This window comes from Mytilus galloprovincialis, chromosome 11 (genome assembly GCF_965363235.1).
Source record: "Mytilus galloprovincialis chromosome 11, xbMytGall1.hap1.1, whole genome shotgun sequence".
Classification (NCBI taxonomy): Eukaryota; Metazoa; Mollusca; class Bivalvia; order Mytilida; family Mytilidae; genus Mytilus; species Mytilus galloprovincialis.
In genome coordinates, this window is record NC_134848.1 from 58,308,365 (window position 1) to 58,373,892 (window position 65,528).

At 32.8% G+C, this 65,528-nt stretch overlaps 2 protein-coding genes and 3 long non-coding RNA genes across 6 annotated transcripts; 1 reads left to right on the forward strand and 4 right to left on the reverse strand.

The window, feature by feature from the left end:
- Positions 1-839: 839 nt before the first annotated feature.
- LOC143050836 (scoloptoxin SSD20-like) lies at positions 840-8,439 on the reverse strand. Its single transcript, XM_076223945.1, is given in 7 exon segments — positions 840-1,004; positions 1,981-2,086; positions 3,919-4,161; positions 4,766-5,093; positions 5,676-5,748; positions 5,751-5,827; positions 8,406-8,439. Coding segments are annotated over 7 exon segments (1,026 nt in total).
- A 3,699-nt stretch (positions 8,440-12,138) lies between these two features.
- On the reverse strand, positions 12,139-21,451 carry LOC143052467 (uncharacterized). Its single transcript, XR_012971124.1, has 4 exons — positions 21,321-21,451; positions 19,610-19,751; positions 13,710-13,949; positions 12,139-12,720 (listed from the first exon to the last, which is right to left on the reverse strand). It is a non-coding gene; the product is annotated as an uncharacterized LOC143052467 (long non-coding RNA).
- Positions 21,452-26,482: 5,031 nt separating this feature from the next.
- On the forward strand, positions 26,483-27,196 carry LOC143052468 (uncharacterized). 2 transcript variants are annotated; one of them, XR_012971126.1, is made up of 2 exons: positions 26,483-26,969; positions 27,118-27,196. It is a non-coding gene; the product is annotated as an uncharacterized LOC143052468 (long non-coding RNA). The 2 variants fall into 2 exon arrangements; XR_012971125.1 differs by having other exon boundaries at positions 26,483-26,761.
- Positions 27,197-27,543: 347 nt separating this feature from the next.
- On the reverse strand, positions 27,544-28,852 carry LOC143052469 (uncharacterized). The gene is made up of 3 exons (XR_012971127.1): positions 28,618-28,852; positions 28,183-28,261; positions 27,544-27,615 (listed from the first exon to the last, which is right to left on the reverse strand). It is a non-coding gene; the product is annotated as an uncharacterized LOC143052469 (long non-coding RNA).
- Positions 28,853-53,353: 24,501 nt separating this feature from the next.
- LOC143050838 (uncharacterized) lies at positions 53,354-59,119 on the reverse strand. Its single transcript, XM_076223946.1, has 5 exons — positions 58,886-59,119; positions 57,087-57,363; positions 56,701-56,724; positions 55,370-55,390; positions 53,354-53,525 (listed from the first exon to the last, which is right to left on the reverse strand). Exons 1-5 carry the CDS (start codon positions 59,117-59,119, stop codon positions 53,410-53,412), a joined length of 672 nt encoding a protein of 223 aa, XP_076080061.1. The 3' UTR covers positions 53,354-53,409.
- Positions 59,120-65,528: the final 6,409 nt, after the last annotated feature.

Below are 65,528 nucleotides of genomic sequence, written 5' to 3' on the forward strand. Positions count from 1 at the left end.
ATTTTAACTGACGACGTTGTCAATTTCATGTCAATTTCATCAGCAACGCCACGAGTAGCGAGTAGCATGATATGAAAAATTATCACAAAAAAAGAGAGAAAAACTGCACAAAAAAGCGACAATGAAAGATATAAGAGATTTGCCTTTGAACGTTTAAGTATGAAACCGTGACACTTCGAATTCAGCTCCCTCAAAGCATATAATGATTTTTACCAATTATACATTTAATTTCAACTAATTACAATTAGTTTGTTCAATTCTAATATAAAACGTAGTTATATTTGTTGGCTAATGTTTTGTTTCATAGAGTTTAAATGTACAATTATAATATCAAAGTTTTTCATTACCTTTAATTTAAAACTGATAAATAATTTCTAATAATTGATCGGTTTTTAATTAAAGTTGTTGATTAAATTTGATACAATATTACATTTTTTCATTTGCTAATTTCTTTTACGCCAATACTTAGGACAGCGGTGAGACATGTCGTAAGTCGATCCTAACTTTATCATAATTTCTGTCCTAAGAATATCTTATAAGACCGATCTTAGGAGAGTTTCGTTAAACAGGCCCCAGTTCTCATAATGTTATAATGTTACAAGTATATTTTTTCTCTAAATGAAAAAATGTCTTTCATTTATTCACATTTATATTTTAGGCATTAAGCCTAATGCCTGCACATATTTTTCAAAATTTAAGACTAATGCCTAACATCATTTATGCTATAGACTTACTGCCTAGGCGTTAGCTTATTGCCTAGGATTTAAGCTTAATGCCTAATTTCACTTATTGCCGCTAACTTATACATGTATCAATGTATGATAGATATTCCTCGTTCATTATGCATATAAAAAACAAAATCCATCGGACAATCCCTCTTTCCGGAAGTCGGAGTTAGCAGTAACACAGCCTTCTCGTCGCTGGAGTATACCTTGTACAACGGATCCTGCACTGTCTTGCACTGTTATATTATGTCCACGTGACACCAATCCATCCAAAATAAACTAAAATATAAGAAGATTTTCATGAAATATCATTTTGTCTTCAGCTAATTGGAAAGAGAATTAAAGTAAAATTGACAAATTCCAATCAGGGACTTGCATGTGATATGTTATACTAATAAACTAACAGCAGTTGCAAGATATAATTGCTTGAACGATCACAGACAAGTTAATCTTGTCACTGTCTTTGTTGCATGTCCCATGCCAAGAGACTGCAACTAAATTTACTATCGGTCATATCTTTTTTTCCTCCATTGTTTTTGTCTCAATTTAAGCCTTTTGCTATTTTGTTGAATGAAAAACATTTTATATTCGGTATCGGTTTTGCAAAGTTAAAAACTGTATGAAAACATGATTTGCTTGCATCCGGTCTATAGTTGAAAGTTTTCTCATTTGCACTTCTTATTACTCTTATACTGATTGATTATAATAAGTTACATCGACACACTTTTTTATTTATTGCTTTTGTATTCCTCTCATTTCGATTATACTCTAACTCAAAATTGTACTATAACAATGTTTATTTCATTTCCATGCTGAATGAGGTATTTGGCTTTTCAACGAAGTGCAGTGTATTGTCTTTGTACCAAAATTTAAACATAGAGATTAGAATGAATAATATCATTTACTATTTTTTTTTTATGTTTTTGCATCTGTTTTTTGTGTTCTTTCCCGATATGCAGAGCCAAGCCTTTAACAACACATTTTTACAATTTGTTCGAATGTTGTGATGTAATGTTACTGTCTCAGGTGCTCCAGATTGGTAAGCAGTTTCTGCTCCTGCATTTTGTTTTAACTATAATGGAATATCTGTTTCACATGTACAGATGACGATGGCTATGTTCCAATTGTGAAAATCCCAATCTCATCCTCACGCCCTCGAATATGCGTCACTGAATTAGACTTATCATCAAATTTGCAATTGCATGAACTACAAGATGGATACTAATTGTAAAGCAGGATTATATGTTAAACTTACCTGTGGAAATCCTCGTTCTACATCAACAATAGGTGGAAGTAGACGATGGTGTAATCTCCTGTTGTCAATGGCTTTCTTTATACTCAAACCTAACCATGGGTTAAAACTGTTACCTGAAAAAAAACCATTTTGTTCTTGTGGTATATTATACATTTATAAGTTAGCTGAGAATGTGCAAATGTGTTTTTGTATTACATTAAGAGTTAAATGGATGAATGCTGTATGTACAAAAATAAACTTAAATTATAAACCAAGAGAACAATTGAAGGTCTTTCCCATCAGTCAATATCTATTTTGTAATCAAAATATATAAAAAAAAGTCTTAAATGTCATTTCCTATGGCTAAATGTATAAATATGAATTTAAAGCTAAGGTCAAAATCTAGAACGTGCAAATAACCTATGACCTTGACCTCAATTTCAAGGTCATAAACCAAGGACCTCAAATCAAAAGACCATAGGTCTTTATTATGTATGGTTACTGAGTTATATCACTTTACGCATAATTCTAAATATAAGATGGGCGAAAACTCCCGTTTATTGTTTACGCACCCTTTCAACCAAAATCTATAAGTTACGACGTGTCGCAACTAACAATTTAGTGATGATAAGATGTTGGTATGTTATAAGGTTTTGAAAATTTGAAAAATAAGCAAAAATAAAATAATAGAATATGATCTTGACCATTGACCTTGACCTTATTTTATTTTTTTTGGACCAAGGATCTCAAATCAAAAGACCCTAGGTCTCTATCACTTATGGTTTACCAGTTAAAAATGCTTATAACTTATATCAAATACATGAGGGGGTATAACTCTCATAAGGAGTCTCCAGATAGCTTCGGTCAAAACTAAACTCCTAATCCTGGAGATGTTACGAGCAATTTGGTAAAAAAAATCTGTCGTAATCTTCTACGGTTGCGAAGGAGTAGTGAGTGGCCACAAGAAAAACAGTGTTTGGGGAGATAACTCTTACAATGCAAAATATTTGGTTACGCGGTTGTCAGTTTAAAAGCGTATAAACTATACGATATTATATTCCAAATATCTAAGCGACATCTTTTGAAACAACAAAACTACACAAGAAAAAAGGTAGGCGGAAGAAATAATAATAATAATAATAATAATAATCAGAACAAAGTCAAGGATCTTTCCACGGAAAGGTGGAAAGACCTAAATATAAAACGTTCGAGAATACAAAAACCGTGAAAATCAAACGATCCTAAACAGAAGAGCAAAATTTACTACTGTCCAAGACCATCTTTCCAGTTGTAGTTTTTACTTCTAAAATAAATTCCGTTGTTGAACGTATTGGACATTTTTAGTTTTTTTGTTATGTTGTGCCTTTACAGGTTTCCATGTCAAAGATATCCTAGTAGTCACAGTAGTATTAATACTGTCAAATCTTACTTAAAAGCCTTCTAAATGATATATGTGTAAGACTCAAATTTTAAATGACAATGATTGCTGATTTTATCAGAATGGCGATTGTTTTCTCAGGGGTTGCCTTCTCCATCAACCAAACCTAATTATATGTTATCAATATATTGCATAATTCAGAACATTTGAGAAACATTTATTTCAGTTTGGTTTCAACATGACAAAAGACGGCTATATTGACTCTTATGTTTGTACCCTTTCTTTTTAAGTTAGTTTACTGATTCAGATCTGAATTGCTTGTTATATGATAAAATACGTGTTTGGATCTGAATTAAAGTTCAAAGATTGTACCCTTAATCATCTGTCCTTTTAAAATCTGAAATTGAAAAGACTTACTGATGCCCTTAACTGTTAAGATGTGTTCAAGGTGAAAGGTATTCCAGATGAAAAATGTTCAAAGTGAAACAAGCAGGTAGAACATGATCTTGAATCTAAATCTCAGAAAAAATGTGATAAGCACATCATTTATTGATTACTATCCATCAGTGGTATAATGCAACTCGTTGTAACTTACCAGTACTGTGGATGTAATAATCTTTGTACCACCCGAGGCTCCGACGATTAGATTTACCACGCCGTTAGGTCCAACTACAATACTAGGAGATATAGAGGAAAGTGGGCGTTTCCCGGGTTTAATTAAATTTGCTGGTGATTCAGGAATATTAGCGTTTGGTGTAGAAAAATCATCCATCTGATTGTTAAATATTATACCGGTCCGACTTCCAACGACTTTAGATCCGAAACTGAAATATATTATATAATATATAATATATAAAACCCACAAACTATTTCAATCGTCATGATGTATGAAAATATGCACCATTTGTTACTTTAATCTTCACATTCAATTGTGTTTCGTCAAATTTGATTGTGGATGATTAAGTTTTCAATTATGTTTTATTTTAATAAGTAATGTGAACCATGCTATTGATTCTTAGACGCCTTCCAATTTTCCCTTAGATCACCCAATCAGCTGTTAACTTCTTCAACTTATAATATAATATTCATAAATGAGACAGCAACAAAATGGCGATTGAAACATCAAAAGAAGTGATGAAGCAAATGTTTGGTCTTACCCAACATACACTGACGTCTGTACACAATAGGCCAATTCCTTAATTGTTCGTGTATATATTACAAGTCAGGAAAATGACAGTTGTAATTCTGGTCCATTTGTTTGAAATCTTAAACTTTTGATTTTGCCATTTGATAAGGGATTTTCCTTTTTGAATTTTCCTCGGAGTTCCGTATTATTGTGATTTTACTTTGATTTTACTTTTTACTACTTTACAATGTATATGAGGGAAGCAATAATATCTTAATATTTATGTTATCGAAATCACTCACAAGAAATTTATTGTACTGGTTACCGATACTGCATCTCCATTCGGAACTAGTAACGACAAGTGTGACGTTCACTGGTCTGTCAACCGTGAAATTGTGACTGCGCAGCAGGTGAGTTGCGTTCAACTCTAATCTTAACTTGACTGTCTTCTGTTACATACATAATATGTACTTACCTTGTTTAACTTTTCTCTAAATGCCTCGCTTTCAACATCTCCATAGCCAAGACCCGTTCGTTTCGCAAAGCCAAACTTAAACGCTTCTATGAATCTATGCCATATCACTATTTCGTTTTGTTTACAAGAAAGACTTTTCTCGTTCAGGTTATATCCTATGATATAATGTAAAAAATAAATGTATCTAGTTGACAGATTACTGAATGTCAAGCGGTTAAAGAATTGTATACGCATCTTTCTTCTTTTAAGACTTATGTTGAGAATCCATCTAGATGTCTTTTGGTAATATGAGTCGTTGTGTAACTGTCTCTCTAACGTTAACCCAACATCGCTTTTCATTTATACAACAACTCAGTACAATAAACCAAACATAAAACGTTATATATATGCAGCAAACATTTTTTAACAGCCTCGAAGGAAAGATTTTGACGCCATTTGCAAACGCAGCGGACACCACTTATAAATTTGAAAATCTCGCATTTTTTAAGGAACAACCATTTGATATCAAGGGAGTGTGGAGAGGGAGGTTATGGTTTTTTTTTTTATCAAAAAATAGTCTGATCCCCAAGTGGTAAAAAAATAAATATTGTGAATCTAGACTGTCCATACCCTTATAGTCTTGAATTTTGAAGCTTTGAAAAAAAAATCTGACTCCAACAAGAAACTATTACCTCCCTTTTAAGTTAAATGGTTGCTTCCTTAAAGTATGGTCAACTCCCATTAATTCTACTACAAACTGTCCAGTATATTCAATATGAACTGTACAACTGCTCCGCTTGACGGTGGTGGGGGAGAATAAACAGTTTTTTTTCTGAGTTTAGTTTAACTACCAACGGATCCTTTAGTAGTGCCTTGTACCCAGCAAGATCGTTCTCAGTGATGATACCTCCTGTAAACAGAAACAGAAGTCTCTACATCGCAAGCGCTACTACTCGGCCATTCTGAAAACGCCTAACCTAATTATACGATAATGACCAAATAGTTACGACGGAAAGAAATCGCCGCCAATGAATCTATACATGTCCGCCTACGGAAGCTTGCTACATACATGAAATATCTATAACGTTACAAATGAAACCAGTGTAGACTGTTTTAATTTATTAATAGTTATATAGATAAATTTTTCATAGTATTTAATGTTAATTGCAGATAAACAATACCATGGTAGTTTTGAAGTTTTTTTTGGTCAAAACTTCCATTACAATACCATGAATACGTGCTATCCAAAACAACATTGCATTTTAATATCTTAAAAAAAAACTCACTTAACAATTGATTGAACAGGTAAATTGATAAATTGTTTTATTTTTGCATTAAAATGAAACGATAAGAATTTCATATTTGAAATGTTTTTGTGAAGTTGTACAATTTTTTTTAAACAATTTAGTCTTACAGCGCCATTTTCTTTCTCTATCATTGTATAGACACGTGGTTGAAGACCAATTGTTGACCTCTCGATGCATTTTATGTTTGTTCAGCTGGTGTCTACACAGCTACTTTTGCATAGGTACTATTTCTGTACTAAGAATCTGTAGTACTGGAAATTTACTTAGATATTCAGTACTATTTTGTTACTTTAAAATTATTTTAATATTTAGGTACCTGTATTTTACAATACTTAATTTGTGCTTGGAATTTAGGTACTACAGATTTTTGGTTACTACCGTTACATTTTCAGCATTTTGAAACTTTTTCTATTTCAAATCTCTTAAAATTATGATTTTCAAATATGGAATATTGCATTATTTCTGTACCGAAATATTTAGTACAAATCAAGTACTGTAAAATACAAGTACCTAAATATTACAATAATTTTAAAGTAAAGAAATAGTACTAAATATTAAATGTAAATTTTCAGTAGTACATATATTTAGTACAGAAATAGTACCTATGCAAAAGTAGCTGTGTAATAGTTTCTTTTATTCATATATTGACATTCAGGTGGGTTTACAAATTTGGTTTCCCGATCCGAAATCCGCGGAAGGATCTAAATCCCGAGGATTTATCAATAAATGAAAGTTTTCGGTATTGCAGGTTTAATTAAATATGTATTTGCTACGTTTAAAAAACTCACCCGCCAATCGGCAAATCTCGGGTGACTCCTCTTTTCTCCATCTATCCGTTATATTAATATTTATATTTAGTTAACCAAAGAATAACAATTACGTAAAAACAGTGTAAAAAAGTACACAAAGACAGCATAATAGTCCTGTTAAATGCGTCCCTGTTTTGAAAAAAGGAAACAATTCCATAAAAGAAAATGATATTTTGTTCTTAACAATTTAAATATTTGTTAGTGGTTTCACATTGATTACAAAAGAAAATATCGCAAAGTAAAGATTTTATCGATTCACACTTTCCAATGACTAGTAACCGTGATATCATGAACTCTAAATATGTTTTTCCGCAACTATATGTTCAAATACATTACTCAATTAGGTCAATTTTTTCACTATTTTTTTATATATACTTTTGTGCTAAATTTAATTACGCCTTGTATGTCAAACGTAAAGAAGAATGTTTATCTGAAAATAAGTATTAACGACATTTCTGTAAAATATTAAAAAATACATAAAAAAGGTTTGCATTCTAATTTTGTTTAATATTTAATATGTACTATTCAAGCTGTGAACATGGAGTGTCGTACTCAGGTTTATAAGATATATTCAGTTTGTTTTCCCTTTTTTTTAAAGTCTTAGTCAATTGATATAATCGCCGTAAGTACTAGAACATTAATAACTCAGTTGGATGCGTCAGTGTGGTCTTCTACCAGACGTTTATAAAATACGTAATTAAAATATGAACAGATCAACTTCTAGTATGAGTTTTGACTTATGCATCAAAATGAACATAACAGTCAAAAGATAAAATATCTATCCAAATTGTTTAACAGTGTAAACATTAAAAAATAGTGATTTTATCATCACATACAATAACTCGGAAGTCTTCTAGGTGGATCACAATATCTGACAGCCTTATAAATATATAAGATGGGCTTTGTTTAATTTCTTATCTGAGTGTACATGTCTTACAAAAATTGATAATATCAAATTCATATTTATTTTTTTCCCGTAAAAAATGTAACTTTCCTCATTTGTTCTCTGATTATAGATTAACTTGGTTTATATAATAAATATGAAAATGAAATTAAGTTGTACATTTTGATTAGAGAGAAGAGTAAATAACATCTATGATGGAGAGTTGTCTCATTGGCACTCATACCACATCTTCCTATAGCTATGATGGAGAGTTGTCTCATTGGCACTCATACCACATCTTTTTATAGCTATGATGGAGAGTTGTCTCATTGGCACTCATACCACATCTTCCTATACCTATGATGGAAAGTTGTCTCATTGGCACTCATACCACATCTTCCTATAGCTATGATGGAGAGTTGTCTCATTGGCACTCATACCACATCTTCCTATACCTATGATGGAGAGTTGTCTCATTGGCACTCATACCACATCTTTCTATAGCTATGCCTAGTCCTGACATCATTGGCACTCATACCACATCTTCCTATATCTATGATGGAGAGTTGTCTCATTGGCACTCATACCACATCTTCCTATAGCTATGGTGGAGAGTTGTCTCATTGGCACTCATACCACATCTTCCTATAGCTATGGTGGAGAGTTGTCTCATTGGCACTCATACCACATCTTCCTATAGCTATGGTGGAGAGTTGTCTCATTGGCACTCATACCACATCTTCCTATAGCTATGCCTAGTCCTTGACATCATTGGCACTCATACCAAATCTTCCTATAGTTATGATGGAGAGTTGTCTCATTGGCACTCATACCACATCTTCCTATAGCTATGGTGGAGAGTTGTCTCATTGGCACTCATACCACATCTTCCTATAGCTATGCCTAGTCCTTGACATCATTGGCACTCATACCACATCTTCCTATAGCTATGCCTAGTCCTTGACATTGTTAGACATTCATTCTATGCAACTGTACAACTTACTAATGTTTTAACACTTCGGTGTTGACATGAACATCAATTATATGGTCATTTTTATAAATTTTCTGTTTACAAAACTTTGAATTTTTCGAAAAAAATAAGGATTTTCTTACCCCAGGAGTAGATGACCTTAGCCGTATTTGGCACAACTTTTTGGAATTTTGGGTCCTCAATGATCTTCAACTTTGTATTTAATTGGCTTTTTTAACTATTTTAATCTGAGCGTCACTGATGAGTCTTATGTAGACGAAACGCGCGTCTGGCGTATAAAATTATAATCCTGGTACTTTTGATAACTATTAACTCATTTATTCAATTGGCCAGTGCTTCTTTGGAGTTGGATTTATTTCCCCTTCCATAGGAAGAGAATTAGTATTTAACAAATGTATTCTAATAAACTATATTTTATAAATTTGGGCATTTGGACAAATGTTGATATCATGCTCCTAGAGACATGTTATTTCGAGAAATTGTCAGTTTTTAGTATAAATACTATTAAAGATACTAATTTTTCTGCACCAGATGAGAATTTCGACAATATAAAATTGGTATTGACCCAAACTCGAGATTGACATGGACGATTATGCAGTGTGCGGAGTATAAAAAACTCCAACATGAACATGATAAAAGAGGGACAAAAGATACCAGAGGGACAGTCAAACTCATAAATCGAAAATAAACTGGCAACGCCATGACTAAAATGAAAAAGACAAACAGACAAATAATAGAGGACAACATAGAAAACTAAAGAATAAGCAACACGAACCCCACATAAAACTAGGGGTTATTTCAGTTGCTCCGAAAGGGTAAGCAGATCCTGCTCCACATGTGTCACCCGTCGTGTTGTTCATGTTATAACAAATCCGATAAGAGAACTGATGTTGTGTTCATAATGGCATAAAGTACAATTTTTTTTCTATTTGATTAGCATGAAAAAACGTTAAAGTCAAATCGTGCGTCTCAACGCTTGAAACAGTATATATATTGTTTTTTTTTTGTTTTTTTTTTTTATCAAAATGAATAATTAATGATGTCTTAAATAAATTCATTCGTGTACAATTAGTGTGCTAAGAGTGAATTACTTCTGACCTGCTCCATTGCAAGAAATAGGGCTAAGAAATTTTTTTTTATTGTCGTTCCAGATGTCATGTCGTCAAATCTTGTATTTTCAACTTTTGTTAATATATTATTCAGGTTAGTTATGGCCAATGTGTCATGGGCAGTTTGGTTTTGTCAAAAATCATAGACAGTGTGTTTACGTCACAAATCATGGACAATGTGTTCTTGTAACAAATCATGAGCAGTGTGTTTTTGTCATTAATTATGTAAAATGTGTTCTTGTCATAAATCATGACAATATGTTCTTGTAACAAATCATGGAAAGTGTGTTCTTGGTATAAATCATAAACATTATGTAATGGTCTTAAATCATAGACAATGTGTTCTTGTCATAAACAATGGACAATATTTTCTTGTCATTAATTAAGGACAATGTGTTCTTTGGTTCAATAACAGACAATGTGTTCTTATTATCTTATCATAAATCATGCACGGTGTGTTTAATCATGAAAATGAACAATGTATTCTTGTCATAAATCTTGGACAACTTGTTTTGTCACAAACCATTGACAGTGTATTCTTGTCATAAATGATGGGTACTGTGGTAGTCTTCAATTATAGACCATACATCATGGAAAGTGTGTTCTTGTCATAAATCATGGTGTGATGGTATTTTCTTAGATTATCAACAAATTGTTCTTAGCAAAATTACGTACATCGTGGAAAGTGTGTTCTTCTCATCAATCATTGAAAGTGTGTTCTTGTCATATATAATTGACATTGTGGTATTGTTAAAATTATACACAATTTGTTCTTATCATTCATTGCGGACATTTTGTTCATTCATTGATCTTGGACAATGGGTTTTGTCCTAAATCATGAACATTTTGTTCTTTATTGACTATGTGTTTTTCTTCATAAATCTTGTACAATAAGTTCCTGTCATAAACCATGAACAATGTGTTCTTTTTCTTTATCATGAACATTGTTTTCTTTATTGACTATGTATTTTTGTCATTTATCATGTACAACAGGGTCCTTTCATAAATCATGTACAACAGGTTCTTTTCATAAATCATGTACAACAGGTTCTTGTTAAAAATCATGGACAATATGTTCCTGTCATGAATTATGTTCTAGTCTACAACGTTGGCTATTCTTAAAGAAAACCATAGCTCAAGTTGAGAGACATAGGTTTTAAGAAGAATACACACATACATCCTTTAACTTATATCATGTAATATTCTTTCAAAAGATGTTAGGCAGTACAGTGTACTATTCAAACTATATCTTTTTTTTCAGTGTTTATATTAAAAAGAAGATGTGGTATGAGTGCCAATGAAACAACTGTCCACAAGAGACCGAAATGACTCAGACATTAACAACTATAGGTAACCGTATGGCCTTCAACAATGAGCAAAGCCCATAGCGCATAGTCAGCTATAAAAGGCCCCGATATGAAAATGTAAAACAATTCAAACGAGAAAACTAACGGCCTTATTTATATAAAGAAATTAAGCCTTTAAAGATATCAGTGCTCAAGCTCCAACACATTTCCTAGTTATACCAAATAAAACCAATTGTTAAGTTATTTAATGCTGAAGATACTGACGAACAGGCAATAATTATGTTATTTTTACTTTCAGTGTGTTACCTTCAGTAATGTAGCACCAGCTCTGATCAATATACTTGTCCTTCATAAGAAACCTTTAATCAGGCATAAAGACTCTGATGAACAGGTAATACTTGTTACCAGGGAATTACAGTTTACTTTGGGTTCATTTTTATTCGTGGGGCACTAATTTGTTTTAATTTATCATATATCAATTTAATTGTGAATGGTTATCAGTGATTCACATTTTTTTCTGAAAATTTGTTTGTTTTTGTAGATGAATAAATATAGTTACAATCCTTCAAAATTCTAATGCAGTTAAAACTGCATGTTTTTTTTTGTTTTTTTTTTTTATCATTTTAGTTATTTGGACATTTATTTTAGTGAACTGTAAGTTTTTGAAGGTACAGTAGCAAATGCTTTTGCACTTGTTTAAGTTATGTGTATTCGTTCTACGAAAGGAAATACAAGACACGTTACAAAATTGTAGATTTTCTCAATGTATGCATTGCATACGGCTGAGCCATTATCATCCTGTATTTTTAAGACTATATATATCAATTTTTATTTGAGTACTGTTTTTAATATTTTCTTTCACAAATGTCGAAAAGTAAAGTGCATATGTATCTGAAAGTCATTCTAGTAAGCAATATATCTATATGATCCAGGTTTTTCTCATCAGGTTGGTAATTATTGCTACATCAACTGACCATGTTTTTCGGCCGAATTCATATTGTTCATAGGCTTTGTGCCTTCTTTACGATGTTTTTTGTCTTACATTGAGTTAATTCGTTTGCGTTTGTTGCGACGAGAGCGTCTTCTATGGAAGTAAATGCAACAATTAAGCAAGTCTATAGAGACCAGAATAACCACAGGGAGAATGAGAAATACAATACATCCCCATCCAATAAATTGTGCAGGTTGTGTTTTGTTAACTGCTGAGGTCCTCTTTCGAACCTCTTTTGTTACTGCTTTTTTGTCCACAGTCATTTCTGGTAATATATTCTGATAAAAATGTTGGAGGATTATTTCTGTTGCTTCTGAGTCTGTAATATCCATTTCATCAAGAAAATGCCATTTTGTATTAACTAAGCTTTTTGGACATTCGCACAACATTTTCTTGTGATTGACTCCTGAAATAAAACAAAAGATATAAGACAGAATATGTGGTATGATTGCCAATGAGAAAACTCTTTCGAAGAGACTAAAATGACACAGAAATTAACAGCTATAGGTCATCGTTCCGTTTCAAACATGATACAAGAATTACCGTCGGCTATAAAAAGCACCGAAATGACAAATGTAAAACATTTAAAAAAAAAAAAAACCTAAAGACCTATAGGCATATTCATCTCTGAGTGCTACGTTTTAGTTCCGAAATTATTCAGAAGATAACATCTTAAATAATTCTAGCTGACAAGTTAATAAAAAGTAAAAGATAAAGAGGTCGAAAATACCCAGGAGACATTCGAATATCAATTTACAAAAAAACACAAAAACAAACGCAAGTAGAAACTAGTTCAAAAGAAACAGTATACAGATTAATCAACATCAAACCCACCCCCCTCCAAATACAACATCAATAATACATGTAATAGTAGCTGTGGAACCGTAGCTCTTATGGTGATTTGTGACCAAAGTATATCATGTCTATGGTCAGCAAATATATTGGTTCATTAAAAATTACAGAATATTTATTTTTTCCTTCGATTGGTTTTGTTGTAAATTCAGCACGATCAATTAAAAATGCATCAGCAATCTTATCATCTATTTTGGCATTATCATATCCCCTTGACATTAGTTAGATTGTTTATCAATTTGTTATGTCCACTTGTGTTTCCTATCTGCCGCACATGCAATAAATCCTCAGAATACATGTTGTGAGTTGCATCTAATTTGATGCAGATAGAGACAAGAATAAGTTTCTTTGAAATATATTTTAAGGTCAAGAATGCCACGCAGCAAATATTACGCCATATCCCATCTGCAATAGTTATTGTCCAAACGTTCCATTGTGGACATAGTTCATGGCAACGTTCAATTTTGTATTGACTTTTTGAATTAAACTTGGAGTTCATTTTTTTATATTTACATTGTGTTTCAAATAGCTACATAGACTTACTGTCCGTTGTTGAAAGAGCTACATCTGTGTTTGTATATGTTGAAGTCTGACTCGTTACAGTTGAAATTGAATATGGAAGATTTTCAGAAGATGTTCTGAAAGATTCCGTCGTTGCTTTTTCTGGAGATGTGTCAGTGGTTGTCATTTCCGTGGAGGTTGTAGTAGGCATTTCTTCTGTAGCTAGTGACGTTGCAGTAGTCATTTGCGTAATTTTAGTAGTCACTGGCTCAGGTGTCCGATCTGTATAAAATGGAATAATTGACATCATTCTATACGATATATCTACAATGTGTTGATATTCAAACGTGTGTTAATGATTTAAATGTCTTTTTTTGTTGTAAAAGTTCATAAATTATACTGAAAAATTAGATTGAACAGTAATTACAATAAACTCACACATGTAGATACCAGGCTTAACATTTTTCACCAGCAAATAAAATAACAATTAAAAAAGGCTAAATTAAGTACGGCATTGAAGAGCAGCAGGAAGCAAAATTCCCCAAATTGTAATCAATTTCTGTTAAGATAATTCGTGAGGTAGAAAAATCTTAGCACTGTAAATTTCAACATTAATTTTTAATTACGAGCATATCAATGAATATTCATGTAAACATAGAAGCTGGATTGAATATAGAAATATGGCATTATGGCATTACACAACATGATAAAACCATTCTTAGTTGCGTTTAACCGACTACTTTATCCAACTGCAATTGCACCTGAATTTTTACGATTTCGATGTCAAAAATGTCATAGCCAGTTTGTAAAAATTTTTAATGCATACATAAACATGAAACATAATGTATTAGATATAAAATAGGGCCAAAATATACCAAAGTCGAAATCAAACTGACAAATGAAGGCAACAACTAGAAATGACTAAAAGACAAACAACAGTCAACAAACACAGCATACATATATAAAATTAAAATTCTGAAGCATCTATCCTTTCCGTTACAGCTATATATTCCTAATTAGTAGCTGTTCTTCCCGTTTTTCGATGCAAAAATCCAGATATAAAAAAAGTAGGAAATCGAAAAATTCAGTATCAGCATCATTCTTAGACAGATTCGCATATGACTAACCTCTTATACTGAGTAAAAAAGTTTAACATAATGTATTTTGATTCACAAACCTTAAGATGATAAACAATTCGAAAATTGCAGAAATAAATCTGGATGTTTTAATATACAATTGTATCTAAATAATAGTGCACTTAATCTTTGTTTCTTTTTTCTTTGACACATGCAGAATACCATCGTTGATTATTGTTAGTATAGTTTTGTTTCACTTTAAATAATTATGTGTTGCTTAACTTAGATATGATTATTATTTCCTTTCATTATAATTGCGATTTCGACATGACAGACCAAAATATGAGAATGACTATTGCAAGTTCTTATTATTCGGATACCCATCCAATTGAATTCTATTGCAATAGTATAAACCTCTTAATAATTTCCGTATATACAGTATAAACTTATTGTCCATCAGCTAGTGTTCAAAAGCGCTCTAGTTAAGGAGTTTGTGTTACACCCCAGGGTACCACGATTGTTTTGGATAGAATTTAACTTCATTATCTTATTGATAAAATAACAAGGTGTTAGACTAAACAAAAAGTGTCCAAAAGAGGTTTAAAAACGTCCCTTTCAATGGTCCCCTCATTAAGCTATCACGACTAAGTAATTTTAAATATTTTTTTTTTATTATAAAGCGATTAAAAAAAATTAGAGTGTAAGTTTAAACAACTAAAACAGATATAAAACTATCATATTTAATGTAACTCTGAAGAATTTTTGTTTAAAAAAAATGTTTATTTACATAACAAACAATTCGATTTTTTGGGTTAAGATTGAGGAATATTTTCTCATTTCATTAAGAAATTCGCAATACTATTATCCGTTTTTGTGAATTAAACTTTAAATTTGACCAGTATGCAATGTTTAAACTATTTGCAGTATTTATATATCGTCTTAAATATGAATTATTCAATAAAACATATGTACGTGCAAATACTCGTGAAATACCGGAAATCATCACATTACCGTCTTCGATTCAGTCGACAATATATTCATACCTGAGTGCACACATAAGCACTTTAAGCTTATCAATTTGCAACTGAAAACAAACATTAAATTGTCGATTATGTTGTTTTTGTGAGACAAATTATTTTATAAAGTAAATGTGTAACAAAATATTTAGGAAAAAAATGACAAATTAAAGATATTTTTTTGCGTTCTTAAGGTGGCACGGTAGTATTTGCATTCCAGAATTTAGGTTGCTCTTTTGTGTACCCTACTTAGGTTAATGTATCTAAACAGTGTGATTGGACAAAAAATACAGTATCAACTGAACATACTTTCCCAAACTGAGGGATGAATCAGGTGTAGAAAAATATGAAATAATTTTACATACAGATGAAAATGAATTTTTGAGAATTTTTTTTAATTTTGTATTCACTACACCATAAAAGACCTAAAAACACTAGTGGCCTTAGGTATTTAAATATAGCAAAAAAAGTAAACGGTCATGATACATATTCAAATTCATTTCTAAATAGTAAAATAAAAGTACTTCAGTTAACTGTGAATGTAGAATTTTTTGCAGTGTTAGAAAGTGGTGAAAATTCTAAAAAGGCTATCATTATCCCTATGGGCCAGGAAATACTACCGTGCCACCTTAAAGGGTGTACTCTCGAACTCAATAACGGTGTGCTTGTTTACATTTTGTGTTTAGCTATAGTGTCGTGATTGAGTTAAGATTGTTAAGTCATTCAATCGACAAACATTGCTTTGAACGAAGGTCAAATAGTCAGTTGGGAAATTTGTTAAGACTTTTTACTTTCTTTGGCACAAAATTATGTCGATTTGACAGACCATCTGGTTACTATTTATTTGCTTTTCGTAATGTATACATTGTTCCTCATTTGATAGTGTTTTTTTCATTTTTCTTCCTTCTTACTTGGTTATATTGCTTCACTGTTCAATGAATTTAGTCTTGTTTTATAAACTGTGTACATATTGTCAAATGATTTTGTTACTTTGTTTGAATTCAGTGTATTGCATATGACCGTCAAAACTATTCCCGATACATGTCAGTCTATTTGCTTCATATGCAAAATATGCAAAATATTCATCCTGATGCGCATGAATATCTTTCATCTGGTTTTTTTTGTGTTCAGAGAAGCTCTCATGGATTTTCGAGATCTCCAGTTGACCTAACAATCGAGCAAACATTGAACAGAGATACAAAAACAAGAGTTGGCATTGTTGGTTTCAGTTTAAGTAAAAGTTTTGTTTAATGTTGGTTGTTAAATGCACATGAAAGAGCTTCAATATCATCAACATGTCGAGATTTGGCAGTAATTATTAACCCTGAAACATCCGCACAAAGAAAACTTGGACAACTCAAATGATGCGAGAAGAAAACAGACTATTAAACTTGGTTCAGACACTGCAAAGGTCGATAAATCCATTTGAAACATCATCTGAGCAGTTATCTGGCTTGTCCTCGGGAACTGTTGCTTCTTCGGAATTAAGGTGCAACCTTCCAAACGCGTATGAAAAGGGAAAGTCGGCATCATAAAATGTCATTAATGAACGGCTTATTCAAAAGTCAACCAATATCTTCAAACCAATCAAAAGACAATCATTGCTTACATTTTCAACAAAGGAAATAAAAGGTTAACAGTTAATGGCTGATAAGAAAGCAGATAAAAATCTTTTTGGTAGCCTGCTTGTCATAGTCCAGACAAGACAGTTGGATATGCGAGAGGTACTCCAGTTTGAATTAGTTCCTCTTCAATGATTTCTTGCAAACGTTGATGATACACCTGTAAAGACAAATAAATCTGTCCTGGTTGGTCTTTTAGAAAAGGGCGTTGAACAAATGCAAGCCATTCCTGAGGAAAGGATGTGGATATTTGATGGTACGGCAGTTATTCAATCCTTTACTAGGATTTCAAGTACTTTTTCTGATTTGGCAAATGTTGTTTTTAAAACCATCCTTTCAGTTTCAAAAAGAGCTCCCTGCATTGATTTTGTCACTGATCAATATCCAACAATATCCAAAAAAAATTAGAACGGGATCGCAGGTCCTTGGGAGGGCAAATCATTACAATAATTTCGAGACCATCACAATCGTGTCCTCGGCAATGGAAGAAATTTTTGTCAGTAGAAACAAAGTTGCTCTTGTTGAATTCTTTGTGTCGGAATGGAGTAAACAATCCTATATATTTACACTTGAAGGAATTGATTTATTTGTATCACATGGAAGTATGTGCCACAAAATTTCTGTTGAAAATGAAATAGTGACAAGTGTAAAATGCACTGAGCTTCTAGGCAAACAGGAAGAAGCCGACACAAAAATGTTTCTTCATGCAAAACACGCAGCTGACAAAGGTTACGATTCCATTGTAATACAATCTCCTGACACTGATGTGGAAGTATTGGCCTGCTATTTTCAGATTTGCATCAGTTCAAATATTATTCTTCTGACAGGTACGTCTTTCAAATGCAGATTATTAAATGTGCAATCAATGTGCACAAAATTTGGGGAGAGTGTTTGTAGAGCACTGCCAGGATGTCACGCCTTTACTGGTTGTGATTCAGTTAGTGCTTTGTCTGGTAAAGGAAAAATCAAAGCATTCGGCGTTTTGAGACGTTCTGTGGAGTTTTCAGAAGGTCTATCCCGTCTTGGTGAAACTATTGAAGAGGTAGGCGCAGAACTGTCAAAAACACTCGAGAGTTTTGTGTGTGCTATATCATGTATATATGGCTACGAGAATAATAACATCAATGAATTAAGATTCAGAATTTTTTGCAATGCAAAAAACATTCATTGTCATCAACTGCCCCCAACGAAAGATGCAATGTTAAAGCACATCAAACGAGCCAACTTTCAGGCAAAGATTTGGAAAGATGCTCTTCAATACAACACTGTTCCATCGCCAAACAACCATGTTTGTTTTGTTAAAAAAGAACGATTTGATCAGCATCAATTGGCTAGACCAACCGCCAGCGTTAGATGCTTTATTGATACTGATAAGCTGTTCATGTAAAGCTGGTTGTGCCACCAAAAGATGTTCATGTGTTCGACAAGGTTTAGCCTGTACAGATGGCTGCAAATGTACTAATGCTTGTATCAACAAGAATAATTAAATCGTTGATATGGCTGACGATGACGACGAAGATGATGAAGATGATGGTGATGATAATTCGGTAGATGGCGTTGACGAAATGAAGATGATTCTATGGATTGACTTTCTACATGACCTTAAAATGTGGTGATTCTGTTGTTAAAAGAACTTTAATATAGATCTTGAAACCCTAACAGTTATTTTATTTTTTTAGGACTATGTGTGTTTTTAAATGACTGTGATGTACATTGCTTATGTTTGTGTTTGTCATTGATTCCATTTTTTTTCAACTGCCTTTAGTTACTTGATGCTATATGTTTCAATGTAAAAAATATACCGTTTTTATCAAGAAAACTAGTATGTACGCTTTGTTTCATTCAAAATCATGAATTTGGGATATTATCTCACCCTTTGTTTTTCTTGGTCCTATACGATTTAAAAATTAAATAAAAATTAGCCTCCGTATTAATGAGATATGAATTGTTCAATTTAATAAGAGAAATAGTACCGAATACTTTGTTATTTTTTCTTTTTTCTAAATATATGTGTTAAACAAATTTTTTGATATACTCTTAAATAAGACCCCTTTTTACCCCTTTTGGACACTTTTTTTTAAAGTCTAACACCTCCTAAAATATTCTTCAAACATTACTCTTTAGATTTATACAAAAAAATTGCGGTACCCTAGGTTGTAACAAAGAACTGAAATTTTACCTTACCAGCTGATGGACTATAACTCTGGTGTACATTAACAAATAATTACCTATTTTAGAAACTGTAGCCCGGTCGGAAGAACGTCCACATATTTCTGATGAGTTACCTGGACAATAACTAGTGCATGTATTTTCTGATCTTTGATGGTTCGAATGTGGTGTCGTTGTTGCTCGACAATAACAAAGATCTGACTGAAATAGAATAGCACAGCGTACGGTTACCATATATATCTAAATATTGGTTGCTATTCAAAATTTAATTTCAAACTAAATAAGTTGCTTTGTTTATACCTATGAGGTTTGTCGATAAGTTTTACTTGAGCTGCGTACATGTTTACGACATTTTTTTCAAACCTTGGTTGTCATTTCTCATACGAAGTCTTTAAGTTTCAAGTATCGATGCAATACCACAATTGTTACTGTAACAATAAATAAATAAAAAGCAACAGTAGTATACCACTGTTCAATGTCATAAATCAGTTTAACTGAAAAAAATCCGGGTCACAAACTTCAACCGAGGGAAACATATCAACTTTAAGAGGAAATCACCAGAACAACACAGACACTGCACAGCTTCAAAAACAAACGCCAACATACATACAAACGGACTTTTTGAAAACAAATGCTAACGACCCAAACATTAATTTGTAGGATCCTTTACAAAAGATAATTCAGCTGATCTGTAACAATTCCATCTTCATGCCTCATATATCATGTATAACACCTGGCCACCGAAAGCCTTATTATTGTAGAGCCTATGTGTTCGAGTGGTCTAGCGTCAGGCACAGTATAACGCGATTTGATGCCACGATATCTCAGTAGCATGAGTTGGAATTCCGGCCAGGGAAACACAAAAGAATTTGCTAACGCAGATATAACATTGTTGTTTTGACCAATTATATACTAGAACGTACAGTATACGGGTCCTTGACTGAATTGATGTCCCTATGCCTTCTTTCAGCCTTGATTTTTAGAACTCGTATTTTCATTTGATAGAAATGCTTATTTTAAGGTGCACAGTTTCTCTGCATTCAAAACCTTTCTGTGGGAATCAGTCCTGGTTTTCTTACTATAGCCGGGAATTACTTGTAGATACATTCTTTTGGTCAAAGTTTGACTTCAGAAGTGCCAATCCCTTGTGACGGAGTTCAGATGTGATTATGACCCGTGCCTTAAGCAAATTGCACATGCACATGATGGTCCGCCTGACAGATTTGAACGTATAGATTAGGTAACAGGTAACAAGAATGTAGCCAAGGGATTTCAAATATCTGGCTTACATTCAAAGTTACTACGATGGAAGTGCGTACTTAAATCTCCCTTCGATTAGTTTTTATTGGATAGTAAATTTCTAATCTCTTATGGTCCGATAGGGTTTTTCCACTCCTGCAGGGTTTTGACGATGTCTAATGGTGTAAGCCTGATATAGATTAAAAAAATAGTCGTTATGCAACAGGTTTGTGTTTGATATTCCTGTTCCAGATGATACCAGTCGAACTTCCTCTTGTAGTGGGTGCTTTGGTTAGGGAACAGTTTAATGATCGCAAATAAGTTAACATTGTGTTAATGTAACACACTGAAATCTCGCAGAAAAAGCTGGTTTTGATCATATGGGTCTTCAATGGAAAGTGTTGTCTATATTAAGTTGTTATTTATAAGTTTGATGTGTTTTAGCTTTTGATTGTGCCATTTCATAAGGAACTTTCCGTTTTGAAATTTCCTCGAAGCTCAAACTTGTGTAATATCTAATAAATAACTTACAACTGTACCCGAATATGTATTATCTATATCATCAGCTTTACAGTGATTTTCACACCAAGGGTTAGTATTAGCATTATCCTGAATACTTGTAGACCAATATTGGGTGTCGAAGTTATAACATTTATACAACAATCCACAATCTGTAAAAAAAACCAACTTTTAGAACTTATTTACAAGACGTTTTGTCATTTTCATTTCCTGTGTTTCATGGAGAAAAAAATGCATTCATACGTTTTTCATCAATATTTTCGTAATTAATGTATAAGAACAAAATGATATTAACTTATTCATGTTATTGTTAAAACCAGGTTCAACCCACCATTTGTTCTTAAAATGTCCTGTGCCAAGTCAGGAACATGGCCATTGTTATATTATAGTTCGTTTCTGTGTGTGTTCCATTTTAGTGTTTCTGTTGTGTCGTTGTTCTCCTCTTATATTTGATGTTTCCCTCAGTTTTAGTTTGTAACCTGGATTTGTTTTTTTCTCTATCGATTTATGTATTTCGAACAGCGGTATACTACAGTTGCTTTTATTAAATAGTAGTGTTAATTAAATTATGAGGTGAAAGTTAAGTCGAAAATAAATTGACAATGACATGGCTAAAAAAAGACAAACAGACAAATACTAATACACAATGCACTTTATAGAAAACAAAAGACTTAGCAACACACGTACGAACCCAATCAAATCTAGCAGTGATCCCGGGTGCTCCGGAAGGTTAAGCAGATCCTGCTCCACAAGTGGTACCGGTCGTGTTGCTCATGTTAGTACTAACCCGGTGATAAGTCTAACTTGTTATTGTGGATTCATTATTATTTGTTGGATACCAATTTTCGTGAATTTCTAGGGAACAGGTGAACCACGAAATTAAATGTTCAGCGAATACCAAATTTTCCATAGGCTTGTATGCATAGTTCGGCAAGACCACGTAATTAAATATGCACGAACTTGTAATTTTTCCTCAATCCACGAAAATTGGCACCCACGAAAATAAATGAATCCACAGTATGCCATATTCAGTTGAAATGGGACGAGATTGTAGTTACAGCCTTAGCTTGTTCATATGAATATTAACCATAGTGGTAATGAAATGTTGTATTGTGGATTTAAAGGATACTTTTTTTTATTGTTGTATACTTTGTTTCCCTTAATTAAATAATTTCACAATATTTACCTTTTAAAAAATTGAAAAGAGTACATACTGTGAAATTACATAGAAGATACACTCATGTATGACATAACGGTTTAATGGGAATCAGTATCCATTTTCAAAGTGAATCAAACAAGAAGCTCTAAAGAGCCAGCTGTGTCGCTCACCTTGGCAAATGTGAATATTCAATAAAGGAAACTCTACAAGATTGTAGACAAGAATACAATTCGTGACAAAAATCTGTTTTGTTGATCATTGTTGATTTTGCATTGCTGATCATTTATTCTGTTAAGTTTTCTCTATTTTCTTTAAGGTTTGCTCAAACCACAAAACGGTGTAAAAACAATCCTCATTTAAGGAAAAGCACTCCTATAAAGAGTCACAGTCTACTTAACTATATTGACAACATTTGACTTGTTAGTAGGTCTTGATTTGCTGCTGATTTTTGTGATTCAAAGTGTATCTTGATCTATTATCAATTTGTATCATGACAAAACGAAAAAAAATGAAAATCGTCATTAAAGGGCAATTACTCTAAAAAGGAATCGTCTGACCATTTCCTTCCATATGGTCTCCGTTGTAGACTTTGCTATGCTGATCAATTTCACCTAGCTAAATTTCTATCCGTCTAATATAGTTTTTTAAGAGATAAGGCAAATGAGCAAAACAATTTGAAAAGATCAACATCAAAGGGCAATAACTCTAATAAGGAGTCGATTGACGATTTCGACCATGTTGACTCATATGAAGAAGTTGTCTTGATTATCCTCTAAAAGTTTCTTTGTCAGTTTGTATCTATTATAGTTTTCAAGATAGTAGCTTCTAGGCAAAAATGAAAACAAAATGGTAAAATGTGTCATTTAAGGGCAATAAAGCTTATATAAAAAGTCATCTGACAGTTTTGAAATGTATGAACAATTGGTAGAGCTCAACATTCTCAACATGTTTGATCCTGTCAGATTTTCTGTCTTTAAAATGGTTTTCAAAATAATAGACAAAACTTTTTCTACCTACATTCTATTTGTAGGTCATGTTGGGCATCTTGGTTGACAGGAGAGGTCATCAGACATTTGTTTTAAACTAGGTACCCTAACGATGATTGTAGCCAAGTGTGATTAACTATGACACAAGGCAACAACTCATTCTTTGGCCAATTGACCATTTCGATCATGTTTTACTAATTTGTAGATCTTACTAGCTGAACATTGCTGTATACAGTCTATCTCTATCTAGAATAATATGTATCAAAACCTGCAAAATTTCCTTTGAATTACCAATTCAGAGGCAGCAACCTGTCCTGAAAATCATTTAGCATTAAAGATGTTATGGGTTATTCTATTATTGAGAACACTGCGATGGGATACACTCCACATTATATCGGTATACATAATTGAAACAAGAGAAAGGCGAAAGATATCAGAGGAACATAAAAAACTAAAGACAGAGCAAAACGAACCCTGCCAGAAACGGGGGGTGGTCTCAAATGATCCAGTAGGGTTAGCAGACCCTGCTCTACATTTGGCTTTTTATTTCATATATTTAAATAAAAAAAAGTTTTATATGAAGCACAAAAATGTAATCAGAAAGTCCCAAAAGTTATATACATATATATATATATAGTCTGTTTGGTTTGTTTGTCAACAATCTAAATCAAGGATACTGACTTGTGTCCTAACATCATTCCTTCTGAATGACAGACCAAATGACTCAAATTGTCTGATTTTTAAAATGGGAACATAGTATTTACACATGGACGAAGAAATGCACATATTGGAAGTAGAAGTCTGAACTTAATACATAAAAGTTTGATTCTCTTTGGTTAGTTTTTGTTTCTTAATTAATTTATTTTTTAAAACTACTTGTTTTTAAAATATACAATTATCAAACCTGAATCATTTAAATATAAGGTAACAAACACAAAAACATACAGTTTTGAACTATCATTTAAAAATTAAGAATCAATACATTTGTTAAAGTAATCATTCGCAAAATATTGTCAAACTGTCTGTTTCCGAAGATATAAAAACAGGGGTAATATAACCAAAATTTGTTCTTACCTGCACTGTTCATGTTCAAGACAAACAAAATAAATACAATGACAACGAACATGTTATCCATTCTAAAATTACGTAAATGTGTTCAGTTTAAAATCACCTGATCGTTTTGTTATTATGAAAAATAATTTGTCTGAAAAGAAACATCGTATTTGTATACTAAAAATCCTTATGACCGCACACACATTTCCATTTCATTTCAAATTTCAGATTTACAGCTGAAAATGAGGACAGGTACTTCCAATTGTGTATTTATGTCATGACAATCCAATCAAACTGAATGTTACACACGATGTTGTATTAAGATAACCAATAGATAAAACGATTAAAGTTAAAACAATACATTAAACAACAGAAGAAGCAAGAACTTTCACAAAGAAAACCTTATAATAAGTAAAAACAAACAAAAGAAGTATCATAATGGCATTACATAAGAAATTCGTGTAGGAGAAGTTATTGCACAAAGTAAAATAATAAAAAAAAAGAATACGATCTGCAAGAACTTTCTCATCTTAAAGTCCCTTATCCAATGACAACATCAAAACCCAAACACAACAAACATTTGGAACACAACTGCAATATACCTAACTAGTGACAGGCATTTCCTTTTGTAGAGTGGATTTTGAAATTGCAACCAACGCTGAATTCTATAAAGTTTTTATTGTTGCGTTATTCAAGTCGGTCATTATACCTATTATCCAAGAAAATGTTTTAGAAACTAGATAGAAATTATTAATTAACTGTTAAAGTTCATCAGTTTTGTTAATAAAAGTAGATCAGATGTTAAATAATTAAATTCCCATTATTTCATATTGAATGGCCGTAGAATATCATTTATCACGGAAAAATAATTATGTATATTCGTTTCTTTTAATTTAAAGTCTAAAAGCAAAACAGCTGATCATTATACACGAAGCTTTAAGAAGTAACAAGGGATTAACAAATGTTAAAGACATTTGTTAACAGCATTGAAGTTTGTTTTTACTTTACTTAACCAAATTTATAAGCCTGAATCATGTATCAAACATGATAAACTGAAACAGTTGTTTAATAATACGTATGTATTTCTATATATAGTTACTGATATAATTGGTAAAATGCCCGACATGAATTTAGTTTTATCAGCTTTAAAAAAGAGAAACGGACAAAGTATACAAACTCATTGATCAAAGATATACTGACATCACAATGAAAAAAGCCAAAACGACATAAAGACAAAGTCTACAAAACACAACATAGAAAACTATAGATATTCCTTCCATGATTTTAATTAAAAAAATGTTCAGCTGATATTGAGGGAAAATGTGTGTGTTTGCGGTAGACGACTTCATAATAAATAAAGACAATTGTCTAACAACTGAAAAGCAAATAGTAATATGGTAATTGACATGACGCTGGCATGCTTTTGAAGTTGTTTCGGTTTATTTATTTTGTTTGCATTTTGTTTTTAGTTAGTTTTTATTTGTATGTCTACCTGTTTTATTCATAATCCCCGAAAATCAGATTGGTAAAAACAAACTTCAATGCTGTTAACAAATGTCTTTAACATTTGTTAATCCCTTGTTACTTCTTAAAGCTTCGTGTATAATGATCAGCTGTTTTGCTTTTAGACTTTAAATTAAAAGAAACGAATATACATAATTATTTTTCCGTGATAAATGATATTCTACGGCCATTCAATATGAAATAATGGGAATTTAATTATTTAACATCTGATCTACTTTTATTAACAAAACTGATGAACTTTAACAGTTAATTAATAATTTCTATCTAGTTTCTAAAACATTTTCTTGGATAATAGGTATAATGACCGACTTGAATAACGCAACAATAAAAACTTTATAGAATTCAGCGTTGGTTGCAATTTCAAAATCCACTCTACAAAAGGTTGCATACGAAAGTAGGCCTAAAAAAATATTCCCTTGAATTTGACAGTTGTAGAAAATTAACCCTGCATTTCAATGCACTTAAATTTTTCTGAATCGTAAATATGTATGTTGGGTGTCTGAAAGCATCATTCTTTTTTTATTTGATGGTCTTATAAAATATTTTGGAACGTTAAGGTTACATAGTTACCAAAGCAGGTAACCAGTAAATAACAGTGTAAAAATTGGGTTGTCTACCCTCGGCGGTGGTTACTTTCTTATATGCAATGAAATGTAGTGTGAAATTTTCACTGTATCACTGGAAAGGATTGAACTTTACACATGCAAAGTATTTCTTTGGTTGAAATAAAGGTAAATACTGTACGATTTTTTTAAAAGTGCCAATTTAACAAAGACTAATAGGGAAAAATCAATGGTGGTATTACACCTATTTAGGGAAACTAAATGTGCACTCGTGACCCTATTGTACTTTCATTTTTAAAAGTTATTAATAAACCAGTTCATACATTGTAAACATGGACTATTCGGAATGGATTTAGACACAGAAAGTACGTTTGAGGTAAAATTGCATTGAAATGGGGGTTTACGGGTGTTTTCTTAGTCAAATGGGTGGACAGACGAAGCTGTATTTAGATTAGTGTGTTAAATTTTAAATTACCCTTACAGTTTTTGTTTTGTTTATACAACATGTGAATTTTTTATTTCAGTGTTAACCATGTTCTGAAGAGCATTCTGTTGAAAAATCTTATATGTGAATTGGTCTGCAGATGACACTTCAGCATTAAAGTATGTATCAACTATCATCATGTTTTTTTGAACACCTAAATGTCAAATAAACTTAATGCAATTTTTTCCCCTCCAATTGCAAGTTATTTCAAGCATAACTGTCAAGTTTTGTCTCAGTCAGAACTATAGTTTCAGAGAAAATCACTATAACGTAAGGCCATATCCTACGGCAATTTCAGTCCAATTTCTTCGAAAAATCCTAATTTCAGTGTATCATTATAAAATGCAGTGTTGACTAATATCTGATCATAAACTCATGATATATGCATTCAAACAATTAAATAGAATACAAAAGACAACTTTAAGATGATAAACAGTTTTATTGCACCTTTTAGAGTTCATTTGAAGGTCTGTTTTGGTCTGTTTTGGTCCATTTTTCCTCCTTCCTTCCTTTTTCATCAAAACTTGATATCTTTTGTCTAAAAAATTAAACAAATGTGATTATTTTCCCACAAAAATGAAATAAATGTAATGTTAAATCAATAATTAAAGTGTTTTAGTTGAAAGAACTGTCTCTATAAATGTTAACAGTCTACACGGAAGTTTCTATAAGCCCTTATGTGTAACTTGAGTTTTTGGTCTGTTCCCCTAGTGTGAGAAATAACGGTTCCCTTTCAGTCAATAATTTTTTGCTACTGGTATCAAAGTCTTTTTATTTACTCATAACAGTATATTTCTAATAGATTTACACAAAAAGTCCACTTTCTTGTATTTTACATTAGAAAATGGGGAGAAAGAGTAATAAAAAAAATACCTCAAAATGTTTTTAAAAAGGGTTATGTCCCTTGGAATGCTGGTACAAAAAATAATTGGTAAGAATTATAAAGTTTAAGTATGTGAGACTGGATTCTGATGTGTATAAATCCAGGACAAATAAGTGTTTAGATGAGTTATTGTCTGTGCAAAATGTAGACGGCACAATGGCAAATTGTAAACTTTTGCGGCCAAAAAAAAAACAAAAAAACATGATGATAGTTGATACATACTTTAATGCTGAAGTGTCATCTGCAGACCAATTCACATATAAGATTTTTCAACAGAATGCTCTTCAGAACATGGTTAACACTGAAATAAAAAATTCACATGTTGTATAAACAAAACAAAAACTGTAAGGGTAATTTAAAATTTAACACACTAATCTAAATACAGCTTCGTCTGTCCACCCATTTGACTAAGAAAACACCCGTAAACCCCCATTTCAATGCAATTTTACCTCAAACGTACTTTCTGTGTCTAAATCCATTCCGAATAGTCCATGTTTACAATGTATGAACTGGTTTATTAATAACTTTTAAAAATGAAAGTACAATAGGGTCACGAGTGCACATTTAGTTTCCCTAAATAGGTGTAATACCACCATTGATTTTTCCCTATTAGTCTTTGTTAAATTGGCACTTTTAAAAAAATCGTACAGTATTTACCTTTATTTCAACCAAAGAAATACTTTGCATGTGTAAAGTTCAATCCTTTCCAGTGATACAGTGAAAATTTCACACTACATTTCATTGCATATAAGAAAGTAACCACCGCCGAGGGTAGACAACCCAATTTTTACACTGTTATTTACTGGTTACCTGCTTTGGTAACTATGTAACCTTAACGTTCCAAAATATTTTATAAGACCATCAAATAAAAAAAGAATGATGCTTTCAGACACCCAACATACATATTTACGATTCAGAAAAATTTAAGTGCATTGAAATGCAGGGTTAATTTTCTACAACTGTCAAATTCAAGGGAATATTTTTTTAGGCCTACTTTCGTATGCAACCGGATGTGACGTACCATGATTTGGTGGTATTACACCTACACAGCTTTCAATGAAGATTTTTTGTTCTTAGTAATTAAGATGTCGACCACCAATGATCAAACGTTATGACAGAATACAAATCTTCCCTCCATGCACCGCATTTTCAGAAAAATAAAGCTACTTTTTTTCGAATAAAAATCATTACTGCTGTGAAAAAGTCTGAAAATTAGCTGAAAGATTTGACTTGATTAAAAATGAATTGTTCAGTTTTCTTTATGATAGAGATATTCTGAGTACAATGCACGTTTGAGTTTAAAAGTTTTCTGGTGTATATTGACTCATCTCTCTCCCTCCACTTTTTCAATCTCCCATGCAGAATTATCGGTCCATGTTCTCTGAGAGAGAGAGAGAGCAAGGACCGATAACTCTGCTCGGGAAATTGCCACTTTTAAACAGAATATTAAACATATATAGATAGCATTATGTTTAAAAGATTTGTGCAAAGAAAATACACTAATACTATTGTCTCTTCTGAATTTTATTATTTGGTACGTCATTTGTCTCTGATTTTTTGTAGAAAAAAATAATTCACCAAAAAAGCGATAATACTATTTATGAAATATTAAAGAAAACAAGTTACATTTCCAGTGGATAATATTTTAACAATTATCATATTCAAGACAAATTATTTATAGATTATTACATGGCATTTTCCATATTGGCCTTGGTATCAGCCCTAGACTCCCATATCAAGCCAGAGGGCATTAGCTCGAGGTGCTTGATATGGGTCATGGGCTGATACCCCGGACCATATGGAAAATGACATGTAATAATCTATTTATCACATATTTTCAAGCAAGAGAAAAAAGATAGCATATACCAAGTTATGTTTGATTTTACAACAGAAATTTAAAAAAACATTTAACGAACAAAATTTAAAAAATGTATCACAGTGAGTAAACAAAGTTTTGTGAAAAGTTTAACACATAATTAACAATAAATATATTAATTCTCAGAATTATAAATATTAAACGACTTAAAGTGTTACATTTCCAATTAATGCCGAGGAAGAATACAGCATATCGGTACTATGGTTTGGAAATATCACGGGTGTCATTCGGTTTAACGAGAGAAATGATCGTGAAAGAATATCTAACGGTGGTCAAGTATTGCGAGACGATCGTGAAAGTTCTGGTACCGGATCGTGAAAGAATTTTAATGTAAATTCTAGGTCAGAATCTGTGAATAAATCGCTTAATTTTCAAAACGCGGAACAAATACGAACAAAAAAATATGTCTGTCAAAATGGTTTAACTTCCTCAACATAACTGTGAAATAAGATGAAGAAAATATGCAGTACTTTACGAAAAAACACAAAAGGCGCAATGCATGTCTATGGAAATAATTAGAAAAAACACGCTATTTGTACCTATAATGGTCATATTTCAATATATCATGATATATCTGAAATTTAATCTTTGGTGTATCTGATAGTACAGTAAAATAAAATTATGTTCTTCCTTTAAAAGCGTTAATTTGTTTACGAAAACCTTGAATTTTGTTGAATTTTCATCAAACTTGATCGTGAAAGATCAGGAAAGGCATTATTTTGATCGTGAAAGATAATGCGTGACCAGCCTTAATATTAGTAATCAGAAATCAATATTTCTTTTACCATTTTATAAACCTGCAACTGGTTGAAACCTGTAAGTATTTTGATAAGAATGAACATTAAAGCTATTATTTTTTTAAATTCAAAACTTTACATCGAAAGTTAAAAAAACAACAACTAAAAATGTGTCTAAATCAGTGTGACAAATTCAGCTAAAAGAGTCGGTCTAGTACAATTCAGGCAGACCGCCACTATTTAGCCAATAATATGGGTATTTGCAACGTTTAAACCAAAATATTAACCATCAACCAAAAACTTTCAGCAAAAACAGCATCTTTCATGAACAATTTGAGATTGAACGATAACCAACATTTTGTGCAACAGTACTTTCTTGAGTTCTATTTGTCTTTATATACAACGTAGCAGATATGAATTGATTTTCAATGAGATAACTATATACTACAGACTAAAGAATACCAGAGCGCAAATGCTGAAATGTCTCGTCTGCTTTACTTATGATAGTATATTTGTTCAACGTCTGTAATATTAAGGATTTTACTAGAAGTGTCAAATACGCTTAAGATTGTCAATGGTTTATAAAAAAAGAGGTCAAGGTCAGATAAACCATGCAATACAGATCTCTACAAACATCCCGTACACCAAATATAGGTGATAAGTGAGTACTTCACATGACAATAAAAACCTTCATCCTACAATCAGCCAACTATTATACAAATAACATGTTCACAAATGCACAAATAATAATTTGTTTGTATTATTTGAACTTGTACAAATAAAATCTCCTGTTATCCCGCTTATATCTTGAGCAAGCGATAATATGGATTGTCTCTATGAGTATCAGTTCATTTTTGGCTCCTCTTCGAGGTCTATGTTTGAACAAAAGTTTCAAGTGCCGGGTGTAACTTACAGGATAATAGCAATATACATAAAATGCTTCAATTCACTGAGGATCTTAGCCTATCTAGTTTTCCTCAATAATTAAAACAAATGTTAATTATCATATAATTGAAGAATAATTTGAACGTCTTCGTATCTTCAGATCTTTCACGATCCTTTTCACGATCTTCAAAAAAGCGGTACGTGATCTTTCACGATCAGAAAAATCGATTTTGTGTAAATATTTCTTTTTTTTACCAAGTTTCAGATTATGTTTATACAAAATAACTATGAGAACCATATTATTCATTCAAATAGAATGCTCTTATTCGGATAAAAGTAGTTTATTTTATTCGAATTTGTGTGAAAAAAATCATGTTTGTTTACATTTTTATGTCATTGAAATGTCGAGAAGCAATCTGCCTTTTGTTGTTTTGTAAAAACTATATACTTTTAAAACTGGATTTTCTCACATACTGATCATAATGTTGAACCATTTTGACAGACAGTTTCATTTTGTTGTAAATTTGTCTGTGTTATTAATTAAATTAGATTATTTAATGACCTTTCATATGTCTTCTCGGTTAAATATCTTTCACGATCCAGTACCAGAGCTTTCATGATCGTCTTGCAATACTTGACCACCGTTAGATATTCTTTCACGATCATTTTTCTCGTTAAACGGAATGACACCCGTGAATATGTTCCGCTTTAACTTTCGATGTCATACAATAATCACTTTTCCATTGTGGCGTCATATATTTTCTAAATTCTTTATGACGTCAAAATTTTACCAGAACTTTTGTGATTTCCACTGTTGATTTTTACATTTTTTCTACTACAGCAGATTCGTAACTTTCTAAATTTCTTTTCATTGTGCTCTCATTTTTCATTTTTTGTTTGAATTTACTAGCATCTTCATTTGATCTGTGAGAAACCTCTTCTGATCGTCTAGCTGCTTCGAATGACAACTTGATTGACAAGTTACCGGAAGTTGAACTCGGGGACTCGATATGGATTTCGAGGGCTGATATCGATATTGGCCCCGAGGGCTGATAACCAACCTTGACTTCCGGCTATTATTGGCCATGCAAAATCGTACATATCAGTACAAAATATGTGATAAGTACAAATAATACATTTTTTTATGATTTAAATATACTCATCATAGATACCAGGATTGACATTTTTTATTTGAACCAGACACAAAAGACTCAAATAGGATAAATAAAGTACGCAGTTAAAGTGCATTGAGGACCAAAAATTCCTAAATGCTTTGCAGCTAGTGTTATCTTTTCTTGATGTAGAAAAGCCTTTGTATTTTTAAAATTCAAAGTTATGAAACAGTTAATTTATAAGTATGACCATATCAATTATAGTTCATGTCAACACAAAAGTGCTGACTACTAGGCTGGTGATACCCTCGAGCTCGGGGTATAAAAATTCCACCAGCAGTGGCATCGATCCAGTGGTAATAAATAAGGTATACAATATAAACCGTATTTGGACATTTTATTTTCATCAAAATAATTATAATACCTCAAAGATCAGTATTAATAACCAATATCTTATATATGTTATAAAATAAATAAAATTGGAAATGTGGAATGTGTCCACATGCAGTTTTATCTACATGTATCCTAAACTTTTTCACCTCAATCTGAAACAGTTTATTTTTCGCATTGAAACTCTTTAGTACAAATAGGAAAACATTTAAATTGCTCTATGAAAAATGATCAAAAAAATAATAAATAATTTACATCATAATAGTGTAATTATTCTAAAATGGTGAAATATATTGATTAATTGCGACAAATTCAAATACATTTTACTATTCCGTATTAGCAATTGTAACAAGGGAAATGAATCAACAAAGATGATTAATATAAATTAATGTCGACAAAAGTTTAAAAAGCAATTATTTTTTAGTAGCATTTCCTATTAAACGAATTCATAAAATTAACAACTGAATTGACTTTCAATCGATATTCGAAAAAGAATTTCCTGTATTACTATAGTAGTAGCTTCAATTTTCGATAAATACAGAAAACAGGAGGCCACACAGGGACATTAAACATACTGAGTATCAACATGTACATTATCAAAGTACTTCACCCGATGACGTGAATGCGACACACACAAATGATATTAAGGTGTTGGGGCTATTGTTTCACATAATATTTTACATTCTAGAAAGTATTATTGATTTCAATGATTATAACACGTTATGTTTGGTCGGTTAGGAAAGGCTGTGATTTTGTAATGTATTCGTTTTTATTCTATAGCTAGTCACCACTTCAGTTTAATCTTGTATATCTATTACCGGTATATAGTCATTTTATAAAATTTACTGTTTGCAAAACTATGTATTATTCTTGATAATAATGATGTTTTTGTCCCAGGCGGATAACCCTGGCCTCACAACTTTTTGGAACTTTTGGTGCTCGGCGATCTTCAACTTTGTAGTTGTTATGCCTTTCAAACTTTTTACATCTGAGCATAGTTTTGTGTGGACGTAGCGCGCGTCTAGCGTTTAAAAATGTTTTTTAACCTGTTACCTTATGATGGCTATTATTCGTTTGTCCTATATTTTCTCGCATTTATCTGTTTATTTATTGTAACCCTGTCGTGTAATGTTGTCATTTTAATGTTATAATTAACACTGCCATTAAAGGGGGAGGTTTGGCATGCCACGAAACCAGGTTCAACCCACCATTTTTTCATAAAATGCCCTGTACCAAGTCAGGACAATGGCCATTGTTACATTATAGTTCGTTTTTGTGTGTGTTACATTTCGGTGTTGTGTCTCTGTTGTGTCGTAGTTCTCTTATATTTGATACGTTTACCTCAGTTTTAGTTTGTAACCCGGATTTGTTTTTTCTCTATCGATTGATCAATTTTGAACAGCGGTATACTACTGTTGCCTTTATCTATATCTAACATCATAAGGCATGCTGAAAACTAAACTTTGAAAGCCAATTACATATGATACCGAAGAAGTCACATGACACCGGCACCCCCCCCCCCCCCCCCGTTTAGCCAACAAGTTTGCTTGAGAAAGTTACAACCTTATCCAGTTGATGTTTTAAGTTGTCATCTTCTAGGATAAATAAAGGCAACAGTAGTATACCGCTGTTCAAAAGTCATAATTCGATTGAGAGACAACAGATCCGGGTTTAAAAAATTAAAACTGCGGGAAACACATCAACAATTAGAGGAAAACAACGAAACAACAGAACACTGAAGTGCAATTAAAAAAACAAACGACAATGGTACATACATAGAAGCGAACTATAATATAACATCTGCCTTCTTCCTAACTTGGTACAGGATATTTTAAGAAAAACAAATGGTGAATTGAACCTGGTTTTGTGACTAGCTAATCCTCGCGCTTTATGGCAATGTGAAATATGCTACTAAAATTACAACCTAACACGACGCGAATACAGTACAAATAAATGCACAAACTCCCAAGACAGAGAAATAAAATAAATAAATAGTATTATAGAACATGTTTACATGTTTAATAGCAACAGAATAACAACGAATCACTAAAATAGATTTAGGATAACACACATAAACAGCTTATAATAGATGATCGAACTGTGTGTCTGACACACGAATGTATCAACAACACAACAATTGTATTAAAAAAATGGATATAGATCAAGATTAAGTTTCTAGTTATGGTATTTGATGTATTTTATAACATGAGTGAGTCATAAACCATTTGAGTATCTAAGTACTGATTACTATGCAGATAGTACTCTAATGGACAAGCAGTCCACCAGTACCAGTATTGACCAAGTGTAAAATAAAGTAAGTTAATACGCCAGCTTACGATATCCCCGATGTACATATAAATTGTAACCAGTGGTGCTTCTGAGAGTTGACATTCGTTGTTAATGATTTGTGACTTCTGGAAGTATCTATTTTACTATTGCATTCGCCAAACTTATAACTCAACACAGTTTTCTATTTCGGACACCTTGTAGATTCAATCCTTATACAAGTCATTAAGAAAATATACCCATTAGACAATACAAGTCTGTGTCCACACTTGTATAACATGTAATCAATAATATACTATACAATAATTTAAAAGCAATTAGCTCTTATAATTAATTCAAAGAGAAGACAGGGTACGATTGGCAATTAGACAATTATTCACAAGAGACCCATTTACGACGATGGATGTTTATTTCAACAAGTAATTTTGTTTGTGATAATTTATATTTTCGCATGAATTAGTTGCATAGTCATTTAGAGGAGCAGTAGTATGAGTAGCACACGTTTTCTTTGTCGTAAACAGTCACAGTCGTTAAACGCCCCTTAGTAATACTATTCTTTCCTATATGGGAGATTTGTATACATATCTGTCGTTATAAACATCCAACTTGTGTTTGTGTTTTAAAGAGGGGATATCTGAATTCATTTTTGAAACGGTTAAAAGATTTCGATAACTGACTTATTTTATTTTATGATACGAGATGATCTGGTTGCTTTGGTTTTTTTTCACAAAAGAAACAGATAATATTCTCATGTTTGCTTTATATTCTTATATGACGTGCTTCTTTCGCTTTGTGAATAAACCCATGCTCTAAATCCAATAAAATATGTTTGCACATGGACATATTGACTACTGCAGAATGATGAATTTTATCAAATTTGCATGCATCATATATATTTCATTAACTTAAACACTTCAAAACTCTGAAATGATGCACATGTTGTTACTAATTCATTTATCATGACTGTAATGTGTTGCGATTCAAAATTGACATATTTGACCTAGATACGACAACCGCTCATGCTGGCTGTTCAAAACTTCTTCCTCTAAAAAATCACATTGCCAGTCGTTTGCTTATATACAAACAAAACAGGGAGGTTCATGGAAGAGCCTACACAAACAATCTACACTTATACACATCTGACATAGAAATTACCTTAATTGTCCTAATCAGAAAAGAAATAATTGATGAAAGCAATACTTTATTGTAGTTTTAACATGGGTTGATATTATATTCGTGTTATTTTAGCCCTCGCTATCACTCGGGCAAAAAATAATCACGAATATTATGCCTACCCATGTTAGAACTACAATTAAGTATAGCTTTCATCAATTATTTCTTAACTTAAAAAAAATAGCATGTAGCGAAATCACTAATTTTCTTATTCTTTATATACAACTTGTTATATGAAAATAAGATTTTAAACTGTTTATAACTGATGGCTATCAGAACAAAAGAAACTGTTTAATAACTCTTCCCTCTTTTTCCCTATTTTTTCATTGATCTTTATTTGAAATAATTTTTTAAATCATGTAACTCGACTGAGAATGCTTTTTTACAGTCGATTTGAAAGTTTTGCTTGAGACAGTTAGATTTAATTGATGATGTCTAAATTTGTCATTCAAGAAATTAAGAAGGTACATCTGGCGTAACTACAGAATTTCAATCCTGGTATCTATGATTAGTTAATTTACAACCACTGGGTCAATGCCAATGCTGATGGAGTTTTTATTCCCCGAGGCACCAGCCCAGTAGTCAGCACGTCTGTGTTGACATGCATAATCATTGATATGGTCATATTTATAAGTTAACTGTTCACAAAAATTTGCATTTTCAAAATACTAAGGCGTTTCTACCTCAGGATTAGATTACCTTAGCTGTATTAGGCGAAACTTGAAGGACATTTTGGTCCCCAATGCTCTTCAAATTCTTACTTTGGTTATTTTATATCTTTTTGATTCGAGTGTCACTGATGCGTCTTTTGTAGACGAAACGCGCGTCTTGTGCAAATACAAAATTTCAATCATGACATATATGATTACCCAGCAGATAAAACTCTAATGAACTAGCAGTCCACAAGCAGTATTGGCCACGTGATAGAATTAATTATGTCAGTGCAAGTGTTGATTTTGAGAGGTAAGCTGACGATATCCTCGGAGTATTTAAACATGCAACAAGTGTTGCTCCTGAGAGTTGACAATCATTGTTAATGTTTTGTGACTTATCGATTTTACTATTGCATTCGCCCCACTGATAACTCAAAAGATTTTTTTATTTTTAAAAGGAATCTGCAGCTGCTGGCACCCTGTAGATTCCATCCATTCACAAGTCATTATGAAAATTCACCCAAACAACACAAGTCTGTGTCCATACTTGTATAACATTTTATTAATAATTTAACCTCTACAATAGTTTTAACGCAATTAGCTCTTATAACTAATCCAAAGAGAAGACATGGTACGATTTGTAATTAGACAATTATTCACAAGAGACACAATGACGAATATGTATGTTTATTTGAAGTAACTGTTTTTGTGCTAATTTATATTTTATATGTTCGCATGAATTACATTTGTAGTTGCTTAGTCAGTCAGTGGCACAGTCGTCTGTTCGTCATATTTAGTCACGGTCGTCAAACACCTCCTACTAATACTGAGGCCCTTCATTGGGGTGGCCAAGTTATCAATGAATCATAATTTGTTGCCAATTTAATCACATAATAATAAGTACTTTTCTAAACAAGAAAAACCTAAAAACTAAAGTTCTAGATTATCAAATAATCAAATAATGATGAGATATTTCGTCTGCACTGTTATCAAATAATCCCAATAAAAACGACCCAGTAATCACATAATCAAAAACACCATAAGAAGGCTGAATACTATTATCTCCTATATAAAAAAAACTTGAACACATTTCCGTTGTTTTAATCGAATGTGTTTCGTATTTCTAATGGGGTGATCTGAATTAATTTATTTTTATTATTAGCTTATTTTATTTTTAATGATACAAAATAAAATATTATCTGGTTGATTTGTCTTTCCTCTTGGCTTTATATAAAACTTGCTATATGAAAATACGATTGCATATTGTTTATAACTAATTATGGCAATTATCAAAACAAAAGAAACTTTAACCTCTTTTTCCCCTAAGTTTTCTTTGATATTGTCTACAATTAAACTTTCGAGACAAATACTTTTGAAATATCAATTTCATGCAAAAAGTGAAATGTAAAAAAAAAATACTAAACTCAGGGGCGGATCCAGCCATTTTAAAAAGGGGGTGTTCCCAACACCCAGGACAAAAGGGGGGGTTTTCCAACTATATGTCCCCATTCAAATGCATTGATCGACAAAAAAAAGGGGGGGGGGGGTTCCAACCCCCGGACCCCCCCTGGATCCGCCAATGAAACTCAAAGGAATACTCAAAGCTGAAAGTTCCGTATCAAATGGCAAAAACACAAGCTTAAACACATCTCACTAATGGAAAACAACTGCATATTCCTGACTTGGTACAGGCATACCCTTATGTGAAAATGGTGGAATAAAACCTGGTTGTATAGCTAGCTAAACCTCTCATACGTATGACACTCGCATATATAATTGAATTATATTGACAATGCGCTTGATATCACCGCAGAGGTTTCAACTGAATAGTTGGGGCAAATTTGGACACAATATTCAAGCTTGATATTGCCTTAATTTGGTTGGTGATCAAAATTTTGACCTAATTTAGGGTTCTGACACAAAACAAATGTGGCCAAAGATCTTAAAAATATGTTGAATAATACTGTACACTTGATTATTTCTAAATCATAAATTTACAAATTTGTATAGAAAAAAAATTGACACCCCCCCACACAACATTTTAACCCCCTGCACCGTTTTTGAGCAATTACCCCAAAACTTAATCCCAGTCTTTCCTTTGTAGTATAGAAACTTGTAGAACAATTTTAGAGAGATCAATACACTTAAACACAAGTTATTGACTGGATACAAGAAAAGTGCTTGTTTTTGGTCCCTTTTTTACCCTAATTCCTGCATGTATGGGAAAAATACCCCCAGCATCCGGTTGTGATATGGACCATTGTGGTACACTGTAAGGGAACAACCGTTTAACTTCAACGAAAATTATGGTTTATTTTCTTAGTCACATATTTATTTAGTTATTGACGCAATCAATCATTTTTTTTTTATTTAACACTATAAGGTATGGGGGGAATTATCACTCAGAATTTTTTTGTCATCTTTTTATAGTTCGTTCTTATGTTGTACTGTTATACATCTGTCCCAGGTTAGGGGAGGGTTGGGATCCCGATAACATGTTTAACCCCGCAACATTATGTATGTATGTGCCTGTCCCAAGTCAGGAGCCTGTAATTCTGTGGTTGTTTATGTGTTACATATGTGTTTTTCGTTCATTTTTTGTACAAAAATAAGGCCGTTAGTTTTATCGTTTGAATTGTTTTACATTATCATTTCGGGGCCTTTTATAGCTGACTATGCAGTATTGGCTTTGCTCATTGTTGAAGGCCGTCCGGTGACCTATAGTTTTTAATTTCTGTGTCATGTTGGCCTCTTGTGGAGAGTTGTCTCATTGGCAATCATACCAAATCTTGTTTTTTTATATTGACCAGAATAATTTTATTCATCAAATTGGGGATGAGTTGGGTTTGTTTTAGAAAAAAAAATATACCCCGTCCTGAAAGTTAAATGGTCTTTCCCTTACAAATTAGAAGTAATTGTTCAGTAACTACAAAAATGCTTGTTTTTTTTGCCCCCATTATTCCTAAACTGTTGGTACCCTAACCCCCAAAATCAATTATATAAGTTACACAAGGAGCGTTTGCCTGTTTTAATAGCTATGGCTCCTAATTTCACAAGTGTCATAAATTGAATTTAAAGATGGATAAGTTACCGCTAATCGTAACAAACGATGCTCCGTCAAACATGTATGTATTTTATAGTACCGCTTAAGTTCTGGTCCCCGTTCAACTAAGTGTTTCCATTTGTTTTCTTCGTATATGTCTAAAGTCTGTTTTACAATTTCGCTCCATAGTAGTTTGTTTGGAAAGAAATTTTCAGCCACAAAGTTTTCAACAAAAACATCAAATTCATATTTCATCAAAATTTTGATATAATCGTAAGTCAATGACATTTGACTGGACTCACCGGTTAATATTTGTCCCATACAAAAATTAAACATCCGTTTATGTATTATTGTTGATTTTGCAAGACACAATCTCCCAAAAAACAAAAGTTTCATTTTATCAGTATATCCTTCGACAGACCACAAACCAACATTACTAATACAAGAGTCAGTCGGACTGCGTTTATCCATCATTAGTATAAATCTTACGAAATATCTTTGAGTTTTTTCCAACGTTTCAGTTTCACGGTTCGGTAGCTGACCCCAAGTTTCACAACCATAAAGTGTAGTTGTAAGGATAACTCTTTTCCATATCAAGTTATTTGTTAAGGCACTCATCCCTCGTGGATTAACACCAACAGTATATAGTGAGTGAAGTTTCTGTTTTAACATTTTACTGGATTTATCTGATCTATCGAAAGTTTTTCCATCTGAGTTAATAAGTGTTCCAGTGTAAGTACATGTACGTTTTCTTTCGAGTACAATATTACCTAGGTTAAGACATGCTGCTGAGTCATTATTGTTGCGAGTCTTTCTTGGTGGTGTAAAAGTCAAAACACTACTTTTCGATGCATTATATTTTAACCGCCATTTGAGCGCATAGCTGTTAACAACGTTTAATAATGGGTGAGCACCATTTACAGTTGCGCTTAATAAAGTTGTGTGATCAGCTGCTAACAAGATTGTTGGTATGTTTATCGGGCCTACTAGTAGTCCACAATTTGTCGATAAGAGTTCACAAATCAAGTCATTGATAAATACGGAAAATAACCAGGCAAACAACACACGACCTTGACCTGCTCCTTGTTCAATTCGAAACACTTGACTTTTTATTTCACTATGCTGCACATGTGCTGTTGTAGTTTTATACGACATATATATCAATTCCCCAATTTACCTTAAATTCCAATTTGGTTCAGTTTGTATAGTAGGCCATCTTAAAGTTATAATCCGGAAACCAAATATTTAATTTCAACTTTGGAATCTGAGTCAAAAATACTTATCGAATGGTTCCGAGTGAATATAAGGCAAGCAAATCCCGACAAGTTTCAAGTTTTGTCTGTTGGCAAACAGACCTTTGAAAATCTATCTATACAAATTTGAACCTTACATGTGAAAAAACAGTAAAATTATTAGGCATTGCAATGTTTATCAGTTAAATTTTGATTTTCATATCTGATTCAGTAGTAGGGCCTCACAGCAATGACATGTTTAAAACGTTTGAGCTCAGTTTTGGATAAAATTTGTAACATTCAAAGACCCATTGGTGACCTTCGGCTGTTGTCTGTTTTATGGTCGGGTTGTTGTCTCTTTGACACATTCCCCATTTCCATTCTCAATTTCATTTGTAAACTAACTATTTTTCTTACTTTTGGCATGGCATTTTTGCACTGAGAAAAACTAAAAAAACGTGCAGGAAAGAGCACTCCATTTTGTATACGAGGATTTGAACAGCTCTTAAGGTGCCCTCCTTGCAGATCAGACGGATAGGAATATTGGCTATAGAAAGTTTTAAGATTCTAAACAATATAGCTCCTGTGTGTTTCGAAAATTTGGTGAGTGTAAAAAAATCTAAGTTTTACTTCAGGTATGTAAATATTCTGGATGTTCCACAGGTAAATATGATACTATCATAATTAAGATTGCTCAAATAGACTAGGGTTCGGTTAAGTATTGGGGTGAAGTAGATATTAAACCCGAAGTCATTTAAGCAAATGTAACCTGATAAAATTGATTCTCCATCAATGTTTTTGTCGGATTTTTTTTTTTTTTTACATATACTTCTCTTCTCCACGTACCAAGTAAATATTTCGTCCAATTCGACAAAATATGACAATGTCCTACTGACAGTACTACAGTTCAGCAAAGAATGACAGGATAACTCACCTTGTCTATTCTCGCGAGATCTCATTTAAGATATGATACTATCATAATTAAGATTGCTCAAATAGACTAGGGTTCGGTTAAGTATTGGGGTGAAGTAGATATAAAACACAGTCATACTTCACCTGAACAATGGAAGTTACTATACAGAAACAAAACAAACCTTAAGACTTCCCAAAACTCATCCCAAAACTCAAACCTTAAAATAAATCCATATGCTGTCGGGCAGCTTTGAAAGCAGAAAGTTAAGCCCGATGATTCATATACTGGTCCCAGGGGACGTACTTAACTTACAACAAGGTGCAATTATTCAATTTACACGTCGTAGAGTCTCACTGTGAACTTAAGATGAAGAATGACAATCAAAGCGCCATCGCATGTTAATCTTGTTTAAATCTATATTCAAAATGACTTCCTGTCGAACATTGTCATCCATATATTATCCATAAACTCCTTTTGTATACACATTAGTGACACGAATTAAGAGAACTGTTAAAACCTCTAACAATACAATCGAAAGATGATAGACGAACTTCAAGACAAATGGGGTGTGAACAGAACTCAGCGCTACTAGCGCCCATTATAGCAAAACGCTATCAGTAAGCTCAACACGAGAAGAACCAAATATAGAAGGACAGCAAATATCCAATGTCAAAAACTAGGCCAAGATGCACTTCAAAAGGTTACTTTGTTCGGGCCGCGTACTAACATTAGAATAAGAGATAGCACCTTGTAACTGAAAACGGTTTACAACTTATAAATATATTTCAAAAACTGGTTTCGTCTGCGTTTGTTCATTTACTTCTGCTTATAATATGGGCATAAAACACTGCCATTCTGCTAACACATCTGTAGCCAACCATTAATTAAATAATATGTATGATGAGCCCCTACTTAATTCACTATGACCATCACCTCTAAGTTAACCTCTGTTTCCAAATAAATTAGCCATTCTCAGTACAATAATATGACAGGGGTATAAACCAATAATTTAAGTTAGGAATCACTTATCTACATGAATGATAAATTTGCTATACCGACATGCCTAATGAAACCAAATGAAATAGATATTATTTATCAAACAGATATTTCCTAATATATTTTAAAGCAAATCTACAACAAATACAGAGATAACATGCAAAGTGAAAACAATGGAAATATATGTAATTTCTCAATAATAACCAGCATCGATCAGGTTTTTTTTTGTTTTTTTTTTTATTAATCCTTGTTACCAAATTTATCAAAACATTCATCTAGTCTGCATCAGCCACATCGGCACAAAGAAAGCTTACAGATGTAGAATCAACAAACTGAATAACTCTTGAATATCTATTACAAAATCTATTCGAAACCACCCCACATGATTCATTTATATATTACATTGACAAGAAGTTGCCCCTGTTGACAGCACAGTTATGGCGCATCCCCAATGAATTACATGTGATTTCTCCACCTCAAAATGATTAAACCCTTTATATAATTTTAAAGACATACACTCACATCAGATTATGAAATAATATATAAAGCTTTAACAGCCAGTAATGCCTTCTCTGTATTTGAGCGTCACAATAAGACAATCAATCCGCTACCTATCTACCTGCAACAGGAGACGGTTCGACCTTTGCCTATTTTCTATTTATCAACTATGCTTTTTTTTTTTTTTTTTTTAATTTTCTGTATATTTTATAAGGTAAAGTCCGTAATGTTAAATCAGCATTTCAAGCTACACGTATTTTTTACATTATTTATATACTGATGCGCTCCTTTTTATAGTGTGTAAAAATATACAATCTTCTCCAACATTACGTATTTATACTACCCGAAAACACCTTTATCTATAAGTAAACCGATAAATAAATACTCTAATACTGATCACGGACCTTGACCTCAATATCTCTGTTAACTGTAAATTGAATACCTGCAATCAGACAATTACATTAAACCAAGCTAAATTGATTTAATTTATGGCTCGGAAATAATTAATTTCCGAAACACAAGTCTACTTGATATTTCCGACTTTAAATTGTAAACCGTCCGTTAACCTCATTAAAAGGTTCCAACCACTGGGCCGCGAGTATCCATGGCTGAAGTGATTGATTTAAGTACTTTTTATAAAATTTAATAAGTTCTCTCACATATCAACACATCTAAAATGCAATAACAATATGACGTCAACAATGTACACGTAAACAGCGCAGTCAAATAAGTCTATCAAAATATTGCATGGTAAACTAATGTAATAGTTAAAATCAAAAATGTAAGAAGAATAGTAACGGCTTCTAAACAAACGGAATTCTACCGTAAATACCCCAAACTATTTAACTTTATGGTAATCTTATTCAATATAAGTTAACAACACTGAAATATAAAAACTATCCAACTCAATTATTACAAGAACACGCTGTGGAATTAGACCCTATATTTTAGATAAACAGGACCAAACGAAGTAACGAAGAATCATCCCGAAAAATACCAAAAAAGGACATCAACACACATCCTAAAATCAGAAGCTTACATATCACATCAAAAGGAATCGAAAAGCTATTAAACGAGATTAACCCTCATAAAACCACAGTCCCAGTTAACATCACTTGCCGCTTACTCAAAGAAATCCAGACACAAATCGCAGCAATTCTTTACCTAATTTTCCAAAAAGTCTTACATCAGCGGAATCACCCTTAACGACTGGAAACATGCTAGAGTCGCACTAGCATACAAAAAGGGGGACAAACATAAACCGGTCAACTACAGACCAATCCGTTAACTTGTATTTACTGCAGGTTAATGGCGCATATAGTCACCTCGAACATGAAACATCTTGAATACAAAAACATCTTGCAAGACCTCCTACATGGCTTTCGGTACTATCGATATTCAATATTGTGAAATACAACTTCTCTTTCATTCATGAACTTCAAATACACAAACAGAACTCGTAATAGTGTACTTTGCAAAAACCTCTGACAAAGTTTCAAATCGTCACTAACTTTACAAATTAAATCATTTTGGCTTCACTGGAAACATATTTAATTGAATCTCTGTATTTATCTACGACCGTACTCAGAAAATTGTTCTGGAGGGAAAATCATTAAGCACAGTCCCCTTCACCTCTGGGGGTACCACAAGGTACTGTATTAGGTCCAGTCTTATTCTTGTATTAACGACCTTCCAGACTATCTCGTTTATAGCAAACTAAGATTATTTGCTGCTGACAGTATCATATACATGCCAGTTAAATCCCAGGATGACTACCTCAAACTTCAAGCTGATCTTGATGCAGCAGCGAATTCGAAAGAGGACTGGCTGATGGCCTTCCACCCAGACAAGTGCGATGTTCTCTCTGTAACAACTAAACGTCAACCTTTGCAACATAGGTACAGTCTTCACACTCATATTTTAGAAAATGTTACATCTGCTAAGACCTAAGCAACGTATTACAAACCAACCTCAAATGGGAAAAACCTACAGATAATATCTCTAAGCCAATACAACACTTAAAAGAAACATTGAAACAGTAAACCAGAAAATTAAAAGCAAGGCATACCAAGCACGTGTCCGTCTCAAACTCGAGTACTCGTCTGTAGTATTGCAGAGTCTTATTCAGACATTGGGGTACAAAACATTCGTAAAAGCCCTTAGAAATATAAATAAACAACGGCGGTTTTATTCAAACCCAAACGTTGATTATGCCTTCTGCAGAGATAGGCTTTAAACGATCAAGCGGCCGAATCAATAAAATATCTGCTTTATATACCAAGTACAGGCAAAAAAATAACAATTTTAACCTGGGATTATTATAATATTAGTCACAGCTTTAACTAACCGTATACAATCCAAACTTGTATGCACATAATTTTGAATATATAAAACCCGATTACGAAACACACCTACCATCAATGAACTGTTTAACCAGGTACGCCTAAAGACCTACAGAAGCTTGTTTCTACCATGTCAGTTGCTTAATAAACAAAAGCAGTAGCCTTGAATTCGAAAATAATTGTCTTGAATATCATGAAATATCCATCAAACTGCACCCACAATATTTTCAAGATTTTTCACACAGAAAATATGGTCGTACCAAGATTAATCATCGACTGACGCAATCAAGTCATTCAGTTCCTTTCCAACAACCTTGGTACTTCACGCATCAAAGTTAAATTGTGAATCTTTTATCGTGACTAACAAACCTCTCAAGTATTGTGAAAGACCCATTACATATCCTTTTTTTTTTTTTTTTTTAAAGTTTTCATAACGAGTTCATTATACACATACATTGTAGCATATCTTAGCATTAGGATATTGTCTTTTTGGAAGTGTGTTTGAATTATACGACTCCCCTCTAAAATTTCATCATCAAAGTATTTGACAAACTTTAATATCAACACCAAATTTAATCGAGTTAAACATTTTTCAATGCGCTTATATTTCCCCATTCATTTAAATTTAAATTTATATTCCAAGCTACAAAATTATTAGGGTCTTTAAACCGCAAGTCACCCAGGTTGACACAGACACTAGCCTCTGTATAACCCACTGAAGCAGCCAAAATGAGGGACAAGGGTTGAGCCTATTCACCTCTGTAATTATCTCAGCTCACTTGTGTTCGTTTTTTTTTTCTTTAAAAACGGAAGAAAATTTCCATTCTGACCTCATGTAGATAGCCTTCTATTTTCTAACCCAATTTCTTGGATAAAAATCAAACCTAAGAGACAAATAGATTTTCTTGTCTTTTTTCTCTTTCTTTCTCTTGTATTTCCACCCAACAGGAAAATTACAGAGGTGGATACTTAACCCTCGACCCGCGTGAAAATAAAATCACTAGGGCTTCAGTGTCCCTTGAGTCAAAGGTTGCATATCCAAAAAACTAAATAAAAATAATATTAATCTTTAATCTTTTAATATTATTACCCTGAAAAAGTAACGCAAAAAATACAATACATGCTTAAAAGCATTCCTTCTTTATCTTTGATCAATCTGCTATATAATGGCTCCCTCTTTTACAATGGTGACACCTTTCTTCTTGCACAACTAGGTTAGACATACATGTATTTGTCATTTTTCACTTTGTATTCTAAAACACCGAAGTGCAGACAAACAAACCATTTAACATTCCAACAGACTATGCCATGCACCGTTTTCCCTTTCACTATTTTATTTTAGCAAAATAAAAGATGTTATAGTTGTCCAACTTCCAAGTTTGATCAATGTTTAATTTATCGGGCCTCAAACTCGAGAAACTAAAAATATCTAATTGAACCATCAAGCCATCTGAAAGATACTGACAAAGCCCCTTATAACAAACATACAATCAAGTACATGTACCAGCAACATTACTCTATCTGTAAATGTTCAACTGAATGACAATTAACTTCTTGCATTTGTCATCAACACAACACAAATGTTTGCCAACCCAGTGGTAGTAAGCTATGCAACTCTTTCTCTAGAAAGGTAGGTAAACACGACATGAAACTTGTTGCTAAGAATGACAACTGCCTCAATCCCACCACCAATTTTTAAAAACAGCCGTACTCGGTGATCACGTTTTTACATTATATGTTTTCTTCAAGACTTCCCTTTAAAGGCATCAACTATAGGTTGGAATACAAAATTGCAAAATGCAATAGCATTCAGACATTTTCCATATGTATATCTTTCCCCGTCAGCACCATCACACTATTTCTCCTGATTAACACGTTTCTCTACAGAGTAATCTATTAAAATATTATCCCTTTTCAGCTTTGCTAAACTTGAATCTGATATCGGCTCCCCTTGAGACCGCACTACAGGATATCCGGGATTAACAGCTTCCCTATCAGCGAATGTCTAAGTTTCAACACACCAGTCATATAAATCAACTAAAAGAAACAAAAAGCTAAATATCATAAAGCTATTCTACTATTATAAAAGGTCTACTCGACTAAACACACATCAAAAGAAAATGCTAGTTCTAAGTATACAAGGTATAAGTTCCCTTCTAAATTATGTAATAAAATTAGAAAAATCAAGTTTTCTACATATCTTTTTTTTAAAGACAAAAAATCCTGCCTTTCGTCATTTTCATAAAAACAAACATTGTAATTATATATTACTCCCTTCTTTATTTATGATACCCAAGTGTTAAATAATTGCAACACATATTAAACAAACATCACAACCAATACAACCTTGAACGTTGTCCCAAAAGTCAAACACACCTTAGAAGTTGTACTTGAAAATGTCCAAATTTCACTTTTATAACGAAATTAAACTCTACCTAGGGAAATAAATGCTACTTTCATAAATTATTTAATATTATACATAATGTAAACATAAAAGTGAAGAAAAAGGACTGTTGATTTTCGATATAATGGGAACAACACAATGATGCATAGTCTGCCGTAAACACACTTTTCCACCACAGTAAAATATAACAATATTCCGACTTGCGAATCAAGAAAGCAATTTAATGTCGGTCACGCATTTAAAATGGACAAAATAAAATGCATTCCGATTTCTGACAAATACAAAACGATTATAAAATAAATAAAGAACAAGATATTAAAATAAAGTTATGTTTTTTTTCATTCTCCCTATGCTTCAAACAACCTAATACCATAACATAACAATATACGTTAACAATTTAACGTTAAAATTGAATCAACAACTTCGTACCACATGCCAACACTCTGCACGAGAAAAAATGGCGTGCTTCAACAATATCCGAGAAAAAAAAATGTAAACAGAAATACCGAGCATAGCCCTTGCTATCTCTTCTATGTTTAAAAAGATAATTCCAATACATACTTTCTCTTCCAATGTCCAACTACTTTAAAATAAATTCCAATGCACATTTCTGTTCCAATGTTCAATTATTTTAAAATAAAGGCCCTAAATTGCCTCGTTCAACTTTATCGAATACACCTGTGACTACATTCCGCATGTACAACAGCGTGTAATAAAAACACTAGTACTACTCGACTAGATACACGAATATTGCAATTCTTAGGCCGCGCCTATCTATTGCCAATAATTAAATTAAAAAACTTTTATACACCTGTAGCTACATTCAACATGTACAACAGCGTGTAATAAAAACTCTAGAACTACTCGACTAGGTACACAAATGTTGCAATTCTTAGGCCGCACCTATCTATTGCCAACAATTAAAATAAATAACTTACTCAGTGCAAACAACACAATGTCCCAAATGGACAGAATGACAGGCCAACCGTTCAGGCCGACAGTTCAGCAAAGAATGACAGGATAACTCACCTTGTCTATTCTCGCGAGATCTCATTTAAGATATAAAGTCAACCCGTTACGGTAACACTGTTCTGCTCGCAGATAACTCTTGCGTGATTTATCATTTATGCAACGTTGCGTTTGGTTGCTCTGTTCTAGCATGTTTTACTTCATTCTAAATGTTTTGCTTAATTGTTATTGCATGCTGTTTTTGAGATTCAACTTTATATTACAGGTTGTTTTTTATATGTCAAATTAGACTGTATTTATCTTATGTATATGCTTTTTTATAAGTCAAACGCTCCTTAGAACTTGTGTTGTATATTTCAACTTATGCCGAATCAAAATAAAATGTTCTTGTCTTCGGACGACACGGACGACGCTGACATCATAGCATTACACGACCACCCCCCCCCCCCCCAAAAAAAAGGCGGTTGAATAAAAACCAGTTGAAATAAAAACATAACAAATTACACAGTTTACAAGATAATGAGTAGTGATTATTTTTTTAAATGATATGCACGTGTGTAGTATGAAGGTACAATCACTTTGAAAATTTAACGTTAAACTAATAGATAAACGAAGAGCTAGCTGTGATCTATTGTTTCCAAGATTTGTCGAGTTACTGTTAGTGTGAGTGTTATCTTGTACAACTTTAGCACATATTCGCTAATTCTCAATTCGTTCCTCTATTCAATGAATGAAAGATAATAAATCGAATGAAAAAAATACTGTGCACACTAGTAAAGACGAAATTAAAATAATTCATAATTGTCCGACTAAAGAGCAATAACTCTTAATGGTCATGCCAGTTCAGATATTCTATATTTGTAGTGTTTCAAACTTTGCAGAATGAAATAAACAAATAGTATTACATAAAATTATTTGTTTTAACGATTATCTACATTAACAGTCAATATATCTCTCCGGATAAAGGTACACTAATGGCAATTTCAATTTCTAATGAGCTTCTGAATTCAGTCCACACGCTACATTTGGTACATCTCTGGTGGAGAGAAAAAAAATAATACACTAAAGACATCAACTATTTACGAGGATTTACACCTTTTTCATTTGATTTGTTTCCAGATTTTGAAATTGGTACAGGTGAAATAAGCATTGGCGGATCCAGGGTATTGTTCCAGGAGTTGAACCCCTCCTTTTTTTTGGACGATAAATGCTTTTGAACGGGAACATAATGGTTGGAACCCCTCAACATGTACATCTTTGGTCTCTAATTAAATGAAGTCGAACCATCCAAGCCTCAGATGGAAGCCTCTAATATGTCTAATGAGCGAGTCCTTAGACAAAACATAACTGAATTTCTAAATCTATTATGATACGCATTAGTGCAAGAGATTCGACAATGCAACAACACCCATATGCATATCGTGCATTCACCGTGCGTGTATCGTGCGTGTTGGTGTTTCGTGTGCTGAAATTGTAACATTGAGATTAGTTTTCAGATTGGCATTGGGTTTCTACAAAGGTCGTTTTTTTTTTTAAATAAAATACAGTTTTCAAAAGTTGGGATAAATGTAAAAAGTTAATATAATAAAGAAGATGTGGTATGATTGCCAATGAGACAACTAAGACTGTTTTCATCTTTATGGATCAAGGATCAGTGTCGGATCTAGAAATTTTCATAAGAGGGGGCCCGATGACTGCCTAAAAGGGGGGGGCCGATTCCGTCACGCTTCAGTGATTCCCTATATAACCAACCAATTTTTTTCTGAAAAAGGGGGGGGGGTGTGGGCCCCCTGCCCCCCTAAATCCGCCTCTAAGGATGTATCTATAAAGAATTGTCAATAGAACATTGAATAAATGGATTTTGAAGCCATTTTATATAAGAACCATAATAATTTTAACTCGCTGGCTTGTAACTAAACTGACAAAAAACACACATGACAGTCACATATCTTGAAGATCCGATGTCTAACAGGCAGACGATATAGCTATACTTCATTCACCCCCACAGAATGTTTCTCAACATCTATTCTAGTGATGCGTATTTTCGACATTAAATAAACATGGCCGAACAGGCAAGATTAACTTAATTAGTTCTTACAGCTTTAAAAGCGACTTTGAATATGTCATACATTTGTCACGTTGTACTTTTGTTATTGTTGCAAATATATAAAATCGAAAAACACGCCACAATGACAATGTGCGTGTGTGCAGTCGATACCGACGAAAGTGGTTGATACGAAAACATATGTCACGACGACAATTCAGTAATTTGCAACCATACTACATTATTTTGTTTATAATATAATATCTAACTAATTTAGTATTAATATGATAATTAGTTCTATAGACATATTATATGCCTTTAAATTATAGGGTGTGTACCGTCATGTAGAATAGATCATCGTAATTTGGCATGTAACGTTGTGCAAATTATTTATTTCTACAATAATAAAATGATACAAATAAGTTACTTCCCCTTTTTCGTTCAATATTAATTTTTTTCGTATATCATTAAGGCTACCAAAATAGAATAGAAACATTCATAAATTCGATATGTTATCTCTTTTTTTATTCTAATATTATCTTTTTTGACTTTATTTTAATAACAATCACATAATTTTGTTATTTAGTTATTAAAAAGTTACCATAGTTAGGAATTTATTTTAGGTCATATTTATATCTAAAATTACCATTTCAGGTCAATTCTATATACCTAATATAGTATTTCTGAAGCAACGCCCACACCTTAAACAGATGGGTCAAATTAAAATAGAACAAAATATCGGCATATTGCTCATTTCAGCTGCAACAGAAAATGAACCAGATACATTAGGTATACTAGGTACTATACGTATGTATACTACTCGTAGACTTCTGAATAGTTTAAATGTTGCGAAAAGAAGATTTTGAGTACTATTGTGTCCTTTTTTCAATCATTACATACCAAAGTTTCAGAATTCAAAACGGTGTCTTTCCTTTGTTACGGATTGGTAGAACGTGGAATCTAATCCTTGAAAATATTTGTCAACGTCAAATAAAATTATCGTTCTAATCAAATTTCATAAAAATAACTAGTACTTCTATCAGTGATTTTTTTGGAGAAGTAATGAATTTATAAATATCCATACGGTGTATGAAAATGTATAAAATTTATTTTACGAGGTCTAAAAACAGGTGAGAAAAGCGAGGCAAAGTGTTTTCTTCAATTTCGTACCGAGTACAAATACTATAAGTTATATGATTCGCTCTTGACCCCTACGGATCACTAGAGGGTTAGTAAAATCCATAGGGGTGAGGCCGGAGGCCGAGCCCCCATTTGGTTTTTATTCAACCTCTATGGATCCGTAGGGGGTCAGTAGTTAACCGTATAACGAATTTATCGCACGCTAGACTTTTTCTGCTGCGTTTTGTTGAAAAATAAAAACCGAAACACAACAACATTAATAGATGACGTCACCATTAACGCGTCATGAACCCCCTATGAAATTTACTACCCCCTACGGTCTCATAGGGGGTCACCATGTGACGGCGTTAAACCAATCACAACGTGATAATTTATCCGCGGTGCGATAAATTTTAATATTTTCCCACACTCTACGAATATTGCTTCGATCCTGCAATTCAACATTGAACTTAGACGTATAGTATTTTATTCCGTCCAAATCCTTTGAACTTATTTCGAATGAAATCACTGGCATGCGACTAACTTAATGTTTTAAAGGCGCATTGTGTTGTCTATATATCCTTCGTTTTTCATTTTACTGTTTTATCTGCCAATTATACAAACCCTGTTTTAACCCGATTTCTCCTGAGTTAAATGGGATAAGACAAAACAAGGCAAGATTGTTTATCTCATGAATTTATTAAATCAATTAATCCATTTCTAACACCATAGCTGATACAGTGGGTTAATCCTCAAGTTCTGTTGAATTACGACTGCTCATCGTCGAAGAAAGGGATGAACAGGATCAGAATCAGGAAGTTGATGTCTTCCTCCAGCCTTTAACAATTTCAAAAACTCGGATTTAGGAATTGGTAACTCGAAGATGGCTTGTGCTGAAATGACAACATTAATTAAAATGACAAATAAAATAGAATTTACAAAAACCAAAGGCTATTAAATGTTTTCAATGATTAACACCACGTTGTATTATGCTTTTTCTTTGAGACTTAGTCTATCAGCAAATGGTCTCCACAAAAAAGAGATGCAAATTGAGTCGGAATATTTGTTTTATACATGTAGATGGTACTTTATTGATAACAGTTTTCATTAACTTTCGAGATGAAAAACAAAAATAAAAGCATATATGTTACATGTTCAAGAATAGCTTGTATATCTGTAGGATTATAAAAAACGGAAAGATGTAATACATGCACATATTGATTAATTGATTGTTGAGTCTAGTGGCAAATACTTCATGCAGAAAGATGTAATACATGCACATAGTGATTAATTGATTGTTGAGTCCAGTGGCAAATATTTCATGCGGAAAGATGTAATACATGCAAATATTGATTAATTGATTGTTGAGTCCAGTGGCAAATATTTCATGCGGAAAGATGTATTACATGCACATATTGATTAATTGATTGTTGAGTCCAGTGGCAAATATTTCATGCGGAAAGATGTAATACATGCACATATTGAATAATTGATTGTTGAGTCCAGTGGCAAATATTTCATGCATGTTCAGGCCAAGAACATATAAACAATTAATAGAGTATATATAGATAAGTTCTGTATTAGAGGTCGTCCCGGATGAAAGTCAGTTTTCCCTTTTTTTCGTGAGAATGTACCCTTCTACACGAGATTTTATACTTGATTATTTGAGATATTGATAACATAATCATATCATCCTCAATACGAATGGAATATTTGTCACTTCGATCAGGCTACACGTATAATGACACAGTTACGAGTATAGGTACAATTTCTTTGAAAAGTTATCATCACAAAATTTCCGTTATGCATATTTTGACATGATTTTTCTGGTGTGTTTTTTTTAATTTTCAGAAAACATTTTAGCAAGTTATACACAGTTTTACAGTTCTTCTATAAAAGCATGCAAAACAAAACTTTAATCGACTGGCTTGATATGTTTGCTAGGATGTTTGCAAACAATAGGTAGGCGGAGTTTTAATATATACTGGGATTTGATTGGACATGAATTGAAGTTAATGTTTATTGCCCAATCAAATTCCAGTATATATAGTAAACAAACTACCTACCTGTTGTTTACAAACATTCAAACAAACATAGCAAGCAAGTTGGCCAATGGCTTACTTTGCATGCTTTTATAGAAGAGCTGTAACTTGATGATTTTTTTGGTCGGAGCATAAATCAACCGAATGAAAACTTGTATTAATCTGTTTTAGCGATAACTCCATTAGAAATTAAACATCTATTTGAAAAAAAAACATCTTGTTTTTTTTTACAAGATACGAATAAATAAATAATGATTTTTAAAGTGACAGTAAGTATATATTCCCCGGTCCAACGATTTACAAATAAGAACCGCAAAGGACCGAAAAGAAACCTAAAAGAGCATACATGCATGTATATTTAATTTATTTTATTTAAAAGGCACACGGAGATTGAAATTTGATTATATCTACAAACTGGAGAGGTCAAAATCTGTCAAATAAGGAAAAGAAAGATAATGCAATCAATATTGTTAGATATTGTTACAGATATAGCAAAATGATTCGTAATTCAGTAAGCATGAGGCAATTAGCTGGTCACATTAAGATGTTACAACATTGTACAGGAAAGGGCAACCATTTGTATTTTTTACCGACCTTGCAAGGGCTGTATAGCTAGTCAAAGTCGTTAAAAACTTCCATATATATAAGTTGTTTTTATCCCCCGATTTGATAATACTGATTCATGAATAACATACCTTCCTCCTCCGGGGTATGTCCTGAAAAATAGAAAAAAAAATATTGTTCCAAGAAAAATACTTGCAGACAGAAACACAAACACGATCACATACACGATTATAATGAATAGTCGGGACCTAAATGAAAATTCCTTATGGACGTACAAAATTTAATGTCGTTGGTATATGCGTATTGTAACCATAATAACACCTTATGTATGAATCCTGGGTTTTGATTGGTTGATAGCCAGTGTATTTTTACAAATTTACTGCTATCAAATGAATATCGTTCATTTTTAACGTTGCCGGGGTATAAATGACCAAATTAGGTAAAACTTTGTTTATTTTTGCTTGGTTAGAATAACCTATTCATAAACATGCAAGTACAAAACAAAGTATTATTACCAATATTTTCTGTTGTCTTTTTTTTATTCTTATTATTTTGTGAATATAAATGTTATTTTGTAGGCAGCAAATTGATAACACAACACTTATTTGCTTTTATATATCAATTTTCATACAGCAATAAGATGCTCTTGATCTGATATTCATGTAATATTTGCCACTGGATCACATACCCTAACCCACTCTATTTCTTATACCTTACATATGTGTTTTTCTTCTTTAATGACACTAATGTTCAGTTTTTATATTTGATTTAAAAAATTGATATAACTGGTTTTATTTTCTACAGTAATTATACAGAAAAGCTATAATAAACAATAACTTTCTTTCAAACACGGTAGTGATAAGAGCTTGTTTTGTCTTCTTTCTGTGGCTCATTGACAAAATATTCCAAAATGTTTATCATATTTTCCCTGGTTCCATATGTTGCACTTTAATTTTACCTCAATTATTTGAAGTAACTTTTGTGGGTATGTTTGCTCTTGATTTCAAGACATTTGTGCCTGAACCATTGTTCTACAGTATGTCACATTGTCAGTTGGTTTGAGCATGAAAACCGCTCACTTTATATTAAAATAAAGACTAGATTAACCTCAAACTTATTGAGTGTTACTGTTGTAGTCTTTTTTTCACAGAAATTCTTAATAAAAATGAATGAATGTATTTTACAAATTCCCTGAATTTAATCAGTGAATCTGTAAAAAAGATCTGAATTATTTCAGGGATTTTGTAAAATCACTAGTCAAAATCAGGGATTTTATAAAATCACTAATCAGTTCAGTGATTTTACAAATTCCCTGAAATTTCAGTGATTTTACAAAATCACTGATTTCACAAATTTCCTGTAACATATACATGTTTTAACTCAGCAGATGGATACAAATAGAAATACGTCTAACAAAAACACAGAGAGTACTTATAGTCTATCTAAATCAACATTAACTCACCTCTCGGATCTTCTCGTGGATGTTCTACAAAATTTACATATTTGTTCCCATCATTATTGTTTACTGAATCTTTTGAGTATACTTAGTTTAGTAATATCAAATTTTCCGTTAAACAAATATAATAATATAATTTGATGTCAAAACGTTAACAATAGGACCTTTAAATAGCAAACAATTTATATGTGAATAGGTTTGAAATGAAGGAATCTTTTAATCCAGATATAATCAATTCAACAGACATTATTCTAGTTTTTCGTCGCTATCAATCAAATTATACTTTTTAATCTATATTTTTATACATCAAATAGGGATCAGAATATTTTTTTTAAGAAAAAATAACCCCCTCCAAAAAACCACCATAACACCACACATGTTTTTATACTTACTGCACAAAGTACTTATACACACTGACTTGACAAATGTTTTGACTGCTTCTGGATCGTGTATATCAAACATGAAGTTCGACGTTTTCTCTAATATGGTCTTACTGACATCGCCGATTCTTATTCCGTAAATAGTCACTCCAGATTCTTTAAAATCCGAAACAATCTTTGTCGTATTTGATTGAAAACTAGTTCTGTTATCGGCGAGTATGAATATAAACTTTTCAGCACAAGGTCGTCCCCCGCCATGTTCTCCAGAGAAATAAACCTCTTTTATGTCCTATTTTAATGTATACATAAAAGTTGTATTAGCTGCATGCATTATTGAGAATAAGAGTACAATAAATAAGTTTTGAAAGGTGTCAAACATGTATTATGTCATCCCGACACATTCTGTATGTGCCTGTCCCAAGTAAGAAGCCTGTATTTAGTAGTTGTCGTTTGTTTCTGTGCTACGTATTTGTTTATTTTTTTAACCTAAATAATGCCGTAAACTTTTTCGTTTGAATAGTATAACATTTTTTCATTTTAGGGCCTTTTTAGCTGAATGTGCGGTATGGACTTTGCTCGTTGTTAAAGACCGTATGGCGACATATAGTTGTGCATTTTTGTGTCATCTGGTCTGTTGTGTAGAGTTGTCTCATTGACAATCATACGACATATTTGTTTCATATCAGAACGAAATATTGAATAGTCAATCGTTTGCTTCAATTTGGTCCAAACTTGGCTGGTCTGTTATTGTATTGCAAGATACTAATGCGACTCGTGATGTGACCTCATTAAAAGAAAAAGCCGCGTGTGCTCAGCATGTACATTTTTTTTTAATTAGAATAAGTTGCAAAACAAACTAAGATTGACAGGGAAGACATTGGTTATCATCGTAACTTCAGATAAACAAGGACGTTGTCAGTAAATGTGTTTAGATCCGACAATGAAACTAGTATTAAGTTAGAGAACAATCATTTAACTTAAAGGGGAGGGGGATACTATTTTAAATCATTAATATTCCACAAAGGGAAAAAAATAATAATCTGTCGTAGCATTTGGCAAAAATGAAAAAAACGAAAAAAAAAAATGTTCTACAAAATTTTGAAAAACTGATATATTCTGCAAGGTTTAGGTGTATTTACATAACTAAATTGTTTCATTTTTTGAAATCAAAACACTTTCGTTGGTCTTTCAGTCCATTTTTAATCTTTAAGTGATAAATTAACAAGATGGAGAGCATTCCCCAACATTCAGAGCATTGTTCTTTTCATAAATGTACATAGTGCATGTGAATATGAACTTAATGTTCAGTGGCAGATTCAAACAGGTAATAGAAGGCGCTAGGAAATATATATAGTATCTTTTATTTTCCTAAACTCGTAAAACATTTCGACTCGCTACGCTCGGCGGTACCAAAACTTTATCCCTTTCGCTCCCTCGAAGTTAATTTAGTGTACTCTTATAATGAGGATTGCCATTAGATGTGTTGTATTATCATCAGACATCATCATCTCGATTGTTAGAATGATATGCGGTCACGTGTCAATGCATGATTCGTTCATTTTGATATTTTCAATTAACGATTACGTTTTAATAATTTTTTCAACTAATGTAATGTGTTATTATGTGAAAAGTTAACAATCTTAGGCCGTTTTAGTTTTCTCGGTTGATTTATTTTTACATTTGTCATTTCAGGACCTTTTATAGCTGACAATGCGGTGTGGGCTTTGCTCATTGTTGAAGGCGTACGGTGAACTATAGTTGTCTCATGGCAATCATACCACATCTTATGTTTTTATATTCTTATTATTTACCTGCATAAAAGTAGCTATGACAACAGTACCATTGCGTTGAGGATTTATAGATCTTACAGCAGCTTTATATCCTTCAATATTAGAATACTCGTCTAAAAAGAAATTATCCTCCTTGGTTGGTGAAAGGACACCAAACTGTACCCCTTTTGGTCCCACATTACTAAATTTATCCATGACCTTTATCATGAACTGTTGTATGACCTTGACACTTGGTGATTGGTTGATATCTAACATGAAAACAACATCAGTTTCCACCAGGCACTCTTTACTCTCTAACTTGTAAAACAATCATAAAGGTACTTAGCATAAATACATATGTCGGGGCCTTTTATAGCTGACTAATTATGCGGTTTTGGATTTGCTCATTGTTGACGGTCGTACGGTAACATATAGCTGTAAATTTCTGTGTCATTTTGTCTCGTGTGGAGAGTTGTCTCATTAGTAATCACACCACATATATAAAAAAGAAGATGTGGTATGAATGCCAATGAGACAACTGTCCACAAGAGACCAAAATGACACAGACTTTAGCAACTATAGGTCACCATACGGCCTTCAACAATGAGCAAAGCCCATACCGCATAGTCAGCTATAAAAGGCCCCGATATGACAATGTAAAACAATTCAAACGAGAAAACTAACTGCCTTATTTATATAAAAAAATGAAAGAAAAACAAATATGTAACACATAAACAAACGACAACCACTGAATTACAGGCTCCTGACTTGGGACAGGCACATACATAAATAATGTGGCGGGGTTAAATATGTTAGCGGGATCCCAACTAACTCCCAAACCTGGGACAGTGGTATAACAGTACAACATAAGAGTGAATTATAAAAATCAGTTGAAAAAGGCTGAACTCATCAGATGGACAAAAATACAATTGCGCGTGGCCGGGTATTTGTACATCCCGACAACAAAAAGACACTAGGAACAGATCTGAGAGTTCTCGCAGTTACCTGACAGCTAGTTCGAAGCCACTAACAACTAATAAAAAAATTATGCATCTAAGACTAAACTATCAATCCGTACACATCCAACATCCAATGAATTTAGTGTAAAGACCTCATAAACAGTCAGAGAAAAACATGACCTTGTGCAATGCCAAGTTACAGGTATTGACATCTTCTTCTTTAAAAAAGTATATATGTCCCAGTGTTCTCTTAAGATGCAAGGACACAACATACAATGGTTAGAACGTCAAAGGTAAAACAAAAATACCAGCTGATCTGCACATTTAACCTTATTTCATGATATTTTACCCTTACACAGCTTTTGTTGTAATGTTTTGAAAACCGTTTCAACATTAAGCATTGTAATATGTTAATTTGAGTTAAGCGAGTCGTAAGTTGCGTTTCACATTGATATGATCCTAGACATCGGTTTAAAAAAATCTATATATTGGTCGTATGGAGACGAAATAAGTTTTCTATTTTGACGAAGGAAAAAACACATTTTTTTTAACTTAAAAATAAAGAAACGTTAAGTTTACCGGAAGTAGATAACGATGTTGATTCATACAGGTTCTCCCAAAGCATCTGATCACCATTGCTTGCTACCGTTTGTACGGTCATCAATAAACCCTGCAGAAAATAAAGTTCAAAGTTTTAATCTTTCATATGCCTGGCATACCCTTTTAACGTGTTTCTTTCAAATGTAATGCTCATTTTGTAAAAATAAACTCTTACTTCATATTTTAAAAAATATTGGAATCTCCTTATTAAATCAGATTAGTGTGTCCGCGTTGTTCCTCGTTCAAGTATATTCACCTCATTGTGGGCGTTAATAAAGGCTCCGCAGTTCCATAGGAGCCCAGAGCCCACCTACTCCACAGTTTCTTATGAGCCCAGAGCCCACAGCCAATGCGTACTAAGCCTGAATCCCTACAGATGGTGTTCAAAGAGGTACCAATACAGGCTCCACAGTTCCACAGGAGCCCACAGACGCCACAGTTACTTATGAGCCCAGAGCTAACAGCCAATGCAAATTAAGCTTGAATCCCTAATGGAGATCGGAGACTTATCATTGGTGCCTGGTGACCTATCAGTGGAGCTCCGAGCCCCAAAACATTTTTCAAAGCAGCACGAAACTCATATAACGTAAAGTCACAAGCTCATATGTTAAAGATTACCCTTTTTGAAATGTAATCTTAACTACGAGAAAACGCAATAATTCATTGCTGACCAGGTTTTTGAGCCGGCAAATCAGTATATATTTTTATTTTAAATTTTGACACCTTCCCTTTCTGTTTCCAATTATCAGAACAACAAAAGCAACAGACTGAAACGTATACATCAGTTAAAAAACAGAACACCAAACCTTTAGTATTGGTATCACAAACGACAAAAAAATTCCAACGACTAGAGCAATATAATACAAAAAGGAATATACATGTAAAATAATGTTGTCAGTTACGGAAAGCTAGTTCAAAACCACTTGGTTTAATGACCAACACTCCTCCACGGCCACTATTATAGACAGCAGAATGTTAGTGCTCTAGCAGCATTTAATGAAAATAATTTTTAATTTTAATCCTTTTTTTCCGAAGACGAAAGTTATCTGGGAACTTAATCACATTCACGAAGCATTCGGCAATCCTCGGTAGAATCCGCTACTCTACGGAATCGGTCGAGTTGAGACGAATGATTCACGAAGCAAGCATCCGTTAGCTTACGGACTGGTTAACAACATCGTTAAGTTTCCGCTAATTTTCATTCCTATTCACTGTACTATTGATATATTGTCCCACATCTCATTTTATTCTTTTTTGTAAATTCACACTACTACATGGTTTTAAAATAATGCCAGCTGTTGTCAAAAAAATAAAATAAAATAGTTTAGAATGGACTCATGAATATTCATAGATATATGCATGTACATGTTCATTTAAAAAAAAAGAATGTCATATTTAAAAACAATATGTACACATTGTATCATACTTTACTTTCAATAATATAAAGCACATCCTCTCTTAAACACAGGTTCAAAAATTAATGTGTGGTGACTGTTTTAGCTCCCCGGGACTATTTAATATGACGACATTACTATTAAAAGCATGATGGTATATATCTTCTTGTCTCTTGTTTTTGCAAACTGTCTCATCCTGCCATCTTTTCACTCAAATCTCCTGTCCTGTATGTTTTTTTTCTTCAAAATTTCATCCTAGCCACCCACTCCCTAATAGGGAAGTATATTGATGTCAGGTTTAAAAACAATACTGTAAATTACTTACAAGGCAATAAGTGTGAAGCTTCATCTGCTCTTTTATCTAGAAAATAACAATAACTATGTCATTATGCCAAATAATTTAAGTACATACATTATAATATTTTATTAAATTAGATAAACTAAGATATGACTCTCTATTAACACGGGTCACCCATTTATCGTCCCCTTCCGACAGACTATCATCGTTTCTCAAGACCATACTCGCAAATGGTGTTGAGAAAGACCCGCAAATCCAGTCCATGAAATTTTTTCCCTGGAACGGGGATCGAACCAGGAACCTTTGTGTTAGTATTCCGATGCGCAAACTACTACACCTTGTGTCCCTTACTACACCACGGCTCTCCTTCTACTTTGTACACATGGTTAAATTATTTGAGGGTTTCTCAATCCCTATCTTAATAAGTAATATCCAAACTAGTCTTTGTAACTTATTGACTTACTTGTTACTTATGTCTCTGCACTTACAGGTATTCACCACACGGTATAGAAAGTTGATTACTAAAACAATTTTACATATTTTTAGTTCAATATCTTATTTTTTGAATAACATGTTACAAAGGAACAACAGCTTGTTTTACATACATGTAGTTGTTGTAAACATCGTCATGAAAAATTAAAGTTTAAATAGTATATTAAAGAATTATATGGTTGATTTGATTTTTTTGATTTTTGGTGTTTTAACGCCATTTTTAAGCACCGCGTTTTGGCTATTTCGTGGCGGTCAGTTTTTATTTGTAAAGGCAGTCGGTGTGCCCGGAGAAAACCATCGACTTCGGTAGGAAAAATGACGATCCTATTCTATTTAGATTGAAGTCGATTGTACCTGCAACGTGCATAAAGAAACTATGAATAAAAGAATCTGTAGTTTTAACTTCAATGCGACAGCAACCAAACGACACAAGTGAGCCATTGACCAAATTACATTAGATGCGGATCCAGGATTATGAAAAAAGGGAGGTCACCAACAAGGAAATAACATTAACGGTACCATGTTTCATGGACCAGATGCGTATTTCGACAATTAATTATAACGTCTCTTCAGTGATGCACGGGAGATATAATCCTTATAATCGTAAATTATTTCAAAATGTTAAAACAGTAAATTTCCATTTAATAATATCCGTATTTCGGGACTTGCAAAAACTATATATGCAGAAATATTGCATTTAGTTCCGTGCTCTGAATAGAAGAAATTTGAAAAATAATCGATTAAAGATCTGCCATCAAATTCAACTACCTGCTCTCTCCAAAAACAAAAACCCACACAAACAAAAACAACATTCAATTCATGTTTTTTTCTTATCTTTCATACATGTGCACGACATTTTCAAGCTAAATATATGACCTGTACATTATATTCATCTACAAAGCTTCATTACAAATATTTTATTTCTTCATTTCATTGTTATAATGAAGAAAAAATGCAGTTGAATTTCTCCTATTTTGGTCTGCCGCTTGGTCCAGACAAAGACCCATTTCTTGTTGGCATTGCATAAATGATCTTTTATTACTTATAACATCCCCAGTATGCATACAGTAACCGCTTATTGACTCCGAGACCAGCATGTGTGTCAAATAGAAGATATGTATGCACTGATTATATAGCACGGCACAACAGCAAAAAGAAGAGTTAAAACATGTATAATTGTATCCGATGTATCGCTTCACAAACAAACTGTTTTTTTTAAATGCACGAAGTACGCACACAAATACTTTATACAATCATCTAGACAACAGTCTTAATTTAGCATATAATTGAGGATTGGGAATGAAAACGGGGAAAGTGTTAAAAGACAACAACCTCACCAAAGAGTAGAAAATAGTACAAGGCCAACAATTGGATAAAATTATCTATGGAATCTGTGTATTTGTTTTTGGCATACAGTGTTTTATTAGCATTATCAGTGACAGATAAATGGGAATTAAACTTCTCTTAATAGTTGAAATCAATTTCAAACTGATATTCATAAATGAAAATGAATAATTCATCATGATAGATCTGTATAATTATTGGCTTCACATGTAATCGAGTGTAACTATATGATTATTTAATTGAAAAATCAAATCAAATCTTGATTATTTATTCAGATTGTGCCGCTATGATAGAATAAATATTTACAAGATTTCAGTGTTATTTAGACCATCGTGGATCTATTTTTTTCTAAAACTGTTTCGTTATTTGTCTTGCATTATCTATACATCAAGTAGTTCCATTCTCTTTGAGTTTCTTCGCATTTATGCCTATATTTTTCTCTAGTACTAATATTACATAGATTTTGAAGATGAAATTGCAAATGGAAATTGGGAATGCGTCAAAAAGACAACTACCCGACCAAAGAGCAGATAACAGCCTAAGGCCACCAATTGGTCTTCAACGCAGCGAAAAAATCCCACACCCGGTGATGGTCCTAAGCTAGCCCCTAACTTAGTTGACTGTGTACTTATTCAGTAAAAAATGGACGTCACACTAATTTCCAAAACATATAAATGAACTTAAATTTAAAACATACAAGACTAACAAGGGCGAGAGGCTCCTGACTACGGACGGGTGGCAGGGTTAAATATGTTTTGTGAGTTCTCAACCCTCCCCCTACACTTCTTGCCAATGTAGAATAAAGAAACGCATAACAATACGCACAGCAAAACTCAGTTTGAAAAAAATCCGAGTCCGCTGTCAGGAAGACGGTCTGCTAAGTAGGGTTAATACTCTAGCAAAGCAATACTCAATATTAACCTCCTAGTAAGATCTTAAACACATTCCTGGCCATTATATGTACACGATATTCTGTTCAGTAATATCACACAAAGAGCCAATACTCCAGCGAGGCGATACTCAATATTAACCCCCTAGTAAGATCTTAAACACATCCCTGGCCATTATATGTACAAGATATGCTGTTCAGTAATGTCACACAAAGGGCCAACACTCCAGCGAGGCGATACTCTATATTAACCCCCTAGTAAGATCTTAAACACATCCCTGACCATTATATGTACAAGATATGCTGTTCAGTAATGTTACACAAAGGGCCAACACTCCAGCGAGGCGATATTCCAACATTAACCCCCTAGTAAGATCTTAAACACATCCCTGGCCATTATATGTACAAGATATGCTGTTCAGTAATGTCACACAAAGGGCCAACACTCCAGCGAGGCTATATTCAATATTAACCTCCTAGTAAGATCTAAACACATCCCTGGCCATTATAATCTAAAGTACCCTTGTATTAACAAATGTATCAATTACCAATATTTGCTGCTGATTGATGCAAAAGATGTAACATCATGGCTACCTGAGACTTTAATTAGAGATCGATACCTTGTCTACCTTTACAGGTAAAAATTGACATTTCTAATCATAGGTAGATGCTTATATTGACAACATCTATAGAATAACATTTAAATTAT

What these genes read in the sequence shown, in the direction of transcription:
- LOC143050838 (XM_076223946.1), bottom strand. Translation starts at nt 59,119, where the DNA reads ATGTTAGATATCAACCAATCACCAAGTGTCAAGGTCATACAACAGTTC. An exon ending in TCATAGCTACTTTTATGCAG is followed by an intron (nt 57,364 to 58,885) that starts GTAAATAATAAG and finishes ACATTAAAATAG; the next exon opens with GACATAAAAGAGGTTTATTT. An exon ending in ACATACCCCGGAGGAGGAAG is followed by an intron (nt 53,526 to 55,369) that starts GTATGTTATTCA and finishes TTGTCATTTCAG; the next exon opens with CACAAGCCATCTTCGAGTTA.